This window comes from Pecten maximus, chromosome 6 (genome assembly GCF_902652985.1).
Source record: "Pecten maximus chromosome 6, xPecMax1.1, whole genome shotgun sequence".
Lineage (NCBI taxonomy): Eukaryota > Metazoa > Mollusca > Bivalvia > Pectinida > Pectinidae > Pecten > Pecten maximus.
In genome coordinates, this window is record NC_047020.1 from 9,557,841 (window position 1) to 9,617,683 (window position 59,843).

At 34.9% G+C, this 59,843-nt stretch overlaps 4 protein-coding genes across 5 annotated transcripts; 3 read left to right on the forward strand and 1 right to left on the reverse strand.

Moving 5' to 3' along the window:
* Positions 1 to 8,337: 8,337 nt before the first annotated feature.
* On the reverse strand, positions 8,338 to 25,410 carry LOC117328899 (ubiquitin carboxyl-terminal hydrolase 46-like). The gene is made up of 9 exons (XM_033886508.1): positions 25,318 to 25,410; positions 21,974 to 22,054; positions 21,498 to 21,717; positions 21,111 to 21,191; positions 20,433 to 20,563; positions 18,035 to 18,195; positions 17,668 to 17,800; positions 16,524 to 16,667; positions 8,338 to 16,246 (listed from the first exon to the last, which is right to left on the reverse strand). Exons 1-9 carry the CDS (start codon positions 25,318 to 25,320, stop codon positions 16,145 to 16,147), a joined length of 1,056 nt encoding a protein of 351 aa, XP_033742399.1. The 5' UTR covers positions 25,321 to 25,410; the 3' UTR covers positions 8,338 to 16,144.
* Positions 25,411 to 28,975: 3,565 nt separating this feature from the next.
* Positions 28,976 to 35,208, forward strand: LOC117328900 (60S ribosomal protein L21-like). Its single transcript, XM_033886510.1, has 5 exons — positions 28,976 to 29,038; positions 31,446 to 31,582; positions 34,044 to 34,156; positions 34,599 to 34,749; positions 35,091 to 35,208. The coding sequence occupies exons 2-5, from the start codon at positions 31,454 to 31,456 to the stop codon at positions 35,178 to 35,180; spliced, it is 483 nt and encodes a 160-aa protein (XP_033742401.1). The 5' UTR covers positions 28,976 to 29,038; positions 31,446 to 31,453; the 3' UTR covers positions 35,181 to 35,208.
* A 4,042-nt stretch (positions 35,209 to 39,250) lies between these two features.
* LOC117328901 lies at positions 39,251 to 54,633 on the forward strand. Of its 2 annotated transcripts, none has more exons than XM_033886511.1 (4): positions 39,251 to 39,412; positions 50,039 to 50,573; positions 50,799 to 50,972; positions 51,493 to 54,633. In XM_033886511.1, exons 1-4 carry the CDS (start codon positions 39,281 to 39,283, stop codon positions 52,776 to 52,778), a joined length of 2,127 nt encoding a protein of 708 aa, XP_033742402.1. In that variant the 5' UTR covers positions 39,251 to 39,280; the 3' UTR covers positions 52,779 to 54,633. The 2 variants fall into 2 exon arrangements, with proteins under 2 accessions (XP_033742402.1, XP_033742403.1); XM_033886512.1 differs by lacking the exon at positions 39,251 to 39,412 and adding an exon at positions 44,978 to 45,098.
* A 2,872-nt stretch (positions 54,634 to 57,505) lies between these two features.
* LOC117329988 lies at positions 57,506 to 58,633 on the forward strand. The gene has a single exon (XM_033888221.1). The coding sequence runs from the start codon at positions 57,506 to 57,508 to the stop codon at positions 58,631 to 58,633; it is 1,128 nt and encodes a 375-aa protein (XP_033744112.1).
* The last annotated feature ends 1,210 nt before the right edge of the window (positions 58,634 to 59,843 follow it).

Sequence of the window (59,843 nt, forward strand, 5' to 3'; positions counted from 1 at the left end):
GGTGGCCTTTGGAAAGTAGCATGGCAGCTTCGTAAAATAATTTATTTCAAGTTTGACTGTACAGAATGCTCCAGCAACGCGGCGCTTCTTGGAAGTTGATTTGCCAACAAGGGAATAAGGGAACATCAAGTAGAGATGTTCGAATAAGTCTGCTAAAGCTAACATAATATCGTACTTCAAAACGCTGAAACTGCCAAATTTGGATTATCTACAAACAATTCTTCCTGTGACATTTCAGTTAATCTACTGTCCCGCTGGACACGTCATAATTGGCGATCTAGTATTATACAAAATGATAAGCAATAGGTTAAATGGTTGATTTCGACAATGTTTTACTATCGCAGCCGGCCAAGATAAAAGCAACAGTGCGCCTTGCGAAGAGTGGCAATGCGGCATGAGTCAAAATCAAACAACAGGGACCTGAGGAGTTATTACAGTCTACGTGTATTTGGACCTTCCCTAGTGTATATAGCATATTGTATGTTCAGGCATGAGGATGGGCGGGGGAGGAGGCGGCGGCGGCTAAATTAAAATTCGGTAAAAATGACACCCTCGGTGTTCATTATAAGGAGCACCACCATTCTTAGCACAATGAACGCAGGGCTCCAGTCTTATTGCGATAATATTTACTCGAGCAGTGGAATGATGATTTTGAACAATTGCTCAGAAAAAAAAGTTTCTTCTATCAAAACGTTTTTCTTTCACATTTAACTTACAGAACCCATTCGTTTTTATCTGATGGGAACGTTCTTTTCTAAGAAAGGCAAACGGCACAAGTAAATAGTTATGAACTTTACGGGAGCGTATCTGATCGACAACGCCTCTGTTGATTTGAGTTTGGTATCAGACTATTGGGAAACAAATGTGCGCTCTGTTGGTAAACATGAGTTTGTTTTCATATAAGGTTCATTTAAATGAAGAATTTAAGCAGAACAGAGACTTCGTGAAGTCGTCCAGTTTCACATAGATAGACATGATGCATTAACGATGTTCTACCTGTATCTTGTATTGCCAATGCCGATCGGATATATACCCTGTAGAACTTCTAATTTAGCACACTAGACTCAAAATTGGCCACTTAACGCTTTACTATCTACATGCCAAGCTGTATGATAAGCGTGATTGATTCATTTCCCACAGTTTTTATTTTTATTTTTATAGTACAACATTCCACATTCCCTACCTACGGTGTTTAATGTCCCAGTCATTTCGATATTCAAAGACGTACGTGTTCCCATTATCACAAATTCCGTGATTTTCGATTTTCGAGAGATGCATATTGCTGGAGACTACAGGAAGGTTTAAAGAGACTACAGGAAGGTTTAAAGAGACTACAGGAAGGTTTAAAGGCCGATATCGTGATCTCAGTTAGAAATATTCCTTTATAATTAATTTTTCTTTGTTTTCATGGTAAATACTCAAATGTGATTGGTCGAAAAATTCTTCTATGAAAGAAATTCCGAGAATGGCGTGAAAAATGTGACGTCACAATACGACAATTGACGTTGCGTATTGATTTGAGAAAAAGAATCCCAAATAAAACCCGTAAAATTGTACATAAAACATGTTTTGAATTAGAAAAAGACAATTAACTGAAAGTAATTATAAGCATTGAGGTTGATTTTTTTTAAATTTCCATCGGGTTATGAAAAGATTTTTTTTTTGCTAAGCGGATTCATACAGTTTGCAAAAAAAAATATTTTCATACCCCGATGAAAATTAAAAAAATCAACCTCAATGCTTAAACCTTTTGCGGTAGGAAGTCAGATGTGCTCGAGGCTTGTTGATATACCTTGTAGTAGTGGTTACGTTGTCACCACCCTAGTTCCTTGTTGATATACCTAGTGGTTCCGTTGTCACCACCCTAGTTCCTTGTTGATATACCTAGTGGTTCCGTTGTCACCACCCTAGTTCCTTGTTGATATACCTGGTGGTTCCGTTGTCACCACCCTAGTTCCTTGTTGATATACCTGGTGGTTCCGTTGTCACTACCCTAGTTCCTTGTTGATATACCTGGTGGTTCCGTTGTCACCAAACTAGTTCCTTGTTGATATACCTACTTGAAGTGGTTCCGTTGTCACCACCATAGTTCCTTGTTGATATACCTAATAGTTCCGTTGTCTCGACCCTAGTTCCTTGTTGATATACCTACTTGTAGTGGTTCTGTTGTCTCGACCCTAGTTCCTTGTTGATATACCTAGTAGTAGTAGTGGATTCGTTGTCTCGACCCTAGTTCCTTGTTAATATTCTTACTTGTAGTGGTTCCGTTGTCACTACCCTAGTTCCTTGTTGATATACCTAGTAGTAGTGGTTTCGTTGTCACCACCCTAGTTCCCTGTTGATATACCTAGTGGTTCTGTTGTCACCACCCTAGTTCCTTGTTGATATACCTAGTAGTAGTGGTTCCGTTGTCACCACCCTAGTTCCTTGTTGATATACCTAGTAGTAGTGGTTCTGTTGTCACCACCCTAGTTCTTTGTTGATATACCTAGTGGTTCAGTTGTCACTACCCTAGTTCCTTGTTGATATACCTGGTGGTTCCGTTGTCTCGACCCTAGTTCCTTGTTAATATTCTTACTTGTAGTGGTTCCGTTGTCTCGACCCTAGTTCCTTGTTGATATGCCTAGTGGTTCCGTTGTCACCACCCTAGTTCCTTGTTGATATACCTAGTAGTAGTGGTTCCGTTGTCTCGACCCTAGTTCTTTGTTGATATACCTAGTGGTTCCGTTGTCTCGACCCTAGTTCTTTGTTGATATACCTAGTGGTTCCGTTGTCTCGACCCTAGTTCTTTGTTGATATACCTAGTAGTAGTGGTTCCGTTTTCACTACCCTAGTTCTTTGTTGATATACCTAGTGGTTCTGTTGTCTCGACCCTAGTTCCTTGTTGATATACCTAGTGGTTCTGTTGTCACCACCCTAGTTCCTTGTTGATATACCTGGTGGTTCTGTTGTCACTACCCTAGTTCTTTGTTGATATACCTAGTGGTTCCGTGGTCACCACCCTAGTTCCTTGTTGATATACCTAGTAGTAGTGGTTCCGTTGTCTCGACCCTAGTTCCTTGTAGATATACATAGTGGTTCTGTTGTCTCGATCCTAGTTCCTTGTAGATATACATAGTGGTTCCGTTGTCTCGATCCTAGTTCCTTGTTAATAGTCTTACTTGTAGTGGTTCCGTTGTCACCACCCTAGTTCCTTGTTGATATACCTAGTAGTAGTGGTTCTGTTGTCACCACCCTAGTTCCTTTTTGATATACCTAGTAGTAGTAGTTCCGTTGTCACCACCCTAGTTCCTTGTTGATATACCTAGTGGTTCCGTTGTCACCACCCTAGTTCCTTGTTGATATACCTAGTGGTTCCGTTGTCACCACCCTAGTTCCTTGTTGATATACCTAGTAGTAGTGGTTCCGTTGTCTCGACCCTAGTTCCTTGTAGATATACATAGTGGTTCTGTTGTCTCGATCCTAGTTCCTTGTAGATATACATAGTGGTTCCGTTGTCTCGATCCTAGTTCCTTGTTAATAGTCTTACTTGTAGTGGTTCCGTTGTCACCACACTAGTTCCTTGTTGATATACCTAGTAGTAGTGGTTCTGTTGTCACCACCCTAGTTCTTTGTTGATATACGTAGTGGTTTCGTTGTCACTACCCTGGTTCCTTGTTGATATACCTAGTAGTAGTGGTTTCGTTGTCACTACACTGGTTCCTATTTGAGAATGTGACGTAATCTTGATTTGACCCAGATGAATACGGAGGATGCCATCGATGTATCAAAAGACGCCTGCCATTCAATAAAACCTCTTACTTTGACTTCATTTTATCGATTTAGATGAAGAATTGCGTCTTTAAATAATTGGAGACCCATTTCTCTTTTAATGTTATATATAAAATAGCTTCAGGATGCATCGCAAAAAGACTTAAATCAGTTCTAGATAAACTTATACATAGTGATCAAACAGGTTTCATTCCGGGCAGATATATAGCTGATAATACTAGATTAATTTATGATGTAATGGATTATACAGAAGAACAACATATACCAGGCATGCTTCTTTTAATAGACTTCGAAAAAGCTTTTGATTCTGTTTCATGGACATTTATAAATCAAGTTTTAGAATTTTTTAACTTTGGGGACTCAATTAAACATTGGATAAAAACTTTTACAAAGTAATATTTCTTCTTTTGTAAACCAAGGTGGAAATTTATCTTAACCCATTAAACTAGAAAGAGGCTGTAGATAAGGAGGTCCATTATCACCCTATATTTTTCGTCTCTGTGCAGAAATATTAACAATTAAATTAAGAGCAAATACACACATAAAAGGCATAAAAATTGACACAACAGAACATCTTATATCACAATTCGCTGGTGACACTTCTCTTATTCTAGATGGTACTGAAACATCACTTAGGTATGCTTTAAAAGAACTCAATTACTTCTGGGAAATATCGGGACTCAAATTAAACTACACAAAAACACAAGTTATATGGATAGGGAGTAAAAAATACAGTTCAGAGAAATTAGTCGATAATCTTGCTCTATCATGGGGTTTAACACATTTTAATCTTTTAGGAATTAACTTCAATGTTGACCTCAGTAAAATAGTTCAGTCTACCTTCAAAGAAAAAATTACAAAATTAAAGGCACTAATTAAACAGTGGAATAGACGATATATAACTCCGATAGGTAGAATAACCGTAATAAAAACACTGCTACTACCAATACTTACACACTTATTTATAGGATTACCATCACCTAACCAATCTACTATGAAAGAGATTAAAAATATGTTCAATGAATACTTTTGGGGAAGTCCAATAGCAAAGGTCAAAGGAGATATTATTGTGAAATGTTATGAAGAAGGTGGCTTGAAAATGATTAATATCCAACATTTTGAAATGGCCTTAAAATCAACATGGATTAGAAATATTTGTCTTAAAAGTTCAAATTGGCAGACACTTCTTTTTACAAAAATTAACAGAAATAAGCTTTTAACGTTAGGAAATAGATATATTGAATATAATATCAAAAATGTACTTCATAACAAATTTTGGATTGATGTTTTTAATGCGTGGAATATATTAAGAGGGAAAATTGAAATATTTATGCCAGAACAAATATTATCTCTACCAATTTGGTATAACGATTTAATAAAAATAGGTAATAATACTGTATATTATAAGCAATGGTTTGATAAAGGTGTGATTTTTATAAATGACTTACTTAAAGAAGATGGCAGCTTTCTTCAATAGAATGAATTTAATGAAGCTTTTAATTTAAATACTAACTTCCTTGATTATAATGGTATTATTTTGGCAGTCAAACGATTAGGATGGAATTTGGAAAAAAAAAACTTACATTACCATTGATACCACTGTATATTGATATTGTTACTAAAAGTAAAAAAGGTACAAGAGATATGTATAATGTATTGAATAAAAATAATGTATTGCCTACAGGCCAAGCAAAGTGGGACACCATATTTGGAAATATAACTATTGAGGAATGGAAAACAATATACAGATTGCCTTTCGACACAAATAAAACTTCAAAACTACAATGGATGCAATTTAGAATTAATCATCATGTCTTAGCTACAAACACTTATTTGAAAAAGATTCATTTTGTTCAGTCTGATTTGTGTAATTTCTGCTTCATAGAAAAAGAAACAATACAGCATGTACTTTGGGAATGTAATAAAGTCCAAAATTTAATAATGGCTTTCCAAATTTGGTTGCAAGCTACTTGTAATGAGACATTTAATGCATGTAAAAAAGATTTCATTTTTGGTAAAATAGCACAAAACCCACACCAAAATAACAGAGCAGAAAATATTATAATACTAATATGAAGCACTATATTTATTGTCAAAAGTGTTTAGGTAAAGCTCTGTACTTACCCACTCTAATTAGTAACCTTAAAACTTCATATAACATCGAGAGATACTTAGCAAAAAAATGTGACAAGGAAGCTACTTTTATTGAGGATTTCAGTGTTTACCATTCAGCTTTTAGAAAATAAATATAACCATTACAATAAGGTAGTGTCTTTCATTATGAAATAGATTTCAATTTACCAACGTAATTAATTTTTACATTTTTTCAATTTGCTTGTGTTTTTGTTGGACTCGTTTCTTTTCCATTAAATGTTTTTATTAGCAATAGTCAGTTATTTTTTTGTCACCCTTTCAGAAATTGCCTTTGCTTTCGTCGGAAATCTCGTTCCCTCTTCTCTTCTTCCTTTTATGTCTCCTTTCTCTCTTACCTTTGTATTTCCTTTTCTAAATCAGCTTCTACTTTTTATCCAAACTATCCCCCCCAATCCCATTTTTCAATTAGCTCCAGTCAATATATTCATTGGTTGATTGTTTTCAATTCTACATACACTATACTGCCCAATAATTAAGAATATAATAGTAGATTATAGTAGATTTAAAATACACCAAAAATGTATGAGTATTCATAAAAATTGATTACATGTACATAATTAAGAGAGTATTGATGTATATGTTTGTCTAATGTCAAAAAAAAAAAATAAAAATTGCGTCTCCGTTAATATTTCGGTATTCTATTAAGTTAGGGAATAAACTCGAAATTAAATGTGAACAACTGGTACCCTGTGGGGAACAACCAGGTACAATATGGGGAACTTGCATATCAAGTTCGGGAAACAATCTCCCTTGTTCTCATGAAACTTCAGCTGCCAAAATACAAGATGGCCGCCTGTCGGCTGTGTTGTTCGCCCGATCAAACACAAAACTGAACGAGCACAACTAAGGAGCGAGGGAAATCTACACATCAAGTTTGAAAAAGATTTTCCCAGTACTTTTCAAAGATTTTCCCAAAGGGACGACGACCCATAGATGAAGCACAGGGGCATGTCTAGTTTTATATTACAAAAAAAGTCGGAAATACCTATATATATATTAAATATATAGGTATTTCCGACTATTTTTTGTAATATAAAACTAGACATGCCCCTGTGGATGAAGGCTGGGACAAAGGAAGAAAGTCGATTTGAACGGCCCATCACTCTGATAATGGTGGGCTCAAATTGTAAGGAGACTGATTATTCAGTTCTTGAATCTCGAATTCGCCCGGACAAATAAATTCTGAACAATCAATCATCAGGCATTTTGAATTGTCTGATGAGATATTGATTCATCATACATCTCGGTGTGGTTAACCCGACAGTTAATGGTGATAGCTTGTACATCAAAACATTCATCTTTCCTGGTGTAGAAGTTGTTTTTTTTCTAAATGCGAAAGATAACAATGATATTAACTTAAGCATTCTATCAAGTACCGTACTATTATTTCAGACATCAATAATAAAACGTGATCGTTTCAAAGACCTAACGAAAGCGATGTGTCACCATGCATATACATGTACCCAATGTTATGGATATGAACAGCTTATAAAAATGTCTGACAATTGTCTATCGTGATGTTACCTGTCGGTCACGGAGCCATAAATATTTCCCGTCAGTAAAATTATCTTGGTGATTATTGGTCAAATGTCATCAGTGTTTGGTATAGTTATCGGGTCGAGCGTGCTAGAGGTTTTAAGTATAATATATTTCGATGATGAGGTGCTGTTAAAGTAACACTGGAAGTCCAACATTCTCTAGGCGTGTCTACAGGGTTTTATCATTACTCCATGATCTTTTTTTATCATCCCATGGTTTTTTTATGACCACTAGTTTGTGTGTATTTGAGCAATTTTATTTAAAGTGTACATTTTGACAAAAGCTGAAGATAGAACATATGTTCAAATAAGAAGCCCTAGTAATTTTTAATCGAACTAGAAAATGTCTGTAAGACATAAATGCCCCCGATGCCACTTGACACCCCGAAACATAGAACGAAATTCATTGCATGCGGTTTGATGAGGATCGCACCAGCAGTTCCCGAGATTAGCATGTTACATTACATCGGGACAGGACGGGGGAGGACATGGGTAGCACTGTACCTCCCCCCCCCCCCCCCCCCCCCCCCGAAACCTGAACTAACTCATGGAATTATTAAGATATTAACAGAAATTGAGTAAATGCTAATCTTGTGATGCTCCAAACAGAAAGTCATACAAGTTATACCGTTTTCACATTTAATGTTTATTCCTATTTTGGAATACATGTCCATAGCACATATGACTCCATACATTATTACCAGCTCTATGTTGATTCAAATGACACATTGTCGCCGTTGAAGCTAGTTTATTTCACTTTATTTCATGGTAATGTCATCCTTATTTCCAAATATTTATCAGAACCGTCAAACAATAAACTAGACAATCTAATACCACGTTTCTGTGTGTTTGTTAAAATGATAACAAATAAGTATTTTTGTTTCTGTGATTTTATTGGAGTTTCCAATAAATATCCTCTGGTCCACAGTGACCTATAACATGGGTGCACGCTAAATCTTCCATGATATACAGTAACAATCAGACACGGGTTGGATAATCTACTGCATTTTGTCCCTGTCTGTAGAAACAACCCATAGATTTCATTCTCCGACATGTATCCTATACAGTGCTTTATAGCTTACAAATGACGTCGTGGTTCTAAACCATTACTTTGTGCTCATGAAAGTATATGTATGCGAGTCATTAAAGTCTATGTTTGTGGGTCATTAAAGTCTTTGTTTGTGGGTCATTAAAGTCTATGTATGTGGGTCATTAAAGTCTATGTTCGTGGGTCATTAAAGTCTATGTATGCGAGTCATTAAAGTCTATGTTTGTGGGTCATTAAAGTCTTTGTTTGTGGGTCATTAAAGTCTATGTATGCGAGTCATTAAAGTCTATGTTTGTGGGTCATTAAAGTCTTTGTTTGTGGGTCATTAAAGTCTATGTATGTGGGTCATTAAAGTATATGTTCGTGGGTCATTAAAGTCTATGTATGTGGGTCATTAAAGTCTATGTTCGTGGGTCATTAAAGTCTATGTATGTGGGTCATTAAAGTCTATGTTTGTGGGTCATTAAAGTCTATGTTTGTGGGTCATTAAAGTCTATGTTTGTGGGTCATTAAAGTCTTTGTATGTGGGTCATTAAAGTCTATGTTTGAGGGTCATTAAAGTCTATGTTCGTGGGTCATTAAAGTCTATGTATGTGGGTCATTAAAGTCTATGTTTGTGGGTCATTAAAGTCTATGTTTCGTGGGTCATTAAAGTCTATGTTCGTGGGTCATTAAAGTCTATGTATGTGGGTCATTAAAGTCTATGTTGGTGGGTCATTAAAGTCTATGTATGTGAGTCATTAAAGTCTATGTATGTGGGTCATTAAAGTCTATGTGTGTGGGTCATTAAAGTCTATGCTTGTGGGTCATTAAAGTCTATGTTTGTGGGTCATTAAAGTCTATGTTTGTGGGTCATTAAAGTCTATGTTTGTGGGTCATTAAAGTCTTTGTTTGTGGGTCATTAAAGTCTATGTATGTGGGTCATTAAAGTCTATATGTGTGGGAAATTAAAGTCTATGTTTGTGGGTCATTAAAGTCTATGTTTGTTGGTTATTAAAGTCTATGTATGTGGGTCATTAAAGTCTTTGTTTGTGGGTCATTAAAGTCTATGTTTGTGGGTCATGAAAGTCTATGTTTGTGGGTCATTAAAGTCTATGTTTGTGGGTCATTAAAGTCTTTGTATGTGGGTCATTAAAGTCTATGTTTGAGGGTCATTAAAGTCTATGTTCGTGGGTCATTAAAGTCTATGTATGTGGGTCATTAAAGTCTATGTTTGTGGGTCATTAAAGTCTATGTTCGTGGGTCATTAAAGTCTATGTTCGTGGGTCATTAAAGTCTATGTATGTGGGTCATTAAAGTCTATGTTGGTGGGTCATTAAAGTCTATGTATGTGAGTCATTAAAGTCTATGTATGTGGGTCATTAAAGTCTATGTGTGTGGGTCATTAAAGTCTATGCTTGTGGGTCATTAAAGTCTATGTTTGTGGGTCATTAAAGTCTATGTTTGTGGGTCATTAAAGTCTATGTTTGTGGGTCATTAAAGTCTATGTTTGTGGGTCATTAAAGTCTTTGTTTGTGGGTCATTAAAGTCTATGTTTGTGCGTCATTAAAGTCTATGTTTGTGGGTCATTAAAGTCTATGTATGTGGGTCATTAAAGTCTATGTTTGTGGGTCATTAAAGTCTATGTATGTAGGTCATTAAAGTCTATGTTTGTGGTCATTAAAGTCTATGTTTGTGGGTCATTAAAGTCTATGTTTATGGGTCATTAGAGTCTATGTATTTGGGTCATTAGAGTCTATTTATGTGGGTCATTAAAGTATATGTATGTGGGTCATTAAAGTCTATGTATGTGGGTCATTAGAGTCTATGTTTGTGGGTCATTAAAGTCTATGTATGTGGGTCATTAAAGTCTATGTGTGTGGGTCATTAAAGTCTTTGTATGTAGGTCATTAAAGTCTATGTTTGTGGGTCATTAAAGTCTATGTTTGTGGGTCATTAAAGTCTTTGTTTGTGGGTCATTAAAGTCTATGTATGTGGGTCATTAAAGTCTATATGTGTGGGAAATTAAAGTCTATGTTTGTGGGTCATTAAAGTCTATGTTTGTTGGTTATTAAAGTCTATGTATGTGGGTCATTAAAGTCTTTGTTTGTGGGTCATTAAAGTCTAGGTATGTGGGTCATGAAAGTCTATGTTTGTGGGTCATTAAAGTCTATGTTTGTGGGTCATGAAAGTCTATGTTTGTGGGTCATGAAAGTCTATATTTGTGGGTCATGAAAGTCTATGTATGTGGGACATTAAAGTCTATGTTTATGGGTCATTAAAGTCTATGTATGTAGGTCATTAAAGTCTATGTATGTGGGTCATTAAAATCTATGTTTGTGGGTCATTAAAGTCTATGTTTGTGGGTCATTAAAGTCTTTGTTTGTGGGTCATTAAAGTCTATGTTTGTGGGTCATTAAAGTCTTTGTATGTGGGTCATTAAAGTCTATGTTTGTGGGTCATTAAAGTCTATGTTCGTGGGTCATTAAAGTCTATGTATGTGGGTCATTAAAGTCTATGTTTGTGGGTTTATTGTACAAAAAAACGGTGAGACATACAAAGTAATTGTAGACTGAAGGATACAAAACATTTTGTCCACAACATATTTCTTTTCTATCATAAAATTTCTTAATACTGCCAATACAGAATACACATTAAATTGTGCCAGTATAAACATGCTACACTGGAAGTATGATAAAACATGCTGTTAGATTACAGATGTGGCATTCATTAGTAAAATCGATCAAATTTCAATCATAGCTTTATTGAGAAGGCATATCCTTTTGTTCTTCTTTTCTCTGGATTAGATTTTAGGTATTACAGTTAGAGAAAGCCACATTGACTTCCCATAACTCATATCTGGGTACCCTATAGAAATCGAGGGTACTGAAAAAGTCCAGTTGCAATCCTATTCTTATACATTTTGTATATCCAAATAAGAAGACGTTTCTTGAAAAAAACACCCCCAAACTGTCATTTTCATTATATAAAACAATGAAATCCAAGTGTGGGGCCGGCCCCACCTCCCTCAATCTACCACTTTTAATATAAATTACATAGCAAATTCGCTGATTTATCAAAAGGATGTCATCCTAACACAATGCTGCAATTATGTGCAATGTCAGTGTATTGTAGGTCAAAAGAAAAGAGACTAAAAGATATACATTTGTACAAGGTAATTAAAGGTGATTGTCATCCATATGCATTAGCTGGTTGAACAGAGTGGGTCATCTGCACTGTATCACACCAAACCTCAGGTTAACAGTTGAATGGCAAAATTTTACTAATTACAATTGATACTTGTAATATCTGGCAATAAAAAAAATTGATATCTAAAATAATTCAAGATCTGATTACATTGCATATGTACACCATTAGGTACATTGTATGTGCATGATTCTCGGTCACACAAGTCGGTTTTTGCATGTTTTTTCCTGTATAATTCTCTATTCTATTGGCCATTATGTTAACACAAATATAAGCTATAACTAAACGACAGTAGTACCAAAGTAAAAAGTATTTCGGTAATCTTGATAAATATTGTATCATGATATATTTATCTCACTAAATTTTTCTTTTATTTGTTTTTTTTTAAACGTTTTAAATTATATTTTGTTAATTACAAACGGAAAACTCAAAAGCTCAAAGATATGGAACATTTCACGAACTAAGCGTACCAAGGTTTGCAACGAAATTTCAAACCTATTCATCTTTAGTACCAATGGGGTGCCTCTACATAAGGAACGCCATATTCAAACAATTAGGATTAACGAGTGGACAGATTATGCTTATAAAATGTATGTAAAATTGGACAACTGCTGAGAAATGTTTTCTTTGGATATAATTAAGCTCTAAGTTTTACCCTTCAGTCTGATTACTATACCCTGATATCATAAATTATTTGTGAATTTCACATCAAATCATATAATCTTTCCATTCCTGACATTTCAACTCTACCTAATTCCAAATTTGACAATAAGAAACATTTTGTTGATCTATATGATTAATAAAAATATCAAGATATGTTTCCTCCTGTTAGAAACTCTACTTTTATATAACTATGCTAACAAAAGATATCCTCTGCTGTGACTGAAATAGTTAATTATGTATTGGTTCAGTCAAGACTACATCAGCGCTACAATCCTTGTACATTTTTGTACTAGATGATATTGTGTCATGTTTGGAAAATATGGAAAAATTGGTGGTCAAATACAGGCCAGATTGATATAAACCACCGGAAAAACAAACATTCCGTAATCAGGTCAGATAAACCATTGTTACATTTATATCAACCAAGACACTTAATTTGTGATAATATCATTGATTACATATCTAACATTTTCTGTGCATGACAAAAAAAAAACTGTGAAAAGGTAAAGTCACAATCTGGCTCCAATCATCCAGGCTTTGATTTCCTGATAAGTTAGCTTTTATATAAAATAAATATGTGTAATAGATTTTAAATGCAAATGAAAACCAATGATCTTCAATTCAACTTAAATAAGCAGTCAGGTCCCTCATTACCAACAAAATACATTCTATGAACTCCTAGAAAATGTTGGGTTTTTTTCTTGATAATTATGAAATATCATAAATGCGATTTCCAATCTTTTTGTTTAGAGTTTAACAGAGACAATGCGTACAAAACATATAGCCAGAAAGCATCAATTACATGTAATCATGTTATATCTTTATGGAAGCAGTGCTTCTACTACAGTAACATTAAATGAATACATATACAAAGATTGTAACATAAGGAACAAAAAAAATCCAATCCATCACTGCAAAGGTATCAATGATTCCTGACAGAACTGTTGCCTCATCATATGTAAGCTGAGGACAGATTGCTAATTAGTTCCACAGAAATCTTAGACAATTGATTTTTATTTGAAAAGGTTACCCATATAAACTCAGGCTAGCTGGTATATATGTACAAAAAAACAAGGAATTGCTCCATACATCAAGGAATTACAGTAAAAGTGCACTGTAGCACATATAAACATATGTGACATACCAATACAAAAAATAAAATCATGTAGGTAAGAACGAGTTATGTCCCTTGTCACATAAACTAATTGCTTTTAGAAAAAAACACAACAGTAACTTTCCACTCAAAACGAATCTTAAAGCTTACAACAAAACTATGTGTCTCATGTGTATGTATAAATTCTAACATATCAAGGTTTTAGTGATTTTTATTCATAACTTCTCTTTTATTGATGCTTAATTCATGTTTAGTGATCAATGCCCTTATTATTAGCATGATAATAATTTTAATTATATTTAATTGTTTGTCCCTATTTGCTACTTTGAATATCGAGTGACTAAATATCTAGTATAAATATGTTTTTGACACATGTTATACAATGCACTATACTTTTTCTCAAAAAGAGCAATTTCAATAGCTTCCAGAGCTCAGGCATTCTTCTTTTCACTTTGATTTGCTGTCATTAAAAACAGTTTTACAAGACCTTCTGCAAAATGTAAACACATATAGGTATTGTTTTCAGTATTGTGAATGAAAAAATATTAGATATTACTGGTATGGCTTTCCAATGCATAACAGAGTTAAGTCAAAAGCTTAATACAACCTTGTGTTATAGATCAAACCAAAAGCATGATCATATCGATATGACAGTAGTATTCTGAGGTATTTCATTCTTATAGAAGATTCTACCAAACATACACATGCAACAAACTTCAAACTACTTTCACCAAAAATGAAATAGATTTTATCTTGATTAATTTGATACTTACCTTCAATAAAGCTTATACAATCATTTTACATTAACTATGGTTAAACACTTCATTTTACTTATAATATCATATGATATTGCTGTTAACAAAGCTATGAAAACAACCATTACATATTTGGAAATAATTCAATATTAAAACATCACTGGTCCATGACAAATTGTGACAGTTCTGAACAATGTACAAAAGCAATGAACTGTACAATTAATCGATGTTTACATCAATAAATAATATCCTAATCAAGAGCCATAGTCTCTACACTTTATGATTTTTTCCAGCTTACAAACAAAAGTATATGTAAACATTGCACAAAGGTCAAGCTACAGTAACTAAATAATTAATCAAATTTATATTTCATAATCATACATTTTTACCTTTTTATTAAATTTAAATTCAATATGATTTGCTTAATCATAACAAAAAATCACAAACTAATTTGAAAAAAATAATCAAATACTGATTAATATAATCAAAAAGTTCAAAATATTGGAAAGAAAGCTATATAGAATGCCTTTAATATATGTACACATTGGAAAAAAGAAATGTTATGTTACAAAGAATGACCACTAGCTAACAAATGTCTCTCAATAAATAGTCTTTGATCAGTACCTGACATACACATACAGAAACTACAAAATAAGACACTCAGAAAAATAACACATTTTCTGGCTTCCTTGTCCAGCACTACCTGAAAGCTGTGACTGAACGTTTTTGACTTAAAGCATTATCATGATTAGATATAGGATGTTGCGTAAAAGAACTCTCAGCCATCTCTGATGGCTAATGGTGATGTCTTAGTCTTGATTAAGATGATACTATTTAGTTGATCTGATATGAGTATCTATTCAACATTATTTTTTTCTTTTTTTTTTGTCAAGGGATCACTTATTGAGAATATTGAGAAAACGATGTAAACTAAACTTCTGCTGCAGGGTTTGAATCTATATTTTCCATCGAGATTTCCTTGTACATTAAATCTAAAAGCCTGTGATGTGCTTTGATTATGATTTGATGATGTCAAAATATCTCTTTTTACAAGTATGTATTACGTAGAAATAAGACATGAGAGTAATAAGCATGTAGTAATGAGTTACATTCCAGACACTGCCAGGTCAGCTGGGTCCCTGGTATCGTCACTAAATAAAGTTTACAACATTCCCGACTCTGCCAGGTCAGCTGGGTAACTAATCAGGGCCCCTGGTATCATCACTAAATATAAGCACATTCCAGACACTGCCAAGTTAGAACCCCAGGTATCATCACTAAATATTAGGACATTTCAAAAGTTAATTTCAATTTGCATAAAACAATTCTAAAAAACCTATTATTAATTCAATCATTACACATTTTTTCTGCTCCCTCAAATTGCTGTTAGTATTTCTTTGTAAAGGAACTGTTGTAACAGTCTAGCACTAATCTGGTGATTTTATCTACATACCTGGTACAATGTACCACAAAATGCTGTAACATGCTATAACTTCAGATCTAGTTAATATTCAGCTGAGACAAACACTAGCACCAATGGCCATTCTCAACAAATTCACATCAATGTTAAAATGCCCCTGAACAAAAATCACATTTTTAACATCCAGATATCTTTCTGTATCATTTTTTCTAGTTAAAAGATGCAAAGCAATGTACTTTCATCACTTTGAAGAGAATTTGTAGATTGAACACTTCTGTAAATTATGCATCAATTGACCTTGGTAACAATATATCACGATTCACAGTGGTTCACTATCACTCAAATTTACATTTATATCCTTAAACAAAACAGGAAGTAAAAACATGAGAGATTAAAACAAAATATCACAATCCTATGAAGTTCACACGCTATGAAACATATTCAAGTTTCTACTCTCAAACAAGAATCTTTGCCCAACTAGCATCCATTTCAGTTTCACTCCCGGGATTGATAAAACAATATATAACCAGTCTCTGAGTTTTTCTGTAAATCCGAAGGCAATCCATAAAAGTCTTCTATTGCATTAGAATCAATTTTCTGCAATGACATTTTTTTAAACAAAATTTATTAATGTTCCATTGATTATCTATGTATATTAGGCTTAATGAATTTGAAAGTTAGAACTCAAAATTACAAAGAATTAAAGTATACATATATATTCAAAAGACAAAAACTTTTTAAATGTGTATTTTGTGTCTGAATATGATTCGCAAAACCCAATTCCTCCAAACAAAATGAAAATACTGAAATTAATGTACTCTGAAATATGCAGCTTTATACTGGAGAGATGTTTTAGAAGGATTGAGATACTTACGTCAACAATATCATCATCAAAAAGGAACCAGAAGCCATCACTCTTGACAATACTGATGTAGTGACCTCTGTTGAGACTGCTGCCAATATGGATCACCACAGCTACCAGGTCATACATACGGTCGGGATTACATGCATCATCTGACTAAAACAGAAAAGATTCATCTCAATACAATGAATTTCCTAGTAGCTTCTTAAATTTCAATTATAACTTATCAAGCAAAAAATCGCTAAGGCTCCAAAACTTATGCAGTAGACGGAAAATTTACTTTATTTGAACCTTCGGTTCATATCCAAAATGCATATAATTACAAAGCCTTTAATGTCTACATCATCTATTGCTCCTGTAATCTTAGTAACTCAATGTGTCTGCCCTATATGTGAACTTAACCTGAGTGATACACTGGCATAGATTAATACTTATATGCATTACACTATGACCTTGACCTTCAACATCAGCAACTTTTTAAAATCATATTGCACATCTGTATATCACAGACTATCATCATGAATGTGCTATCTTAGGAATATTTTGCTTTCTGTAAGGGCCTTACATATGTTCTTAAAAGTATATTCTTAGTCATATTTTTAGTAACAGCAACTTTCAACTTGACTTCAGGGCAGTTTTTTAAACCATAATGTGCATCAGCATTTCCTAGTGCATTACCATGTGAGATTTTTTCTGTAAAGGGCCTTAGATAATAATCTTTGTGTATTTTGGTTTAAGTTTTAGTAACCTTGGTCTTAAGTTTTTTAAACCCCTATTGCAGATTTGCACATCATTGTAACACAAGGTTTGCATAGAAACTGATTTTCTATATTTAGCAAGAGTAACCTTAACCTTTGACTCAGAAAGGCAATCTCAAGCAAGCAAGTTTGAGTTCATTCACAGCCTAAGAACACTCAAGTTATGTTACACAGAAACAAAAGCACTGATGGACAGACTGCCAGACTGACTGACAGACAGACGGATGGACAGAAAGACAGTCATGGTGATTACTATAGGGCACACACACTTTTGTGCAGGGCCCTAATAAAAAGCATTCTGGCATAAATAGATACTTTCATTAATAAAATATATACATATATAACAGCTCTAAAATACACCAGGACATGTACAGTCCTTAACTTGACTGGACACTTACTGTGTTGAACAATCTCAACTCTAAAGGAAAGACAACTCTGTAGGACAACTTAGTAAATCGGTTCATCTGTTCCATGTATTTGAACCTCTTTAAATGCAGAGCCAGGATCTGAGGCAGCTTCTTCACTCTCATCCTAGAGAACAACATAGCTTTAATTGATGATTGGAACTTTAAATATTTCCACAAAATTTCAAAATGCAAAGTTTCCTTGACATAATTAGAAAGATATGATGATAAACCAAATGCTCATACAATTGTAATGTGACTACATGTTTAATTGTTAATGATACTGATGGTTTGGATTTAGTGATATGAACAATATGTTATCCTAACTATAAATAAAATCTTCAGTTATGATAATCCTGACCTCTTCTGTGCCTCCTGTTTACTGCAGCATCCCTCACAGTAGTATTTGTGTTCCGCACACAGGGTCTCTGTGCTACTGAAACCCCGCAAACAGTGAGTGATAGAAGTGTTTTGTTCCACGTCCACAGATAAGTCCAGGAAATCCTCATCCTTACTGCTCACCTACATGTTACAGATATAAAATGAGTTATAGATACGACTGCTCACCTACATGATACAGATATAAAATGAGTTATAGATACGACTGCTCACCTACATGATACAGATATAAAATGAGTTATAGATACGACTGCTCACCTACATGATACAGATATAAAATGAGTTATAGATACGACTGCTCACCTACATGATACAGATATAAAATGAGTTATAGATACGACTGCTCACCTACATGATACAGATATAAAATGAGTTATAGATACGACTGCTCACCTACATGTTACAGATATAAAATGAGTTATAGATACTACTGCTCACCTACATGTTACAGATATAAAATGAGTTATAGATACGACTGCTCACCTACATGATACAGATATAAAATGAGTTATAGATACGACTGCTCACCTACATGTTACAGATATAAAATGAGTTATAGATACGACTGCTCACCTACATGATACAGATATAAAATGAGTTATAGATATGACTGCTCACCTACATGATACAGATATAAAATGAGTTATAGATACTACTGCTCACCTACATGTTACAGATATAAAATGAGTTATAGATACGACTGCTCACCTACATGATACAGATATAAAATGAGTTATAGATACGACTGCTCACCTACATGATACAGATATAAAATGAGTTATAGATACGACTGCTCACCTACATGTTACAGATATAATATGAGTTGTAGATGATACGACTAATGTTAACATCAGTTACAGACATAGAGAGAGTGGTAGTTGTTGATCTAAACAGGCTAATGCTCTCCCCCAGATTGTTTACCCTATTTAAGCTATGGAAAAACTATCCATATATAATAAAATAAAATAATCTATATTATTCTACATCTTAGATATACAGAAATAATCCTGCAAATTGTGGAGCATTTTAAACCTAAAGTACTTATAAGACATTAGTTCAATAGTATCTGTAAACTATCTGATCCTCACAGATTCCACAACTTGTATCCTGTACATCAATCTTATTCCACAACTCTTAACCTAAAATTCAAATTTCATAAACTTATCATTTTACAGTTTATTCACATATTCTCTTAACAAATCAATCTCTACATATTGAACTTGCAGACACAGTTTTGATATATATGTACACTTCTTACCATTTAAACATGTACATACTCGGCACTATTGTCTTAATACACTACCTACGAGTTTATAAAACTTATCTTTTCATAATCAAATATACATAATTGCATAAATTAAATAGTATGTATATTAATAAACCCGGCTATTTAAGTTGCATCAACCCATATTTTAGTTCAGTTGTCGGCCAAGATAATAGTTTGTGGGGTTTCTGGGTCCACAAGGACTTGGCACAACTTTTCAGCCCATTGTCTATATATAGCATCAAGGGTGGTAAATTCCCAGTAGACTGAACAAGAATTCTAAAAACTGTATTTTCTTTATATCATCAGTCATAAATCCCACTTTATCAATTTATCAATGTAAAGAGAAATCTTTCCAACACATGTTCAAATAAAGAAATTGGCGAAGTATTGAGCAAGTTACGATATAAAGAATTTGAAAAAGTAGGTAGATTTAATAGGCTAGCTAGGTAGACATATCCCAGTCTGATGGAATGCAAACTCGACTGCTATGGGTAGCTAGTTATCGGGGCAAAAGCTTTGACGCTTGTGGTGCCATTAAACACCCAAAATCATTGCATGTTCACATATCTTACTGAGATATTGTTACGACCCATCTGTGGTGCAAAATTCAAGTGGAAATTAACAAGCAACTAATATGTTTTGCTTGTATTGCACTGCCATGTTCACTTTCTCGTTCTGGTCAGACCATTTCATATAGTACAAAATCTTATCAAAAACAAAAATGTTGAATATCTGCTAATGTTAAGGATAGATAAGTTTTACTATAATAATCATATTGTAAACTTAGAACACAAGATCATGCCACATTTTTTTTTTCTTGAAAAGGAGACAATTATTTGTCTAAATGAACTGGTATCACAGCATATTAGAAAAGATTAATATTAGGTTCAGGAAACCAGAATGACAGCTGACTGCATACTTATATTTTCTCAAAATGGTTACAGTACATGACCACACAATTCAAACACATCTGTCATAATTATCTGTATTGATAATTCACCATACTATTCTCTACAACTTGCCTTATAGCAATGAAATTATATAAAAAAGATATCTTCAAATCGAAATGTACCATCCTCATTCTCTAACTTACCGTCTCACAATTGAGACATCGTGTCTCATTAGTAAATGTCCCTTGGAAGAGGTCCTCCACCCATGTTGGTTCTGATTTTGATCCAGGTTGGGTATCATTGCCTCCATTCTTTGTCTTGCTCCCCTGTTTTTCTGTGATTATATAAGCGATTTTTATTGGTACTTTGTATAGCATAGACAATAAACATTATATCTTTGTCAATTATAAATACACATATATGTATAAGATCCTAATGATGCAGTCATGAACAAATAACTTGGAAAAAGAAACAAGAAAATATTCTAATATGACATATAATGATAAAGCAAAAATTTGAACATTTTAAGTATTCTAGCAATTAGTTTATTGGAATCACAGAACACTTTCACTTTTTATGCAGTTACAAGAATTTAGCCTTATATACTAAGGTATATACCATATGGAAAAACATCACACATCATACAACTCAATAACATCACAAAATTTCAAAAACTGTCAAACGTAGGAATATTCATGTGCAGGTGTTGAATTTAGAATTGTTATTTTTTTTATTTTTTTTAAGAGAAAAAATATCATCTTCAAATCAAATGTCCACACCTCACAAGTTCACAACCGCAAAGGTTGATTTCAACTTCTGTAGAGATCAGACTCTGATTACCACCTCCATGTGAAGGATATTCTTTTACATTAATTTTGTACCTTGTAACAGCTCAGACACCCTGTTGAGCAAGTAGTTGAGGAACTCGTGAGCATCCTGCTGCATGTAGTTGTCAAACAGTTCTGTGGAAAGAAACAATATGATGTTGTTTAAAAACAATGTACAGTATGTATTGGTAATAATATAAAAATAAACAATCACACTGAAATTCCAACCACCAACACTAGTCTTTCTATGAATTTCATCTCATTTACCACCAACACTAGTCTTTCTATGAATTTCATCTCATTTCCATTGGCCTTTTTTTTTAAATTTTGCAGAGATAGAAAAAACTGTCCAGACTTCAGACTTATTTTTGCTAGCAAGTGTTAACTTTAAAAATATAGATTTTTGAGATTTAAAATCTGAACCACTCTTTATTTCCATACCATATTCCTTGCGGAGTCTTGTAATGAATTTCTTTGGAGCGATCGTGCCAACTTTCTTTTTCTGTGTAGCTATGGTGTAGAAGAGGTCGGCTAGACAGGTAAGCAGACTCTCCTTCTTGTTGTTCTTCTGATGTTGTTTGTACTGCAACACTTTCTCTCGAAATGGCCGACAGAAATATAGTGCTTGTAGAACAGAGTTACAGTAACAGGTGTTCCCAAACTGAAATCACATATCAAAACAAAGTGACATAATCATCACCTGGAGGACAGAGGTCAAGTTCGAAATTTGGCCCTTTAAAACTGAGAGATAGCTACATATACTACAGCTACCAACAAGAAGTAAATCAGTGCATTACATATATGCTTAATTAAACATTGAGCATTTGCTTGGCTATTTTGAAATATAATGTCATTATCAACTACCTATCTGTACAAAACATAAATGATAATACATGTATATAAGCATAAACACTCACATTTACTAATCCAAAGTAGTGTTCATTTGCAGGCAGTTGTTCGGATCCAATTTCCTTCTCTAGTTGGGAAGCATTATTTCCCTGTGGCGAAAAAAAAAATTATATATATACATTTATAAATTAAATACATCAACATTGCCAAGCAATATGAAAAAAATATATAATTTAAAGGGCTCTGATCACTATCAAACCACAATTTAATCTTGGGTCTTTCCATCCACAGGTACCAAACCATCAAATAAAGGTTCTGGGAAAGTCAGAGAAAATATAGCCTAAAGTTATAAGTAGACTCTCCCCTTTCAGTGCTATCAAACACTATAGTTGTGATTTCTATGTAGAAAAAAACATGTCTTTTTTTTCAAATTAAATTAGACCTGCAGCAAATTTAGTTGACCTGTTATTATAACAGGCCTTTAATTAGACACAGAGCAGCAGCTGTCCACAAGCTTAAGGGGGATGACTGATGGGGCCTCGGCCATGACTGTTTCTTTCATGTAAAAGGTACAAGGTGAACCCATGGGTTATTTTATTAATTGTAGGTGGTTTTAAGTTGCATTTGAGCAACTATACTTTATACTTAATATTGTTTTAACTATATATATAGTTCCTAAATTTCAAGATAAAATTTCCACTTAATCTTAATCCAATTTATGAATATTTGTCACCATACTTTTAAGTAGTTCAAAACACGATAGAATTATATAATGATAAAGTTACAGATAGTCCAGGCCATTGGACCACTATATAAGGTCCACCACGTGACAAGGTTATATATAAGAATATAGTAACTTTACAAGTAGTCCATTGGACCATTACTTGTTTAGTCCATTTGACCATTTCTTCGTAAACAATGTTCGTTTTAAAACAATGATTTCAAAAGTAATTAAAGACAACAATTACAATCAACGTTATTGTCTCTCTTCTGAATCGCGGAAGTAAATTTGTCAGTCTACTGTTCACGTGTATGATGATCAACTATCGTACCATAATATTCACATATTCTAGGAATGAAATACAATACAGATAACCAGATAGAAATTCAATACAAATTTTTTTAATTTTTTTAAATTGGGGAAAATGATGTTTCAAAATTGGGAAAATACAACTTTTTTTGGCAAGGGGAAACAGCCTAAAGTCGGATACAAATCTAGCCAAAAAAAATCACTGGTGTATGTGATTTTTGACAGCATATACAAAAATAAGGTCGATATCCGGTAGGAGTGTTAATTGTTACATTAAATTAATAATCCATGCTATCTATCAGAGAAAATCCAGATTTCAAACCCAGATGATACTGCATGTCAAGTTTTCCTGTTGAATTATTTTAGAAAATTAATTTTTCAACTTTGGTAAAACCATAAAAAATGGGCAAGCATAGAGAAATTCTCTCTGAAGCTTTATATCTAGATCTAAATGAGCCATAGTAATCTGATCATGCATGAAGACTGGGAAGAAATCAGAATCAGAGCAAATAGGAAATAAAATGTTAAACAATATTTCATTTTATCCTGCAACTAGCATCCACATTGTCAAAATACACCCACCACATACATTTTTCCTGTACGGAAAACAACTGTAGAATCTTAGCATGTGCATCAATATTCGACTGACCAACTTCTATAAGTGATCATATTTCAAACATCGTTGACTTAAAACTACCAATTTTTTATGACTGCTGCAGGATAAATAGAATACATGGTCAGTGCTGCAGGATAAATAGAATACATGGTCAGTGCTGCAGGATAAATAGAATACATGGCCAGTGCTGCAGGATAAATAGAATACATGGTCAGTGCTGCAGGATAAATAGAATACATGGTCAGTGCTGCAGGATAAATAGAATACATTGTCAGTGCTGCAAGATAAATAGAATACATGGTCAGTCCGTGTCTTAAAATATAAGCTGCATTTTTGGCTCCTGACAGAAAGATCTGGTTTGTTTGGTTTGAACAGGGTCATTAATAGACAGAAAGGCAAAACTGGCTCGCCACTAAGTCTTTGATAAGTAGAAAAACTAACAAGTGTAGAATCTACAGTAGATATACAGTAGGTCTACTGAACATGTTACTTCTACTTCTAAATGGTAATGACCAACTTCAAAAAGTTGAAGATAATGCCACGAGAGAGAGAAGAGATGCAGTCCAAAAAAAGATGTGTACATATATAGGTATTAATTAATTTTGGGAGATATATACTGACAGGAGGGCAGTCTTAAAGGATTCAGCTGTTGGACAAATGGAGGATACGATATCTGGTGGGATCTTGTTCCACTCAGATATTGTATGTGGAAAAAATGATTGTTTTTTGGCCCTGGTTTAGCAGTGTGGTACATAGTTGAAATGATTTGTGATGGGTATGCCTTGATTGCCTGTTTGTTGGTGTAAGTCTGTTGTGTTGGCTGATGGCTACTTGGTTGTTGGTAATTTTGTGCATCAGACAGAGTCTCGAGTCTCTACGTCTTGTCAGCCAGAGGTCGCCATTTGAGTTGTTGCAGCATATCAGAGACACTGGATGTTCTGTGAGTGTATATGTTCTTGTTAAGTACATACTACATAGCGATGTTCTTGTTAAGTACATAGTGAGCAGCCCTTCGTTGTACCATCTCAATATGTTCAATGTTTTCCTGGGTGTATATGGATCCCACACAGAACAGGCATACTCTAGTGATGGACGAACTAATGACTTGTAGGCCTGTGATTTTACAGATGATGACCCTATTTTTATGTTTCTACGTATGAAGCCAAGTATGGAATTTGCTTTGTTTGTGATGTTTCTAATATGTGAGTCCCATTTCAGGTTTGATTGTATTGTGACACCCAGGTATTTAGCTTGGTCTACATGTTCTAATGAATGTTATAGTGTTGATATTCATAGGCCCACCACAGGGGCATGTCTAGTCTTATATTAAAAATAGCCAGAAAAACCTATATATCAAGACTTAATATACAGGTATTTCTGGTTATTTTTTAATATATAAGATCTACAATTGACTAGACATGCCCCTGTGAGCCAACTGTATGCTAGACATCTAGTTCATGATTCCTCTTTTAGCTATTTACCGATTATCAATTTCTTAAAGATAAACATTGTTTTTGTCATCTTAGGCAACAAATGCTCGAGCTATCTTTTCACAAAATGACTTCAACATTTCAGCATTTCTTGACAACAATGTCTTTATTATATCTCGGTGTCAAACAAGATCAACGAGTAAGACGGAAATGAAAGTGCTACTGTTACGCAAGAAGACAAATCAAGAACACCTGAAATACATATCGACAATACCACTGTACTAACTGGTGCCCGTTCAGAACGAATAACTAAATGGCAACATCAATAATACAAACCATAGTTGTGGATCCCCACGGTACCTAAAACGTCGCAGCAATCTTCGTTTATTTACACCGGCGCCATATTTTTTCTCATGTCATATCTAATTTTGGATCCGAACCACGAATTCCATAATACGTCGAAACATCTATTAGAGTTACTTCCCTTCTGTACACGAAGTTGCAAGTATAAAAAAAATAGTAGGAGGAGGGGGCTAATATTTTTTCTTATATAGATACAAACCAGATACAGACACTGGTACACGAGTTTGTAGTTGAAAAATTCGGAGAGCCTTTACTTTATTGCATAATAAGTATAAGATATCGTACACTTTATAAAATATCTTATTTACATTACAAGATTTATTTTATGATAAATGAGAGATATTTTAAGATATCTTCTACAAACATACAGAATATCAGAAATAAAGAAATATAATATCTTATAATAAATAAAATCTTATTCCATTTAGTTTTGTTAAAGTACTGGATCACCATTGCATCGTGAATAACATAATTGGCTTGCCATCGAAAAGGCTGTGAAAACAAACCAAAATAGAGCTCTCTGTACTGGATCAATGCTATATTAAGACAAAGATACATAAAAAGTAAAAGTTTTCACTGCAATAATCTTTTCAAACTCAATTACATCTAATTTAATGAATATCGTTATCAAATATTAGCTAGATTTTTTTTTTTTTATAGATCAATCTATAAAGGATGGATACTTTCCATCATTTCCACGGGAAAATATTGTTAGCAATGCCACCCACAATCACGAGGAAGAAACAAAGCTCAAAATAGAATAGATCTGGAACGGTTTGAACATCGTCAACATTGAACATTTAATGATGAACTGTTGTAAATTACTTGAGGAAAGAAACAAAATCTTTTACATGATGGTTGATATCCTACCTATAACCGCCTCAGTTCAACTATTTAACCAAAATGAAAATGAAATACTTACGTTTTTATTAGGTTGATTCAATGATTTAAAAATATATAGACTGTGAAGATTGGCAAACAAACAAATTGTTGAATATCGCAAAAATGATCGATCCGATAAGAATCAAAATGAGGGAAAGTATTGAAATATGTAAACTTTCAATAAAGGTACCTATGAAGGGCGGCATGCGACAGATTACCATACAACTAGCATACATATAGATAACTGCATGAAATTGGTGGAGTGTTAGTCGTGTGATATATTTTTTTCTTTGTATATATTTTTTTTGTATATTATTTAATGTTTCTTTAGATAATTAATGTTCATGTATGGAGGAATTAAAGATCATTCATTTATTCGTGAAAAAAAGTTTTCACTGCAATAGTCTACGTTACTTTTGTCACCACGCCTTTCCAAACTGAGGTATTCTACCTTCTATAAAAATAATAATATATGATATATATCACATCTTGACCGGTCATTTTCTGCTAGATATGAAGAATTTCTCTGAATATGTTTCTTGAACAAACTCTGAATATCATCATACAAACATCAGGACATGTCATGAAAATTACATTATTAGTTGTGGTGATTCAGTACAAATCAAACAGTCTAGCCAGACATATGTCTCTGATCTGTCGTTCAGCTTGATTGGCACATAAATTTGTCTTGTTTTGCTTTCATTATCAAATTAGTATCAAAACAATATTTGACAATTGAATATGATAAGATTTAATAAAAAAACAAAATTTCTCTTTGCCCTGCCACCGTTTGGTTTTAATCAATGACCAATGTCTGTTTATATATACAGCTAATATCGAAGTAAGATGGAATCCATATCACTTTTTCAAAGGTATACATGTACTATCAAATAGTTTCATATCAGAAAATGCTTGTAAATAATATCCGGTTTCCTTTTTCTTTCTTGTTCTTAGTATAATGCAAGAAGAAGAAGAAGAAGAAGAAGAAGAAGAAGAAGAAGAAGAAGAAGAAGAAGAAGAAGAAGAAGAAGAAGACAATCATAGAGGGAAAGGATACGGAATTATGAAATAGTGTCGGGTCTATCCTTTAATCACATAAGAAAGAGAAAAAAAACTCCGTGTTTGAATGAGAGCAACCAAAAAGTGCTTCCCAGGCATGAGTAACATCAGCTATATCGAGAGACTGGAGAGACTACATCTACCGACAATAGCCTTCAGAAGAGGAGACGTGAAAGGGAACGATATATAATCATTAATGGGCCAGGTATGCTGCGATACAGTAGTGTTATGGTAACACGCCGTTCAACGACACAGTCGTCGAGTACTGAACTCAAAAAACGATATACCCGCTCTTCAACCACGCTATTGGAAAAACCCTTTTTAATAAGATCGACATCATCATAGAATGATTATTACCTGAATATGTTACTTCAGCAAGTAACGTTACATACAACTGAACTGAAAAAAAACTTTTTTAATTACAAAGTTGCAATCATAATTGTCAACTGTATGTATACATACATACACATGCGTCTGCTTCTGGTTAATATCAATAGAAAAAATATATATTAGCCCTACTCATACTATAATATGAGGAGAGTCTAATTTTTTCTATCAATACTAACCAGAAGCAGACGCCTATGACACATGTAAGTATGATCATGCATATCATCAACAGGGACATGAATATGGCAAGCCGTTTGGGTTTTTACCTATTAAATACAGATATCTGTATTCAAAATAAAGATATCATTATTAATATAAAAATTAAAGATATCTTTAATTCAAATAGAGATATCTTTAATTTAAATAGAGATATCTTTAATTGAATTATAGATATCTGTATTTGAATTAGAGATATCTGTATTTAAAATGAAGACATCTCTATTTAAACAAAATTAAAGATATCTCTATTTAAAATAGGGATATCTTTAATTCAAATAGAGATATCTCTATTTTAAATAAAGATATCTTTAATTGGACAAGAATTAAAGATATCTCTATTTAAAATAAAGATATATCAATTACAATTAAAGATATCTGTAATTCAAATAGAGATATCTGAATTTGAAATAGAGATATCTGTAATTTAAAAGAAGATATCTCTATTTTCAGTAGAAATAGAGATATCTGTATTTAAATTAGACATATCTTTATTTAAATAGAGATATCTTTATTTAAATTACAGATATCTCTAATTAAATAGAGATATCTTCATTTTAAATAGAGATATCTTTAATTAAATAGAGATATCTTCATTTCAATAGGTAAAAACCCAAACGGCTTGCCATACATGCATATACATTTTGTAGCTGCAACGTCCTTGTTTTGTAGGTGTAGAGGACTTGATCTATAGATTGTGCACAGGAAATAAACTTATATTACCTTATAATCACACGGGTGTCTGCTTCTGGCTGGTATTTATATGAACTTAATACATTATATTAATTAGGCCCTAGTCCTACTGAAAAATATGGGTCCCTACTCCCAGAGCATATATATATATATATTATAGGCCTATGTCTCTGCTTACTCCTACCAGATCATATATATTATATTACTATGTCCCTGGTCCTTTATCATTTAAGTGGTGGGCTAGTAGAGACTTGTGTATTGTTTTTTTCTTTTCTCCTCTTAAATAATAACCATTAGCAGAAAAGTACGGTTAACATTAAAAATTATAGGGGTAGGGGTTGTATTGAAACAGTCGTGATCTGCGTCGACGACTGAATCATTCAGGTCTCGTAACATTCCTCGTACTAGTGCGCATGCCTGAACAATTTCTTTTTCTTCCGGTCGGCCATACTGTAAGGTGCGAACAAAATTTGTCTTTAAATCATGAATTTTCCTTACAATTAAATGCGATAAATGTCTTTTCTCATAGGTCATTAGCTGTTTAAACGCATAATTCAGCTAACCGAATTGATATTGGGGCATCAACGACATATGTGATACTAAATTCCTCGGCGATAAATCTCGGTGTTACAAACCACGTGTATCGTGGACGTAGGGCCTAACGTTATATCATAGAAGGCCTATTGAGTCTCCCCTTGCAATTCCGTAGACTCTCATCACAGGGTAGTTTTCTGTGGTTTTAAAGAATACCTAAATTACACTTAATTTAACAAGGAAGTTTCTTTTGACCCCAACTGGTTTTGTTACCAAGCAAAGGGGAAAACCACACAATACTGTCGCAATAATGCATAGATTGACTGGCTACAGTCTAGCTACTGACAGTACAGTGCATCCTCTAGACATGTGCTTCACGTAGCGAATATTTATACTCTCGTAATATGCACCCGTCCGATGGAAGTGATATTTTGCATAGTGTTAGATAATGGGTCTTCTTCGAATTCCATGTTACAACCCGAGTTTCATCTGGCCCTGACAGTGACACCATTGCCACCATGTCTGTTGTAGGGCCAGAGCGCACTACAATATGAAAATGGGGTATTCTACGACATTGTTTGGTGTCGCTAAGGCGTGATAATACCTACCTTAAATCTGGTTTAGACGGGTTACACTATTTATTTGCCCCAAAACACGCATTTAGTCCCAATTCGATGTTCTATTCCATCCGTAACAACCCTCCCTTTAGTTTAGGCTTTATTGCAAAAGTAACTGTTTAATCTAGGTATTTTTAGTAATTATATAACAAAACTACCCGGATATTCATACTCCAACTAGCGTATAATTTAGGCCAGTTCGTGCATTATATGAAAGTTAATGATTTCCCTGTAGTCATACCCTTTAATTTGCGGTAAGAAGGTTTAGTTGGATCAATTCCTCTCCCCTCCACTGGGTTTTGTTCAGGTTATATTATCTTGAATTTTAATTCTCTAAAATTTTAAAAATGCATTCAATGCAGATTTAGTATGTTTTCATGCAAATGGCAGTCAGACTATTGTACTTTATCTTATAAATGATTTACTGACTTAATTCATCATAACATTGGTTGTGAAATATGTGTGGAATCAGAAGTGTATATATTGATATAGTGCTGAATCAATGATGAAGAAAATATTGAATCTCGTTAATATGATTGTTGATGAAATCACAGTGTTTCTGAGATCAGCATTATCAAACAATTTATTTAGGGGTGTCATTTATGATGTTTCTTAGAAATTTGATGACATTCACGGTCCACTTAAGTAATAAAATTGATGTACATGTATATATATATTAGAGTTTGATTTAAATAATTTTGATCAGTCCGATTTAACAATTCAGAAATGAGCTGATATAAATAATTTTTGTCAGTTCAATTTAACAGTTCAGAAATGTTCATAAATTGGGTTTGGCCATTAAATTTTTTTATTAGAATACTAGATACAATAACTGATTTATATAAGTAGATGTGTGTGCATTGTAGTCTTCAGGTACTCTAATTAGGGGTCATGATACATGATTTGTTACAATGGTCACATACAATATAAATCAAAGGAATTTGTTAAATATATGTAATTGATTTCTATAAAATTTCATATTGTAGTTATTATTTATAGTTGTTTCCTACTCAGTCCTCTAGAGGTCACTGTTCTGCCAATTTAACATTACAATAGTGTTAAGTTGTTATTTCAATTATAAACAACCATTTGTCAAAGTGTCTTTCTATGTAAACTCCTAGAATTGTTGGCATATACTGTTGCATTTTATTTAATTTCTGAAAAAATAAAAGTGTAATGACTTTTACTCGTGTGCAAAGTTTGTCACTGTGTCTGTGTTGTATCAAAGATATACATTGAAGACATCTTAATAAAATTCTTTCCAAAAAATTACAATATAATATCATGTAACATCGGAAGTCTGGTCTGTACAAAAAGTGGAAAACAAGATCACAAATAGCACTACTAGTCAATCAATTCTTGGCAAGTGGTAATTACTCTTTCTAGATCTCCACACAACATTTCTAATGCATACAGCAAATAGAAATAATGAAAACTTCAAAAATTGTGTTTGTCTAGAGGTCTTATTATTCATAATTAACCAACCATTGGAAGTCTGAAGAGGTGTGCAGTTCATAATAACTGGCCATGTTTTGAGAGATAATCAGTATTTCACTAAATAATGAATTCATACTACTGCTAGGAAGCATCTTACCTAAAATATTGACTATTGTTACTGACTGGGTCTGGTTTACTTGAAATATTGCAGTAGTAATTAGTATATCGAGTTGAAATGCAGCTGCTCATTGAATTTCAATATTCTTTTATTTCCAGAAGGCATCATGACCAACACTAAGGGATACAGGCGCGGTACGCGCTACATGTTCTCTCGTCAATTCAAGACGAAGGGGGTCATTCCATTGTCCACGTATATGAAAATATACAAAAGGGGTGACATCGTTGACATCAAGGTATGTGCTTATTGTTCAAAAGCAGGATAGGCAAGTCATTTAATCGTGTAGTCCTCATTCTTTTGTTAGACATCCATACATACCATACATCCCTTCACAAGACAAAAGTCTCTCTTATTTTCAAGTCATTTATTGTCTCCTTGAATGAGTGCCTGAATTCCTGTATTTTGTAATTCCTGCCAGTACTTGGCTAAAGCCATTTTTAGCCCACCATCATCAGATGGTGGGCTATTCAAATCGCCCTGCGTCCGTGGTCCGTGGTCCGTCCGTCCCTCCATCCGTCCGTAAACAATTCTTGTTATCGCTATTTCTCAGAAAGTACTGAAGGGATCTTTCTCAGATTTCATATGTAGGTTCCCCTTGGTGCCTAGTTATGCAAATCGCATTTTGAGAACTAACGGAAAACAACATGGCCGACAGGCAGCCATCTTGGATTTTGACAATTGAAGTTTGTTATCGCTATTTCTCAGAAAGTACTGAAGGGATCTTTCTCAAATTTCATATGTAGGTTCCCCTTGCTGCCTAGTTATGCATATTGCATTTTGAGACCAATCGAAAAACAACATGGCCGACAGGCAGCCATCTTGGATTTTGACAATTGAAAATTGTTATCGCTATTTCTCAGAAAGCACTGAAGGGATCTTTCTCAAATTTCATATGTAGGTTCCCCTTGCTGCCTAGTTATGCATATTGCATTTTGAGACCAATCGGAAAACAACATGGCCGACAGGCAGCCATCTTGGATTTTGACAATTGAAGTTTGTTATCGCTATTTCTCAGAAAGTACTGAAGGGATCTTTCTCAAATTTCATATGTAGGTTCCCCTTGGTGCCTAGTTATGAATATTGCATTTTGAGACCAATCGGAAAACAACATGGCCGAGAGGCAGCCATCTTGGATTTTGACAATTGAAGTTTGTTATCGCTATTTCTCAGAAAGCACTGAAGGGATCTTTCTCAAATTTCATATGTAGGTTCCCATGGTGCCTAGTTATGCATATTGCATTTTGAGACCAATCGGAAAACAACATGGCCGACAGGCAGCCATCTTGGATTTTGACAATTGAAGTTTGTTATCGCTATTTCTCAGAATGTACTGACGAGATCTTTCTCAAATTTCATATGTAGGTTCCCCTTGGTGCCTAGTTATGCATTAAGCATTTTGAGACCTATCGGAAAACAACATGGCAGACAGGCAGCCATCTTGGATTTTGACAATTGAAGTTTGTTATCGCTATTTCTCAGAATGTACTGACGAGATCTTTCTCAAATTTCATATGTAGGTTCCCCTTGGTGCCTAGTTATGCATTAAGCATTTTGAGACCTATCGGAAAACAACATGGCAGACAGGCAGCCATCTTGGATTTTGACAATTGAAGTTTGTTATCGCTATTTCTCAGAATGTACTGAAGAGATCTTTCTTAAATTTCATATATAGGTTCCCCTTGGTGCCTAGTTATGCATAAAGCATTTTGAGACCAATCGGAAAACAACATGGCCGACAGGCAGCCATCTTGGATTTTGACAATTGAAGTTTGTTATCGCTATTTCTCAGAAAGTAATGAAGGGATCTTTCTCAAATTTCATATGTAGGTTCCCCTCGGTGCCTAGTTATGCATATTGCAATTTGAGACTAATCGGAAAACAACATGGCCGAAAGGCAGCCATCTTAGATTTTGACAATTGAAACTTGTTATCGCTATTTCTAAGAAAGTGCTGAAGGGATCTTTCTCAAATTTCTAATGTAGGTTCCCCTTGGTCCCTGGTGTTGCATTTTGGGACCAATCCTAAATCAACATGGCAGACAGACAGCCATTATCGCTAAATCTTAAATTTTATATATAGGTACCCCTTGTTTGAAAAGTACTAGAGGGCTGTTTCTGAATTTACACAGATTAGTAAGACTTAGAAGGGAAAAGTAGAGAAAAGATCAATCTGACATGGAACCTATAAAGATCATTCAATGGTGGGCGCCAAGATCCCTCTGGGATCTCTTGTTTTAAATAGAGTAGTTTTAATTTCCATAAGATTTGGCTAAGTTCAGTGATCATATGATGTCATATCAGCATTATAATTACACTCAATCCATGAAATGGCAGAGCAATATTAGTTTTATTGTGTTACTAAGGATGTATAATTTCTCTGGGTACCAAGCCATTGGAGAATAAAATACCTGGTAATAGTACATTTTTGAAGATTGTATAGAGCAGAATATTAAAAACATCTGGAAAGCATTATAATTTATAAGGAACCTTCTACATTTCTTACTGTGGCTTTAGTTGTAAAGAAAAGGTATTTTTCTTCATTCAACCAGAACGGTTAGTGCACAGCGAAGGGAAATGGTGTAGCTATTTTACTGTAACTTATGTACAGGTGTTGATATTGTCTCTTAACCAACAGTTTTGTCATTGAAGGAACTTTAAAAAATAAATAAAATCATGTATGTGCTATTGCTTTTAAAGGGCCACGGAGCTGTACAGAAGGGTATGCCCCACAAGAGTTACCACGGAAAGACAGGCAGAGTGTTCAATGTAACTCCTCATGCTGTTGGTGTTGTTGTTAACAAACGTGTTGGGTGAGATTCTTATGAAAATTAAACCTGTGAAATTTCCACTAAATATTCCCTCAAGCTTTTTTGGGGGGATTGTTTATGGATGCTTAAATTGTATATGCTCATACTTCTATTAAAATATTTTTTTGCTGTTAATTCATCTAATGATTCTTCCTATGCTTTTTGAATTTACATAATGCTGCTGTGATAGAAAAAAACTTATCATTTCAAAAGTTCTGTAGAGAATCATTTGTAAGTGCAACAGTCTGTGATATAAACATTAAATATTCCTTGACCTTCCTTTGCTCATCGCTATATCCACATCAATAAACTCCTAACCTGACAACTTGACCGACACAGTATACACTAGATGAAGGTAAATTGTTTTTTCTGTGGGATGAGTTTAATTTGTTTAGGTATACTTTAGAAAAATAACCTCAATATAACTTTGTTTTCCATAAAACAGACACAGAGTTTTGCCCAAGAGAATCAACCTTAGGATTGAACACGTGAAGCACTCCAACTGCCGTCTGGACTTCTTGAAGCGTGTGAAGGAAAACGCAGATAAGAAGAAGCAGGCCAAGGAGAAGGGAACAAGGCTTAACTTGAAAAGACAGGTAGGACCATTGTATTCTGTCAGGAAGTAAATTCTCTCAATCTAAGTTAAATTGTCTGTACATTTGTATTAAAAGTTAACCATCAGTGCTAACATTGAAGATTTACCAACTGTATTAAGATATTCAAGAAAAGATTGTAAGGAAAGATGGTAGTTGGAATATGTCTTTATTTTTTTAAGTAAATTCATTGTCGGTGTACAAGAAAATCTTGAGGTAATGCTTTCCTTTCTCAACATGAGATAATTTCAGGGATTTGGATCTGAATATAGGCTTGAGTTCAGTAACAACCAAGTAAAACTATTTAAAGTAATATGTAATAGGACTTTTCTGTTCTTTTGCAGCCAAAGCAGCCCAACACAGCCCACTTCGTGAGGACAAAATTCAACAAACCTCAGCTCATTGAACCAATTCCATACGAGTTCATTGCCTAGGTCATGAAATAAAAAAAAATGTACAGAATTTGCAAGACTTCCTGCTTATTTACCAAATTTATCCATCAATTTTTTTATGCAATCACCTACAGGGCATTACCTCACTTTCATTTCCAATTTTCCCTTCTACATTTCATTTTGCTTTTTCTTCGGATTCACTGATTATGTAGTTGAACTGTATAAGCATTTATGCAAAATATCTAGGCTAAAAATAATATAGATGTTGTTTTAAAAAATGTCACTTTACCTTATTTCTGTCCATTGGAAGTACAGAATTTGTGATTGTAGCTGTAATATCTGTTACTATTAAAATAGTTTTTTGTAACAATTCGTTCTTAAACTACAGTAGATAAATATGCAGGAAATGATAATTTATGCAAATATCCTGATAATGTTGGGAACATTTAATTGAACACTATTTTCATTAATGATGAGAATAATTAATGTATATTATTGTAAGGGAGATAACTACAGGATACAAGGAAACTAAAAGTAGAAAAAGAGGCTACGAACAGAATTATATATTACTAAGTACTTGTAGTAAAGTTTGAGATAGATGGGTATGTTGAGGCTTGTATACAGTTATGCTGAGAATTTATTTAGAGATATAAGTTGGGTGTTGAGTTCATCCACGAGTGGACAACAGTTAGCTGCTGGTCAGGTTTCTCGTACATATATGCATGTCTGTAATTTTATCGATTTCTGACCATAACCAAACATGCAATAACGTCATTGTGCGTGTAATAACAGAACAATGTCGGCAATCCTGTATGAACATTCCTATCTTATATTTTTAGCCCACCATCATCTTATTATATTGCACCTTGACCTGATAATCGGGTTTGGGATGTCGGGGGGGGGGGGGGGGGGGGGGGAGTCTCCAAAAGGCATTTATTTGAACTTTTCTTTAGTGTAGAACATGGCCTAATTAAAAAAAAAAAACATGTTTTTTGGCTTCAAAAAAAATAAACTTACCACAGGCTTCTGCATCTGGTTAGTATTATAGAAACAATATTTCCCATACTAGGTACATTTGTAGTAGGGGAGAATCTTTTTTCTTTAGATACTAGCATGCAGACGCCGTTAACCATACAAGCTTGCTCATTTCCCTGATTTTCCACAAGATCAATTGAAATATGTAAAGTAAGAGGTGATTACAGTGCATGATACTGGGTGGCAGGTCCCAAGCTTCAATGAGAGTTCGCCATAATCACTGAACTTTTTATGAGTAACCTCCCTTCCTCCTATACTGCTTTGCATAGTGTCCCTGGGAACTAATTTGATCAGAAGGTACTCGCTAAAACATTAGACGTATATTGTGTCCAAATAATTAAATTTATTAAAATTGACGACTCGTGAAACTCTGATTGTATGTGCAACATGTCGGATGCACCAGGCGGTTCATATTAACCAGTTATCCAGAGAACAGCCAGACATGTCTACGACTTTCACTCAGTTTTGGGTTTGTCTCGACAAAGGCCGACTCCCCCCATACCACAGGGGAATGTCTAGTCTTTTAAAAAAATGGCCATAAATACCTAGATTTAGCTCACCTGGTTCAAAGGACCAAGGTGAGCTTATGCCATACCGTGGCGTCCGTCCGTCAATTACCTTGTGAACACGATAACTTTGTAATAATATTATTGAATCTTGTGAACAAGATAATTTGAGTAAATATCGGCCAAATTTGATAAAACTTTGTATGCAGCCATATAATGACAAGATCTTAGACGAATTTGAAAATGGGAATTATTCAAATGTAACTGACAAATGTATTGCCCTTTGTAATAATATTATTATTAACAATGTTTAGCTCCCCTGACCCAAAGGGTAAATCTTTTTAAAACGCTGAAAAAAATATTTTGATATAATTTGGTCTGGAGAATTATTTGGCAATGTTGTATGTTGCATAAATTAAGGATGTAATACCCTTTGGGCTGGAGAAAGGTGACGTAATACGGGAACTTTAAAATACTTTTTTTTTCAAGAATGACAGGATTTAGTCCATCTGTAGTTTGAACCATTGTTAGGCGAGTCTGTTCAAAAGTAGGAAATATTTGAAATTAAACTGAAATCAGTATTTTGCAATACTTACAGAAATATTCAGGTGAGCGATACATGCAGGCCCTCTGGGCACCCCTGTTTTGATATAAAAGACGAGTCATGCCCTATATATAGCGGACATGTATCTCAACTTGTAGAATTCGCAGCAACTAACCACAGGCGTCTGCTTCTGGTTAGTATTAATAGAAAAAAATGACCCTACTTATAGTGTGGATAGGAGCAGGGACATATATCTTATTATACGTCCCTGATAGGAGTAAGGCTAATTTTTTTTCTTTTAAATAGAATTTTTTTAGCCCTAATTCTACCATACACTATGAGTAGGTTCAATTTTTTTTCTGTAATACTAACCTGAAGCAGACGCCTAAATATTTAGTCAAGTCGTGTAAGGAGATGCTTCCTTGACAAATCAATTATGTATCGCTGTCTTAGCTAATTACTGTTCACAGCTTCTAGCGAAATTTGACCCTTTTTTGCCCCACCCCTCAAGCTCCTGGGAGGTGGGTACCATGTAATTCACAACTTTGATTGGCATTTGGTCATGGAAACTAGCTGCCAAAGTCAAATTCGTTGAATAAGTATAAATCACTTTCATCAAGTTCCGAAAATCTTGACAGCGCCATTTCAGTTGACCGGTCGTCTGCAACTAACGTCATCTTCGGAAACAAGCTCCGCCCACCTCGCGTCTGATTGGCTCGGTGGAAATACCCAAAGATGCAGGTGTGTGTTAGCTCAGGGGTGCGCTAGCAAAAATGAGGGAAGTAGTCAGTTAATTTTTATATAGAGTAAATAAAGTAGAGGTTTGATAATACTAAAGTGTACATATACATATATGTGTATATTAAGCGTAATGGACATGTACTTTTGTAATTGTGTATTGTGTCATACTATATTATATTGTTTTGTAATGTCTCTCTGATGTGTTGGAAAAAACAAAGAAATAAAGAATCTGAATCTTAATTAAATAACACGCGGAAACTATAGATGTTACAAAATAACATTAAGCCGGACTGCATGTTTATGCATTTGATAAGTTAATACACTGTGTAGCAATACGTACGATTTAGTTTACATCAACATTTGGAGATTGTTTTGTCTTTAACCCAAATTATCTGATTGATAACTGCTAATCTATAGCAATATAACTGAATGATATTCACAATCTAAATAAAAAAATACACAAATATGCAATATCATGAGGGAGTAACGTGCCCCGCCAGCCAGTATATAATAATCATCATTTTGAAATTGCAACAAATATACCGACATTTATATATCCTAATACAACTTTTTCAAGGGAAGGACAAAAGAAACAGACTATAAAGTTTTTTATAAACGATATTAGGCATTGCTGTAAATACATGTAGGAGATACCATAAGTCATAATTACGAGAATACAAAGTCAAAGTTACATGTACGACATACTAAGTCGTAATTACGAGATAACTAAGTCGTACTTCATGTGGCACTGACCGGCTTCCGTACCTGACAGCTCTTGCTCTCTACTGTAAAGATAATATGGGACATAGGTTTGGCAGCTGGAAATAAATTATAAATGACCTGCATAATGCCCATATCTAATGGGCAATATAATGGTAGAGGCAGCTTGTACCAGACATCTATCCATAAAACAATATTCAATCATCTCTTGACATGATACTGCCAGTTTAAATGATTTCCGGGTCATGTTTCGCGTTGTTTGCTAAAGTTGTTCAAGAGACACGTCCTTATTCGCGGACAATACTAGTACAAACGTATGCAAGTTCTGCCCATTATTATTTTTACGCTTATTATACAATGCTTAGTAAATCACAATAATGAGTGTACATGTGGCTAATATTGTCGACAGCACCAAATTCTAAAAGGTGCGGAAATACTGAATAAAATACAACACGAATACTGAAATTTTATTATACGAACAAAAAATCAATCTTTTCATTAAAGACAAATGTCCGGTCGGTGCCCAGAATGACGGGTAATTAACTGGGAACTATATTTATATCCTGTATTGGGATTTGCTGTATTCTATTAATAAAATGCGGATTTTCCACTGCCGATCTAAATACGATGTACCAAACTTCAACAATCGAATCTCGTCATCGATCATGATTGTGAACTACTTGGCCTCCTTTGTGGGACTGTATTGTCTTTGGCATGGAAATGTTCATGTAAGTATTTTGATAAATTTTACCAGATGGACATGGATCCTTATCAATATACACAAGGACCTGGTGATGTAACCGGTAACGCATGTGTACGTGTATTACGTAACCGACAGGTCAGGAGTGGTCTGTTCAGTGGGTGTCTAGATCTGTTACCAACCTGAATGACAAGCTGTCTTCCTTTTTTAAAAGGCATATCTCTGTGGGATAGCTTTCTGATGGTTATAAACTTTATTTCATTCATAAATCAACATAACAACATATAGTATAGTACGGAAAAAAACAGTTTCCTGACATTATCTATTTTAATTTAGACATGATGGCTTAATTACTGATACCACATACACAGTTGTTACAGTAACGGGGTTGGGGTTGGGGGTAGGGTGATGGGGGAAGGAAGAGATGTTGCTAGTGCCAATAAGAATAGAAGACATAGATGATACGAACATAGAGGATCATAGTTCGATGGAAAGTGGTTATTGAAATCTTTTGGAGTGGATTTTAAAAATCTGTACAATTGAACAAATTAAAGAATTTTTCATCATTTGAAAGCTCGACATTCCGGAACAAGAGTAATCTATTGAAAGTGGATAGTTGATTTCGTTAATGTGCGAGTACGTAGTTGGGAAAATAGACAATGTACAAGGTAATTGATAATGTTTTTTTTTTCATTTGTTTGCATGCATTAACATAGAGGACTATCAATAAGGTTTCTTTGGAATAGATAAAACTTTAGGGAACTACATTCCATTCTTAACCTAGCATTGTGAATTTGTCCCAGTCTGGTGCCATTGAAGTAAAATATTGGATTGTATTTTTGTGGGTGTGCGTAGGGATGTCCTCTTCAATTCCGAGTACCCTTCGTATGAAATCTTTTAATTTTTCAACAAAATTTGGGAATGCGTTCCAGATTCCAGGTTTTATCATATAGACTCGTGTGACACATTGGAGAAGGAAGTAACCTGCTTGTGATAATTTTTAATCTATTGAGGAAGAAAATTGAGACGATATTGAGGAGCAAGACCATGAACCATTTTGTTGGAAATCATGCATAAGTTTGCTGCTTACGTCTCGCTTCGATATAACGATAATCGTCTTTTTGGCCCAACTGAACATGGGATATATATATATGTATATATAAAGTGAATTATCACAAAAACAATTGGGAACTACTATGTGTGTGTTATCATTTCCGCGACACTGAAGCGGCCTTCAACTGTTAGCAAATCAAAACGCATTGATCCATGTGATTAAAGATAGTCCCGGTCAAAGTTTACCCTGTCAACCAATCAAAACACGTTAAGAGATTATTCCACGTATGGTATAAAGTATTTGTTATTCAATATTCTACCATGTTTGCTATGTAACGCCGGTTTTGATTGGTTTAAAACCATGTATTATTTTCCAATAACCCATGCTCGTGCCAATAATACACGGTCGTGAGTCACGGCTATCACAATTTTAAATATCTAACATTCACCCATTTCATAAAAGGTTACTATAGCCGAGTGGGCTAATGGGTTAGTCTTTCAATATATTTTTATCACGACGCGAGTTCGAATCCTACGGAGGACCCCCCCCCCCCCCCCCCCCCCCCCCTTTTTTTTTTCAAAATCAATGCCATATGATAGATGCTCTTGATCTGAGTACTGTATTGCCTGTATATTTCATCAACAAATAATGCAATACTCAAGAAATGAGGTTTTCCCGGGGTTTCTTTGCTGTTTTTCTATTAGAAAGAGGTCGATCTCAGAACTGAACAGTACATGGTAGAATAGAAATAATCAACTTTGACTCGTGTATTGTTGCAGGATATACAACTCGGACTCGGATATTTTGCAATTTTAATTAATAACTCAGGCCTGCGGCCTTCGTTATTAATTTAATTGCAAAATATCCTCGTCCTCGTTGTATATCCTGCAATAATACACGAATCATCGTTAATTATTTCTTAAATATAAGGGTTATTATACCAGCATGTTGCACTGGTGCAAACCTATTGCTCGTTCAAAACTGTCCTCCGATTTTCTTAATATTGAATCCGATATATATATACACATACAAAGAAATATCAGATTGTGTGAAGGAGAAATATAAGATAAGATTCATTTAATTCTTCCACTGATTTCATACGTTGATATATAAAACCATATTACCTTACCAAACCTATATTTTTCTAATTAATGCAATTATTAAGTGTACAGAAAATGAAAGAAATTCTTAATTCTGAAAAAAACCCGTCATTTTTATCTACAAAGAAAAATTTGTGAGTGTTCCAGTCCATTATGGTGTGTATACCATAATTGATTGCTTTCTCTAACATTTCGTCTGGTTGATAATTAACTTTCAAATTATTCCCCTCTCCATCAATTTGTTTGTGTGTATGTTGCATTGTAACGATCATGGAATGATATGATATAGGTACATCTGTATATAGATCTATGTGTGTGTATTGTGATTCCTATCCGGTACTGGGGAAGTAGCCCTGCATCATAATCCAGGCTTTGTATACTTGATTGATGGCATCATTTATTAGTACACACTTTCGTTCGATACGGGCCTTCGAAATTCGCTTTGTATGTTAGGATTGTTGTACGGGCTGTGTTTTTCTCGTTTGAAACAATAGGTTGCCAGCATGATAGGCCGATTGTTGTTATTGTTGGCATTCAGACATGTCTACATTCCCACAAACGATAACAATGAGTTGGTCACGTATATTAGTATACACTATTATAGTGTGCTCGATGATAAATATGTTACAGATGTCACGTGTAGGAATGCATTGAACAGTTACATTACACATTTGTCGATGTCGGTAAAATATGTATAGAATATTCATATATTAATATCTATATAATAATCAATACAGTGTCATACTGATTGTAGATATATGGGAGTATGACGTACAGAGCATTAATCACATCGCGTGCGTGTGGCTGACAAATAAACTTGATGTTGCGCCCACATCAAACATGATAAAAAGACAAACAAGGTTATTCATTTCCAGTTTTCATTGATTTTAGACATGGGGATTAATTCTCAATAAAACATGTTCTAAATTCATTTTCACCACCCTGTTTATATCATTCATGTAAAACATCGGGATTAATCTTGTGTTTAGTTTCGGTATATTTCTTAGCCTCCCACGGAACAGTTTATATATAACTGAACAAATTGACGTAGATGCTTTATTACTATTTTCGTCAATTTTTCAAATTCAATACTATAGAATATGTACGTTTATTGACTGTGAAATTAAAAGTGGAAGATAGTGCAAGGATGCAAGGTAAAATATCACTTTCCCACGGAATTATCAACTCAATACATGTAAATTATAATAACTAAGACAGATAAAAGTGTTTGTTGCCAATAGGAGACCTCAAGGTTGACAGTATATAATAGTTACGACGTAAAAACAATATAGAACGAACACGTCTTAACCGAGAAACCTGCAAAAATGTGGGAAAACTTTAGAAAGTTGGCAGAACGTGTGTATAGTGTCCATCTTACCTAAAACGTCTACCACTGGAGTGATGAAAGTGCTATGGGAGATATACTCGACCGTGGGACACATATTTGTCTTTCAAACATCTCTTGTATAGGAATAAACATTAATCAAGGCGAAACAAAGACACTAATAATAATTATGTTGGAGAAGAAATTATATTCTAATAAAACGAACGATTATCTCTGATCAAGGCGGAGTTTCTGTTCTTTATCGTAATTTTACATTAATTTTATATGAAATCAAGAAAATAATAGATATATTTTAAAGCTATCAATTACCGTCAGTGGTTACATAGTGATTAGAGCGCCCCTATCAGATATAAATGACATTACAATGGTCACTTTATCTTAAATGTAAACACAAATTACAATAGCCGCTGTGTCACGCTGTATAACATAGTAAAGTATGTTTATTGTACTCGTATACTTTTGAAATGATAAGCTGGACTTTGTGATGGCTTTTAATTATTTTAATGCATTAAGAAGAAGAAGGAGAAGAAGAAGGAGAAGAAGAAGAAGGAGAAGAAGGAGAAGAAGAAGAAGAAGAAATCTAGTAGGACATGGGCCTTATCGATTACCTGAAATCTGGTAAGTGCCATCTTATAAGACCCTAGTATATGACAATAATGGAACAATGGTGTAAGTTGGTCAGACCACATTAGGATCTTTAGACAAACTTGAGCTGGAACCTACTGGTGGTACCAGAAACGAAGTTTGAAATGTGTTTCCAAGATGACAGTCATGAAGTCAATATTGGATTTCGAACCGACCCTGGAAAATAACAACACTTGGTCAACCCCATCCATCAGGCGAGTTGAATCATATACTGGTGAAACTTGAGAAGAAGTTAAAAATGTGTTATCAAGATGACGGCCATGTTGAATTTGGACCGACTTTAAAAATAAAATCACTTGGTCAGTATTATCACATGATCATTATAGGAAACATTCAGCTGAGCTCTAATAGCGGAACTTTGAGTAGAATTAAAGTATTCGTATTTTTTAGGAAAACCATTATCAGCAATCATTTACTCTGAAATAACAGCCGTAGATGCCATATCGAAGTTTCAACGAGGCCGAAAAATAACAAGACTTGTTAGCTTCCATTCCTTATCATCTGGCAACAATGGAACTGAAGAAGATTAAAGTGTGTTTTTCAAGATTGTGGCTATGTCGGCCCGTTTGGATGTTGAACCGGCCCGCAAAATAACACCATTTCAGAAAAGTTAGAGCTGAATCCCACTGGCGGAACTTCAAGAAATTTCAACAAGGCCGAAAATATTAATTAACATACCCGCCATTTTCTAAAAGTCAATAGCACCAGTGAAACTGGAAAACTAGTGAAACCCTGTTTTCAAGATTGTGGTCATGGCGGTCATTTTAGGACCCAGGATTTCGGACCGACCCGAAAAATAACAACACTTGCGCAGGGAGAGATCAGTAGCATTTCCAGGAAATATAAATGAAACTACTTTGACATTATTTCAGCTTAATTGCAAAATGTAAAACATTAATGGACGATGCAAGACGAACGACGACGGGCAATTGGTCAATTGAGGTAAAGCTCTGCTGAGCTAGCTTTATATAAATGTACCAGGTTGATACTTGATTAAGTATAATATTATGTGTGTCATGATGGTCATGAACGTCACAGACAGATGATTCTCACCACTTTCAACACACGTATCAGTTACAGGTCATGAGCATACATTAACGTGATTGGTGGATTGGTTTACTTTCCATGATTGTAGAGTTTTAAAAGACGCAAAATGCTGCCTTCTGATTTGCCATTTGTTTCATTCCTTATAGTTCGATAAAAAATATAGGCCCACCTACTTAGTTATAATTGGAAGAGTCAATGGCAACGCTTTCGACAGAATTGTCGGGACTACTTAATTATGCATGCATGGCATTCCACAATGGAAACTCCTCGGATATGCTTCACACATGACGAGTGTAACGGAGGTCATTCGCAGACAACTGTTTACACACGCACACACTCACACGTGCACACATACACACACACTGTGCGCATCTGACCCTAGGTAATGTTCTTGAATATATCAATGCTATTAATAGTACAACGTAATTCCATAGAGACATGAGGTGGAACGTTAGCATGTCCCTCGGATATGTATGCTACATTTATAATTGTAATGGGCATATACATCGTCATATGTAGTCAGGTAAGTTTATCATAAATATCTTAATGTAACTTTCTATTTACTGACATTAGTACTACATTTGAACCGGCCTTGTTAGCGTATTTCACAAAGCAGACGCATATGTTGCTACAGCCGTCTACTTTCGTTTTGTACAGGTAAGTAATTACGTATATCTTATTAACAACAAACAGTCATTGGATACTATAAACTGCTAAAAGTCCCTTTTATTGCATGATAGGTAAAGACATACTAATTATATAGATGTACAGAGTTGTGCTTTAGATCAAACACATACACGGGCATTCGTTTACTAACTGGAAAAGGTATTGAGTTAGAAATGGTGTACAGGAGCGGTCGTTATGTGGGCGAATAATACATGTTTGTGGTAAAACAAGCAGTGTGTGAAACGAAGTAGGTATCGACAGATACTTTAACATAGAACCGATAATGACACTATCTAAAACATCCCAGTATAGCATTACCTGGAATAAATTATTAAAAACGTCGTCAAACTTTATCTCATTATCGCGGCGTGCGTGTGTGTAAATTATACCTCTTACGTCTGTATATGGTAACATACGCTACTGATAGAACAACGGGTTAGACATTGTCTAGATATCAATATCATATTGGCCAATAAAAGCCGATCTACAAGGAAGTTTGAATACGTATGGTCATTTCATTTTAAATAACTGTTCTAGTTGAACATATACGTTTATAGGTCAGTAGGACCATGCTTGGTATTGGATCCACTAACCATTCTAAAGACCTGTTCAAGAGCATACACACACATAATGCGAAAATCTAGGTCATTTTTAGCTTTAGTGTTCGGCACATGATTATCAATGCACAACACTATCTGTAATGCGATATCATGTACGGTTACATATGGCAAGCCAAGTTGTCATTTTTTCACAGAGTAATGTTCATCTAGGAATTTACGAAATTATATAAAATATCTTATCAACTTTATAATAAATGAAATATCTTATATACTTTTCTTTATAAGATATCTTATATATATTATATAAGATATCTCGTAAAAGATATAAAATATCTTATATATCATATGATATACAAGATATCTCATAAAAGATATAAGATATAAGATATCTTATATAATAAATGAGATATCTTATATAATTTTCTTTATAAGATATCTTATATAATATATAAGATATCTGATAAAAAGAATATATAAGATATCTCATAAAAGATATAAGATATCTAATAAAGACAATTAGATAAGATATCTTATATATTTTATAAGATATCTGACATATTATATGAGATATCTTATATATTATGTAAGATATCTTATGGTTTACAAGGTAGATTGGTGGTGTGGTATAAAAGGTAAACTGAGGGTATGGTAAAATTTGTCAGCTAGCCTAAATCAGAAAACAGCATCGAGATAAACTCGTTGATGTACAATACGGTAACACATTTCACCGTGCCCAATACAACACTTTACACAACCCTGGGAAAAGATATATGGTATAAAAGGTAAACTGAGGGTATGGTAAAATTTGTCAGCTAGCCTAAATCAGAAAACAGCATCGAGATAAACTCGTTGATGTACAATACGGTAACACATTTCACCGTGCCCAATACAACACTTTACACAACCCTGGGAAAAGATATATGACTGAAGTTTGTCATTATGTTACTAGAACTGATGTCAATATTTTTTCTTCTAAAAAGAGGTTATTAACTTTTGTTAAATCGTTTACTGATTTGTCTCTCATTTAGCCTTTAACACATTTCTCTGATAAACCCTAAGTTACCGGAGATATTGCATGCACTGACTCTCTGAGCCGGGAATGATGTCACAATACATTAGTGACGTCATTATACGTAACATAAATGAAAATGCGTGCATATTTGCCGAACGTTTCTCGCGTATTTGAAGTAAGGCTGGACTATATGAGAAATAATACTGTTATAAGTGCAATGCAATAAGAAGTTAACTATACATATAACACAATACTCGAAGGCAGATTATGTTGACTGAAGTTTATTACTGGTTCTCTCTTGGATGGATTAGTTTTTTCTGTGGGGTGTTTCTCTGTCAGTCGTCCAAAATCTTCCCTCAATCTAATCTCCCCAACCACTGTTACCCTCCGTATTTATTTAGCTTGTAGACCATAATGATTACACTACATACCTGTACTGTAGTGGATAATTGATTAACATGTCACATGCTATCTCCTGTTGGTCTTACAATTACCAGACTACACCGCTAGGGTCTATCGGGTATTGTTTTGACGTTTCTAGGTTTCAGTGTCTATTATTTTGACAACTCTATATACGTGTCCCTTTGTATTTGTCATGTTCGTCCCCAATACTGACTAATTGATTTCCTGAGTTATTTTGTTACATGCTTTAATAATTAATTTTTCGCTATTTTTACGCACTTTTATATATGCATGAACAAAATTTAAGCTCCATCAACTTGATAATGTTCGGAGGAGTCAATAACAATGCGCCACCTAGCGAAACGACTTCTTTTTATGAACAGAATTCCTGTTTACTGTAAGTACTATTGTTTACGCACACGAAGTGTGTACAAAACACTGTCCTTCAATTTAAAGAAACGAACTTCATCAACGTTAAATATTTGAATACATTTCATAAACAAGAAAAATAAAACAACGAGTCAGTAACCGGGTTATCAATTAAGGATTTTCGCAAAATACTGATTCTACTGCATAGTCTCACCTTAAATTGCCATATCATATTTTGCTGGGTTCCTGGACATACCGGAATACCTGGCAATGGTAAAGCAGATCGCGCCGCAAAAGCGGCATTATCACTTCCACCAACTGTTTTTAAACTTCATTTTACCGATTTTAAGCCGTTCGTTACTAAATTTTTATTATCACAGTGGCAAAATGAATGGAACCAATATGTAGACAATAAACTGTACTCAATCAAAGGAAATATCGGCGAATGGTCTCCTTGCTACAGAGACAATCGACGAGATGAGGTTGTTCTTGCCCGTCATAGGATGGGCCATACATATATATAACGCATTCCTACTTATTGAAGCGTGAGACCAACCCCAGTGCATCGTGTGCAATGAACCATTTACTGTCAAACACTTTCTATTAGAGTACAGCAGCATGGCAAGTCTGAAGACTCTGTTCGAGTCTGTTAGTATAAGTTATTGGTCTTTATCACAAGATATGACTAACCATAGCCACTTCTTGATTTTAAACCTATCGTGAGTGTACCAATATAGTTCTACATTTTTAAATATTTCGTTGATTTATGTCATTTTGTCTCTTGCCGTTTTTGCTCGTATTTTTAATCACTTATTTTGGCCCTAATGACCTTTATAGTGTTGATGGGCCGTTAAGCATTGTAACTAACTAACTAACTAACATGTCGAAATACGGACTGAACTGGGCATGCGTCATAAAAAAAAACGTCTTCTGCTTACATGTATCAGCTATGCGTCTGACTTTTAAAGCCACATACTCACGAAGAAACATACATCAATGTTTACATTTTGAGCTTTTTACAGTTTTCGGACTTGATACATGCCTAACAGATTATCATGAATCAGAAACTGAAATAAAAGGTGTATTTATTAAAGTATAAGGGGAATTCCCAAAAATAGTAACTGTGGCTGCCGGATCTATTTTCTCTGAAAATTAGTCCCACAATGCAACGGCGGGTTTTACAGTCCATACAAAATGACGGAACGCCGCAAGCGTGGAACTGCGAAAACGCAGACAAATTCTGCCATAAAAAAAGACATAAAAGGTGTGTGGAATCGGCTTAACCCGAGTATTTCTTTAGGAAAGGAAATGATTCGTTGGAACTGATCGAGAGAAGAAAAAGTAATAGACTCGAATTCCGATTTTTCCGGACGTCTATTGGATTGCTGGTTAGCTTTTGAACATTGTCAACTTCACCGATCTAAGATTTTATCGATGTTTTGTTGTATACATATTGCTACATTTTAAAATTAAATATTTAAATGTAATTCTATGTTTGTTTATTTTGTTCAGTTATCTGGGTAGTACGCGAATACTCTGTTAATATGTTTAAATGAAAGCATTATTAGGCAAAGTTCACGTATGCTCGATATGTAAACAACGGCCATGTGTGTAGTTTATGTGCAGTGTGCACGTTGTTATAGCCTCGTTCTCGGCTCAGTGACAAATCTCGCTATAAATATAAATGCGGAGAGTTATTTTAATACACGGATGTCTCAAGGACTCCCCCGGTCAAGCGTCCAGGCCAGTGGTCATATTAATGTTGGCGGGAGCGTGAATGAGCATCTTGGATTGCCATTAATACATGTGTGCAACTAGAATTTTAGGTTGTTCGGGAGTCTGTGGCTTTAAGATTACAGAATGTAAACAAAATACCAGTATGTGATATGCTCTCCGGCAGTACCCCTACTTCAATTGGCACATAAATGTACATCCCGTTATATTTAAACAAAATACTTGATCATTATACAAGCTGCTCCACGTTATGAAAATCGATTGGAATATGTTTTAGTTTCATGCTGGTTTGAAAGAAAACACCGTTTGCAATTCGCTCGAATTCTTTTATACCAGCATGAAGATGTATTATATTCCTGCCAATGCTTAAATGCATAGCTATGAAGTATTTGAGACCAACAGTTATTTCTTTACCTATTGCTTTAATTATTAAAATAATTCTAGAGTGGGATGGACATAGTGATGTGCATATGCACTGATGTAATTAGGAGGGAACAAACAGAAATATGTGAGAGAAAAATATTCATTCCCTCTTTACGATTTTTTTTTGTTATCTCGTAAAAGTGTCGTAAAAGACCTTGACAGATTATCAGGTAAGACATCAATTTCACTTCTCCGATTTCTTAGTTACGCCATCAGAGATGGTATTAATTTGCTGCTACTCAGTCATAATATTAGCATTTTATAAATTACAAAACACGTTTGTTTCTATTCGTGCAGGTGACAGCACATTCACCGACTTGTACATGGAAAGGTAACTACTGGTCACTGCTTCCGAACGGAGAGGGTCAATGTGCACCGTGCTCTGCATGTCCAGCCGGACAATATATACGTGCTCATTGTACAAAGAGAACTGACACAAGATGTGTGCGATGCCAACACGGTTACTTTTCACTTGGAGGCTTCAAAAAGAAATGTAGCAAATGTCGCAAACCAATTTGTCAGCCAGGCTATAGATATATAAGATGTAAACGACACCGCAACGCTGAGTGTGTTCCTTGCAAAAACAACCATTTCTATGTGGAATCGACGGGCCAATGCAAACGATGTCAAAAGTGTCCACCTGGGCACTACGTCAGCAGACTGTGTGGAATACGTAATGACACTGTGTGTAAACCGTGTCCGGAAGGCACGTATATTGAGAGTTCGGGGTTACATCTATACTGTTCCGCATGCAGTTTCTGTAGGTTGGGTGAACAGACAATTAGCGCATGTAAAACTGACTATAACACACGATGTGGGAGCTGTTCTCCAGGTAACTCATTCAGAATGCTTATGAATGGTTCGATGTCAGACATGTATTTATTTTATTTTTCATGTGCAATGCCCTCTGATAAGTCTATTGATGAGATCCCTAATTCTGTGTGATCACAAGCAAACTATCAAATCAACATCTCGCCATTTCGCAGCACGCAAGTTTCTCTTTGTTTATACCAATATTTATATATACTGTATATATAAGATTATTATTTTTTAACAGGCTACTTCCGGCTTCAATCTTCTTACGAGTGTGCAAAGTGCTCTGTGTGCTACAGGGAATACCCCGGCTACACGATGGAGGTAGATGAATGCCGTAAGGAAGAACTTGACAATGATACTATTTGTATGCCAGTAGCCTATCCGCCTTACGGATACTCGAATGACGATGAATATGGTAGGTCACCTAAAACCACAGACGTTTATGGTTGTTCCTGTAACTCCTAATTAGAGGAAAGCATCATTGTAAATCTATCGTTGTCACCCTAAAGTCTCGCGACGTCTTCAAATTTTAGTTATTATATTAACACGAAGTCAGAAGATTTATGAAATTATCGTTGAATTGATTTATGCAAATTTTTAGAACTACAGCACCTTGTCTCAGTTTCATCAATATTCCTAAATTAAAGGAAAACTCCTTAGTTAAGATGGGTTTTTTTTTTCTGAAATCCGGTAATGCTTTCCTTTTTTTGTACCAGGAACTTCCTTACAGAACGTTGATGAAACCGGGTGCAAATCGTATTTCGTATCGTTATCATTTTGAAATGCTTGAATTTGACCAGCATCCTTAACCATAAGTAGGAGAGTTGTAATTAAGAACACTTTCTACAGAAGAAGCATCAATCACATGGATTTCTTCGTATTATGAATTAATGCTTAAGAAACTTGATTGATCATCAGACATATTTCTTTTGCAGATTATGAGTTGGCCATGCCTGGGGGTATTACCGCTTCTCGGATGCATGTTTTCGATGGTGAATTAATAGCAGTTTGTATATTGGTCGGTGTAATTATCGTGTTACTTATCGCGATAATCGTCTTTGTGGTGGTATTCCATAAAAGAAAATCGAAACGAGAACAAGTGAATGAAACGAAGAAGTCATTAATAATGACAGTGTTTGAGAAAGTGAGTGTCTGGATAACTGAAAGTAATGATTTGAAATCTACAATGTATAGGGCTAACAGTGAACCCAGTATTTTTAAACCTGCTCAGGTAAAATCGAAACGAAATTCATATCCAACAGATTTTTCAGTAGATAAAGATCCGGAGTCGGGACGAGTAACATCCATTACGAATAAGAATAATGAACAGGACGATTTTGACATGATGTCAGTCTCGCACGATGACCTGCCTTCTGCAAAACCGAAGGAAATGGGCTCGTGTAAGTCTTGTATGGACATGACCGACAATACAGTGGCTACAACAAGAGAAGGGTTTAACTGTGCGTCTACTATACAACTGGTGTATTCTATCGACCACTACGATAACAATGATTCCCAGGAGGTCTCAATAACTCACAGTGGTACACTTCACCTTCAAAATACCAACCATTCCCGAATGCGTAACATTACAATGATAGATACCGGTTATCACTCTGCCACAACAAGCGGGGGCATCTTACCAGAGAAGGACACGTATCCTATTTTTACTGACCAAAAATCAGAGTCAGAACATAGATCTGGAGATGGTGGAATTAGTTCATATCAATCCGACGACGCCCTACTACAGAGTGAACTTTCCGCCGAGAAAGACGGAGTATCTACACTATTTTCCATAACGGCTGATATAAATGTTCAAGCTTCCTCATCGTTGACCACGACTACATGTAATTACGCATCTTTAACCTGTCAACCTTGTTACAATCCTATTGAGTTAGAGAGTGAAAGTTGCGGTGCGTCGATGATATATTTAAGAGATGCAAACAATAAAGAAATAGAACTTATGAAATTAACTGCAAACCCGAAATCTACATTTCATGATAGAGCAGTGCTACATAGGTCGAACAGAGATAGCATATTAGACGAAAGAGGTCAAAGACGCAAATGTCACTCCGACCCCTTGGAATCGGCTTCCAAGGGGAAATGTACCGTCCATTCGCCTGCTCATGCCATGCGGCAATCGACTGACCCTACATTGTATTATTCAGAAAGCCAGATGGATTCTTATTTAAGAAGGTGTTCCTGTGCGGACAGGTTAATATAGTCAAATCAATTTCGCTGATTCTCGCTACACAAAGATATATTAAATATAACTGTAAATGCACCAGGAAAACATTGTTCTACTGATTACATTCTGCAGATATTGAATGCGACCCACATGTCCACATTTCAGTGACTACCTCGGTAGTTATTATGTTGAAAAGTTCTCAATCTAATTAAAATCAAGATGGTCATTCTCACTACGTTACATGAACATCTAACAACATCCCATAGGGGGTCACGTTCTGATGACCTTTGAAATATGTGTATTTCACTTTCAGGGCGAATTGTCAGTTTTTCGATGTCATCGAAACAAAACATTTCGTCACAACATGCATCTGATACATGTAGCTTCATGCTTTCCGGGACGAAATGACTTAAAACAAATTGACAGATTATGCAAACCATGCACTCTAGTCATGCTAATTCGTACACATAAAATTCACTTCCGAGATTCTGGAAGTAGTCATTTGATTGGCTAATCCGAAAGGTCATCCCGACGTGACCCCCTATGGTATGTTGTTAGATATTCATGTAACGTAGTGAAAATGACCATCTAGACTTTAATTAGATTGAGAAGTTCTATATTTTGATTTTATCTAGGTAACAGCATCTATTTATGTTTCATTGTTGGATTATTATAATGAGTAATTTCAGTGTTGGTTAATGTTGAATTTCTTTCATTGTAGAAGTATGATGATGTTGGTTTAGATTTGATTTACATGTTTGGTTATTACAAGTGACACGCCACCATAAGAGTGGATACCATGCTAATAAATGTATTCTGCATCAAATATGATCCGCATTTATATATTTACATTACACTATTAATTAACATGACTTGACACTTGAATAGATCGGCGTTCAATGAATCTGAACAAATAACACGCGTTGACGACAGCGACGTTGAAGTTCGAGTTGTTCTTGTCGAAAAAAGATTTAAATTAATGTGCGTGTATGTATAAGATAATACAAATGAGCCCTTATTAAACTATATTCCAATTGAGGGCAACATGTACGACCTACTTTATATGATAATAATATGATGTGCTCGCCACCTTTATTTCCCCGAATCCTACATGTATCAATATTCTTTATGGCGGTTTTCCTGTTAGTGTTTTTTCCTGTTTTAATTGTTAATGAGTTTGGGTCTAAGATTGTGTTACGGTTTCATTTAAAAGTGGAGTTGCCTACGGACCGAATACAGGCGGAATTGGGATACTATAGAGTCTGATATGAGAAATCGATTTCGTATCATTTTATGCATTTTACTTTCATTAAACGCTGATGAATATTCACTGATATCTCGCCGTTTTGTGTTGATAATTGTAGAGTCGAATTATAATGTATACTCTATTATCAGTAATTATCTATTTGATACTTAAAAATGACCATTTAATTTATATGTCATAAAACCGCGATGACAAAGAATATTACCGGAAGGATGTGCTCGATACGGGCGGAAAATGAATAAGTTGATATATGATCGACCAATATCAACAATTAAATTTGATTTGTTTATATGTGACTGGTATTTCAAGCATATGGTAGATTGTTCTATTTGATTTTCTCATCGTATGCATCCTGCTTGTCAAGTCATTTCATGTATATTTAAGAATCGTTATACGTGGGCTACTCTGAGATACAACATTGTTCAAAGCATGATATGCAGCCATTGTTTTAACACACATCTTACGTAATACAATGCACATTAACATCAACGCTGACACGTATTACACAATCCCAGTCAATATACCACACCAGTTAGATTACATGGAATTTCCTGTCGTTATCAGGTGCTTACTTCCTGGTTGTAATGATTGATGTGTGTGTATACAATAAATGTAGATTCCAATATGTGAAATATCCTGCCAATATTGTATCGTGCATGTCTTGGGCGTTTCAAAAGCGGTTTTAGTGACTGATTCTTAACAGTTTTGTGATATAGTATATAGTGTATAGACTATCCGGTTTTTTACCCTGTTAATCGTAAAACCCTAAAATAACACGCTTACCCAACGGAGCAACATGAGTTTAAAGGGGACGTGAGCTAGAAATAGCCTTGGTAATTTGTATACATGCTGTACAATACGACACCATCGTGGCTTTGTAGATGTGTAGATGACTGGGGATTCAGGTTTATGTGTGTTTTAAGGGTCACCCTACTACTACTGATGTGTGAACTACATAACGATCATGATATTAAGTATGTTGCATATACACAACCGTAGTTATTTACCTTAAATATTATCAAACGTAAACTTCCTTATACATAATCTAAACTAACTTATACATGGATAATAACTAGATGTTTGCCAATATCAATATTGACAATACTTAAGTCGGATGTATAAAGGGATAGTGTGCTGGTTTATTGTGTGACGTAAAGTCTATCAATTGTCTGAATAAAAACATCATCTTACGTCCAATATCGTCTTGTACAGCCAGGGGACGTGTTTATTTGTATAATAAGGACATGGTAATTTATAGTTAGTTTCTAATGTTCGTTCTGATTGAAACAAATTCACTGTTATAGGATTGCAGGTATGCTATATGTTTCACTCCATATCTAGAGCCGCATATTCATGAGAATGAATATGCGGCTATACATTAATTAAAATCAATTCAACACTACCAGGAACACATTTAGTTCAGGATATTGGTGAGATATGGCACCATGGGTTGGTGCTAGGACGCAAGGGCTACTTGATCGAAAGGTCGCTAGTTCGAGTTCCGGCACGGACGCTTGAACAATATACTTTACTACGCGGTGTTCCAGTCGACTCCGCTGTAAATGAGTACATGGTAATGTAATGTAGGACATGTCGTGTGAAGCGGTCAGTGTATGTTTCCCCAGGGACAGAGAAAGACATTGGATGTGTGCTAAAGGTCCAATAACCACGGATACTATTTTGTGAGCTGCCTTAAAACGGCTATGTTTCTGTGATATATTTGTTACTATACATATAGCATATAAAACTAAACTGCAGATTATCATATAGAAATCCATATCTTTATTATTGAAAAATCGGCATCTTCCTTCGCGAAACGCAAGACACATTTGTTAGTAGATAAATCTTCTGCGTTTTCAAGGGTGATATGGAATAAATAAACTGTTTACAAGGAACAAGGGTGATACTGAATAAATAAACTGTTTACAAGGAACAGGGGTGATATGGAATAAATCAACTGTTTACAAGAAACAAGGGTGATATGGAATAAATCAACTGTTTACAAGGAACAGGGGTGATATGGAATAAATCAACTGTTTACAAGGAACAAGGGTGATATGGAATAAATCAACTGTTTACAAGGAACAAGGGCGATATGGAATAAATGAACTGTTTACAGGGAACAAGGGTGATATGGGGTAAATAAACTGTTTACAAGTAACAAGGGTGATATGGAATAAATAAACTGTTTACAAGAAACAAGAGTGATATGGAATAAATAAACTGTTTACAAGTAACAAGGGTGATATGGAATAAATAATCTGTTTACAGGGAACAAGGGTGATATGGAATAAATAAACTGTTTACAGGGAACAAGGGTGATATGGAATGAATAAACTGTTTACAGGGAACAAGGGTGCTATTGGATAAATAAACTGTTTACAGGGAACAAGGGTGATATAGAATTAATAATAAACTGTTTACAAGGAACAGGGGTACTATTGGATAAATAAACTGTTCACAAGAAACAAGGGTGATATGGGGTAAATAAACTGTTTACAAGTAACAAGGGTGCTATTGGATAAATCAACTGTTTACAAGGAACAAGGGTGATACTGAATATATAAACTGTTTACAAGGAACAAGGGCGATATGGAATAAATAAAATGTTTACAGGAACAAGGGTGATATAGGATAAATAAACTGTTTACAAGGAACGACGGTGATATGGAATAAATCAACTGTTTACAAGGAACAAGGGTGATATGGAATGAATAAACTGTTTACAGAGAACAAGGGTGCTATGGAATAAATAATCTGTTTACAAGGAACAACGGTGATATGGGATAAATAAAACAGGAATTGAATGCAATGAGATACGGCTTTAGCAGTACCTTGTATTGATAGTGAAATATCGAAAACATTGCCTTGGCCTTGTAATGGGATTATACTATTGACGTGTCGTCATCTGTACATAGTCATTGTTATAAGGCTTTAACATAGAGAGAGGACGCGCATGTCTTAAGAACCATTGATACATTCCATGATTCGAAATTTCACTTTGAATGGTACATTATTGGAAGATACCGTCATTCAACATCTTAATATTTCACTTTGAATTACGTATGTCTATCAACTACTAGAGGTTGTCGTTGTTCGTTTTAATTTTGGAGAAGGGACAAAAAATAATACCATAGCCAGCATGTCGAGTGGTAATGTATCAGGATTGGGCGCGCTATCTTCTGTGAGCGGGTCCTTCTACAGATGGCTTGAGGACGACGTAGTGGACAACATAGCAGGCGCAGCCATGTCGATTATATTCTTGGTTGGGATGGTGCTTAATATCTTAGTTATTCGTGTACTCTCTTCAAACAATCACCAGACTATGACGAGTAAACCCATTTTTGTTCAGTTGATTATTATAGATTTTGTTTCGTATATATTTATAATTTTGCCTGGAAGTGTATCCGCGTTCAATGACTCTGTTATATTTCCGGATGGAGTATGTCTGATAAATGGACTGTGTGTGACGATATGTTGGCTTGGATCGTTCGCCTTCATGACTATCCTTTGCTGTGAAAGGACAATTAAACTATGGAAACCGGCAATCCACGAAAATGGTTTTGAAAAAAATCGACACGGTGTCATCATTGTAATTGCCGTGTGGTTAGTGTGTGTCGGTGTATCCGCACTTCCGCTGACCGGTTACGGAGAGGCAGACTACATCCCGCTCCAACAACGATGTGTTATCCACGACGATAACCATATCCACATGCACCTACTCTTTGTGTTTGGAATATACATCCCGTCTACCATTGTATGCCTTTGTGGAATTTTCACATATACTCGCAAGCGACAAATTGTTTTGTCCTTGTCAAAATTGAATAAACAAGTCGAAAATATCAATATGAAACTGACCAAGACAGCAGATGAAAATTCAGCTGCATCATCACCTAAACGGCATTCTTCTGAACGAAATGATTTAAGTGTGAGCGAAATAATTGAGGGGTCCACACAGGGTATTTCCCATACTGCTACAGAATCGGTACTAATTCAAGAGGGTAAATCCGTAACAAGCAGGGATTATAGAACTGTATCCGAGCCTATACACCATATGTCACATGATGACGCGTCTACTGACGTCACACCGGATAGAGAAGATGATGTTAGTAGTAAAGTAAGTCAACCAATGACACCCAGAACTGTAAATGACACAAAAATAGAAATATTATCAAGTGGTATAAACAGAGATAAAACCAAACTATCAAAAGTCAAAGTGATGTTCAATGTTTACCAATCATCCGCAGAAGAAAGGGACATAACTCTAACCGTCAGTTACATTCTGATGTTTTTGGTGGTGTTGGGTTTGTGGCTGCCGTATGTGGTGCTGTTATACTTGGATAATGACGAGGGTACTGTTTGGGGTGGCTGGTTCTCTCTCGTCGTGTTATTGTCCGACATATCTTATTGTATCAAGCCAGTTGTCTACCTTAGTCACAACCGGGTCCTAAAGAAGGCAGCTATGGCGTCATTTCCAGAGTCAGTGAGGAAACGGGCAGCGAAGACACAAGAAGCACTCAAGACAATCTCGAAGAAACTCGATAGTTTAGTTTTTATACGAATGCCGGATACCAAATCGTTAATAGACATAGAAAGGGACAGGGTACGCGTATCACCAACGGTTTAAGGAGAATTCCGCTACAATATCAAAACAGGTTGAATATCGCATATCCTTAACAGTAAAGAACTTATCGAAACTATTGAGTATATGCCTCATCTGGTGATAAAGTGTTAATAACCTTGTGGCCAGTGCTTCATACACAGTCACAGTAAATACCTGTCCTGTACATTGTCTCCCAGAGCATGTGCCTTCTACAACAATGGAAAGTTTGAACGTTTAGTCACACTAAATATCCAGTTTTCGAGGTTTATTGTTACCCTATATACCGATATGCATTCTTCCTAAAAGTGGTGCCGGTTCAGAACATAATTTGTATACATGTACTTTTTTTTTTTTTTTTTTTAAACAATATGTTATTGATTAACTGTGGAACTAATCCACCTCCTCTATTAGTCCTTAACATTTATTTAGGTCCATTTTGATGAATCTGTGTGCACAGTACAAAGCTCAGAAGAGGGTATTGAAAGTTTGTGTTCAATATAACCCCTAGAAGAGGATGCTTCCACATAAGACGATAGTGAAATTGTTCTCAGTACAAACCCCAGAAGAGGGTAGTGAACGTGTACTTAGTACAAACCCCAGAAGAGGGTAGTGAACGTTTACTTAGTACAAACCCCAGAAGAGGGTAGTGAACGTGTACTTAGTACATGTATAAACCCCAGAAGAGGGTAGTGAACGTGTACTTAGTACAAACCCCAGAAGAGGGTAGTGGATGTGCGCTCAGTACAAACCCCAGAAGAGGGAAGTGAACGTGTTCCAAGTACAAACCCCAGAAGAGGATAGTGAACGTGTGAATGTGTGCAACACTGTATCCATTTTGAAATCTCAATACAGAATACATAAACATTGAAATTCAAATGTGTGTATGATATCCATCAAATATACCTACTAAAGTGCAATTCAAACCCTACCACTTAAAGTTGGGTTAAAGATTTCTGCAATTTAGAAATATAACTTGGATCTACCCAATGGATAATGGAACCATGGAAAAAATAATCGCAATTCATTCTCAAGTGAATTACTGTTTGTACATATTCTTTACGTTCTGAGAATGTTTTTATATACCTGTAGCTGTGTTGCTGTCATGTTCACACAAACTAAACTTGGTGAAAAGCCTTCGCAGATTAGATACAGACAGACAAAGGCATACTTCTCTTCTGCAGTCCTCTTTTATAGGTTTGTCACAAATTGACCTATTACTCTCGTTAACGATTCT

Bases quoted from the DNA above. Each gene is read 5' to 3' on its own strand.
- LOC117328899 (XM_033886508.1), bottom strand. The intron at 17,801-18,034 runs GTCAGGATTATC...GTTGTTCTCTAG, and splicing joins AAACAGGAGGCACAGAAGAG to GATGAGAGTGAAGAAGCTGC. The intron at 16,668-17,667 runs GTAAGTGTCCAG...TTTCTGTTTTAG, and splicing joins AGTTGAGATTGTTCAACACA to TCAGATGATGCATGTAATCC.
- LOC117328901 (XM_033886511.1), top strand. From the start codon at position 39,281: ATGCGGATTTTCCACTGCCGATCTAAATACGATGTACCAAACTTCAAC. The intron at 50,574-50,798 runs GTAACTCATTCA...ATTTTTTAACAG, and splicing joins ATGTGGGAGCTGTTCTCCAG to GCTACTTCCGGCTTCAATCT. The intron at 50,973-51,492 runs GTAGGTCACCTA...TTTCTTTTGCAG, and splicing joins CTCGAATGACGATGAATATG to ATTATGAGTTGGCCATGCCT.
- LOC117328900 (XM_033886510.1), top strand. From the start codon at position 31,454: ATGACCAACACTAAGGGATACAGGCGCGGTACGCGCTACATGTTCTCT. The intron at 31,583-34,043 runs GTATGTGCTTAT...TTGCTTTTAAAG, and splicing joins GTGACATCGTTGACATCAAG to GGCCACGGAGCTGTACAGAA. The intron at 34,750-35,090 runs GTAGGACCATTG...GTTCTTTTGCAG, and splicing joins GGCTTAACTTGAAAAGACAG to CCAAAGCAGCCCAACACAGC.
- LOC117329988 (XM_033888221.1), top strand. From the start codon at position 57,506: ATGACTATCCTTTGCTGTGAAAGGACAATTAAACTATGGAAACCGGCA.